The following is a 72,089-nucleotide window of genomic DNA, read 5'->3' as shown; positions in this document are numbered from 1 at the left end:
CAGAATAATGTCCTAAACAACATATTTCAACGGCAGACACCAGCTTGATGAAATTCAAAAGGTATTGCCACTCCTAATCAAAAACGCACCAACTCGGAGAGATAAGCACTTTTTGAACGAATTGCTTTATCTTGTGAACCTGTGAAGGGATTACACTAAATTTGACATATATTGTGCAGAATCATGTCCTAAACAACATATGTCAACAGCAGAAACCAGCTTGAGGAAATTCGAAAGTTTTTGCTACTCCTAATCAAAAACGCTTCAACTCGGTGAGATAAGCACTTTTTAACGAATGGCTATATCTTTTGAACCTGTGAAGGGATTACACTAAATTTGACATATATTGTGCAGAATCATGTCCTAAACAACATATTTCAACATCAGATACCAGCTTGATGAAATTCAAAAGATATTGCCACTCCTAATCAAAAACGCTCCAACTCGATGAGATAAGCGCTTTTGAACGAATGGCTATATCTTTTAAACTTGTAGCTGGATTACACTAAATTTGACATATGTTGTGCAGAATCATGTCCTAAACAACATATTTCAACAGCAGAAACAAGCTTGATGAAATTCAAAAGTTATTGCCACTCCTAATCAAAAACGCTTCAACTCGGTGAGATAAGCACTTTGTGAACGAATGGCTATATCTTGTGAACCTGTGAAGTGATTACACTACATTTGACATATATTGTGCAGAATAATGTCCTAAACAACATATTTCAACAGCAGACACCAGCTTGATGATATTCAAAAGTTATTGCCACTCCTAATCAAAAACGCTCCAACTAGATGAGATTAGCGCTTTTTGACCCTATGGCTATATCTTTCAAACTTCTAGCTGGATTACACTGAATTTGACTTATATTGTGCAGAATCATGTCCTAAACAACATATTTCAACAGCAGAAACCAGCTTGATGAAATTCAAAAGTTACTTCCACTCCTAATCAAAAACGCTTCAACTCGGTGAGATAAGCACTTTTTGAACGAATGGCTATATCTTGTGAACCTGTGAAGGGATTACACTAAATTTGACATATATTGTGCAGAATCATGTCTTAAACAACATATTTCAACAGCAGAACCCAGCTTGATGAAATTCAAAAGTTATTGCCACTCCTAATCAAAAACGCTCCAACTCGATGAGATAAGCGCTTTTTGACCCTATGGCTATATCTTTCAAACCTGTTGCTGGATTACACTGAATTTGACTTATATTGTGCAAAATCATGTCCTAAACAACATATTTCAACAGCAGAAACCAGCTTGATGAAATTCAAAAGTTTTTGCTACTACTAATCAAAAACGCTTCAACTCGGTGAGATAAGCACTTTTTGAACGAATGGCTTTATATTGTGAACCTGTGAAGGGATTACACTAAATTTGACATATATTGTGCAGTATCATGTCCTAAAAAACATTAATCAACAGCAGAAACCAGCTTGATGAAATTCAAAAGTTATTGCCTCTCCTAAACAAAAACGCTTCAACTCGGTGAGATAAGCACTTTTGAACGAATGGCTATATCTTTTGAACCTGTGAAGGGATTTCACAAAAATTTGAAATATATTGTGCAGAATCATGTCCTGAACAACATATTTCAGCAGCAGATACCAGCTTGATGAAATTCAAAAGTTATTATCACTCCTAATCAAAAACGCTCCAACTCGATGAGATAAGCGCTTTTTTAACCTATGGCTATATCTTGTAAACTTGTTGTTGGATTACACTGAATTTGACTTATATTGTGCAGAATCATGTCCTAAACAACATATTTCAACAGCAGAAACCATCTTGATGAATTTCAAAAGTTATTGCCACTCCTAGTCAAAAACGCTCCAACTCGATGAGATAAGCGCCTTTTGACCCTATGGCTATATCTTTCAAACTTGTTGTTGGATTACACTGAATTTGACTTATATTGTGCAGACTCATGTCCTAAACAACATATTTCAAAAGAAGAAACAAGCTGAATGAAATTCAAAAGTTATTTCCACTCCTAATCAAAAACGCTTCAACTCGGTGAGAAAAGCACTTTTTGAACGAATGGCTATATCTTTCAAACATGTTGCTGAATTACACTGACTTTGAAATTTATTGTGCAGAATCATGTCCTAAACAACATATTTCAACAGCAGAAACCAGCTTGATGAAATTCAAAAGTTATTGCCACTCCTAATCAAAAACGCTCCAACACGATGAGATAAGCGATTTTTGACCCTATGGCTATATCTTTCAAACTTGTTGCTGGATTACACTGAATTTGACTTATATTGTGCAAAATCATGTCCTAAACAACATATTTCAACAGCAGAAACCAGCTTGATGAAATTCAAAAGTTATTGCCACTCCTAATCAAAAACGCTTCAACTCGGTGAGATAAGCACTTTGTGAACGAATGGCTATATCTTGTGAACCTGTGAAGGGGTTACACTACATTTGACATATATTGTGCAGAATAATGTCCTAAACAACATATTTCAACGGCAGACACCAGCTTGATGATATTCAAAAGTTATTGCCTCTCCTAAACAAAAACGCTTCAACTCGGTGAGATAAGCGCTTTTTGACCCTATGGCTATATCTTTCAAACTTGTTGCTGGATTACACTGAATTTGACATATATTGTGCAGAATCATGTCCTAAAAAACGTATTTCAACAGCAGATACCAGCTTGATGAAATTCAAAAGTTATTGCCACTCCTAATCAAAAACGCTTCAACTCGGTGAGATAAGCACTTTTTGAACGAATGGCTATATCTTGTGAACTTGTGAAGGGATTACACTGAATTTGACATATATTGTGCAAAATCACGTCCTAAACAACATATTTCAACAGCAGAAACCAGCTTGATGAAATTCAAAAGTTATTGCCATTCCTAATCACGAACGCTTCAACTCGGTGAGATGAGCACTTTTTGAACGAAGGGCTATATCTTGTGAATCTGTGAGGGGATTACACTAAATTTGACATATATTGTGCAGAATAATGTCCTAAACAACATATTTCAACAGTGGAAACCAGCTTGATGAAATTCAAAAGTTAGTGAAACTCCTAATCAAAAACGCTTCAACTCGGTGAGATAAGCACTTTTCGAACGAATGGCTATATCTTGTGAACCCGTGAAGGGATTACACTGAATTTGACATATATTGTGCAGAATCATGTCCTAAACAACATATTTCAACAGCAGACACCATCTTGATGAAATTAAAAAGTTATTGCCACTCCTAATCAAAAAGGCTCCAACTCGATGATATAAGCGCTTTTTGACCCTATGGCTTTATCTTTCCAAAATGGATCTGGATTACACTGAATTTGACTTATATTGTGCAGACTCATGTCCTAAACAACATATTTCAAAAGCAGAAACCAGCTGAATGAAATTCAAAAGTTATCATCACTCCTAATCAAAAACGCTTCAACTCGGTGAGATAAGCACTTTTTTAACGAATGGCTATATCTTGTGAACCTGTGAAGGGATTACACTAAATTTGACATATATTGTGCAGAACCATGTCCTAAACAACATATTTCAACAGCAGATACCAGCTTGATGAAATTCAAAAGTTATTGCCACTCCTAGTCAAAAACGCTCCAACTCGATGAGATAAGCGCTTTTTGACCCTATGGCTATATCTTTCAAACTTGTTGTTGGAATACACTGAATTTGACTTATATTGTGCAGAATAATGTCCTAAACAACATATTTCAACAGTGGAAACCAGCTTGATGAAATTCAAAAGTTAGTGAAACTCCTAATCAAAAACGCTTCAACTCGGTGAGATAAGCACTTTTTGAACGAATGGCTATATCTTGTGAACCTGTGAAGGGATTACACTAAATTTGACATATATTTTGCAGAATCATGTACTAAACAACATATTTCAACAGCAGAAACCAGCTTGATGAAATTCAAAAGTTATTGCCACTCCTAATCAAAAACGCTCCAACTCGATGAGATAAGCGCTTTTTGACCGTATGGCTATATCTTTCAAACTTGTTGCTGGATTACACTGCATTTGACTTATATTGTGCAAAATCATGTCCTAAACAACATATTTCAACAGCAGATAGCAGCTTGATGATATTCAAAAGTTATTTCCTCTCCTAAACAAAAACGCTTCAACTCGGTGAGATAAGCACTTTTTGAACGAATGGCTATATCTTGTGAACCTGTGAAGGGATTACACTAAATTTGACATATATTATGCAGAATCATGTCCTAAACAACATATTTCAACAGCAGAAACCAGCTTGATGAAATTCAAAAGTTATTGCCACTCCTAATCAAAAACGCTTCAACTCGATGAGATAAGCACTTTTTGAACGAATGGCTATATCTTTCAAACATGTTGCTGGATTACACTGAATTTGACTTATATTGTGCAGAATCATGTCCTAAACAACATATTTCAACAGCAGAAACCAGCTTGAGGAAATTCAAAAGTTTTTGCTACTCCTAATCAAAAACGCTTCAACTCGGTGAGATAAGCACTTTTGAACGAATGGCGATATCTTTTGAACCTGTGAAGGGATTACACTAAATTTGACATATATTGTGCAGAATCATGTTCTAAACAACATATTTCAACAGCAGATACCGGCTTGATGAAATTCAAAAGGTATTGCCACTCCTAATCAAAAACGCTCCAACTCGATGAGATAAGCGCTTTTGAACGAATGGCTATATCTTTTAAACTTGTAGCTGGATTACACTAAATTTGACATATGTTGTGCAGAATCATGTCCTAAACAACATATATCAACAGCAGAAACAAGCTTGATGAAATTCAAAAGTTATTGCCACTCCTAATCAAAAACGCTTCAACTCGGTGAGATAAGCACTTTTTGAACGAATGGCTATATCTTGTGAACCTGTGAAGGGATTACACTAAATTTGACATATATTGTGCAGAATCATGTCCTAAACAACATATTTCAACAGCAGAAACCAGCTTGATGAAATTCAAAAGTTATTGCCACTCCTAATCAAAAACGCTCCAACTCGGTGAGATAAGCACTTTTTGAACGAATGGCGATATCTTGTGAACCTGTGAAGGTATTACACTAAATTTGACATATATTGTGCAGAATAATGTCCTAAACAACATATTTCAACGGCAGACACCAGCTTGATGAAATTAAAAAAATTATTGCCACTCCTAATCAAAAACGCTCCAACTCGATGATATAAGCGCTTTTTGACCCTATGGCTTTATCTTTCCAAAATGGATCTGGATTACACTGAATTTGACTTATATTGTGCAGACTCATGTCCTAAACAACATATTTCAAAAGCAGAAACCAGCTGAATGAAATTCAAAAGTTATCATCACTCCTAATCAAAAACGCTTCAACTCGGTGAGATAAGCACTTTTTGAACGAATTGCTTTATCTTGTGAACCTGTGAAGGGATTACACTAAATTTGACATATATTGTGCAGAATCATGTCCTAAACAACATATTTCAACAGTGGAAACCAGCTTGATGAAATTCAAAAGTTAGTGAAACTCCTAATCAAAAACGCTTCAACTCGGTGAGATAAGCACTTTTCGAACGAATGGCTATATCTTGTGAACCCGTGAAGGGATTACACTGAATTTGACATATATTGTGCAGAATCATGTCCTAAACAACATATTTCAACAGCAGACACCATCTTGATGAAATTAAAAAGTTATTGCCACTCCTAATCAAAAAGGCTCCAACTCGATGATATAAGCGCTTTTTGACCCTATGGCTTTATCTTTCCAAAATGGATCTGGATTACACTGAATTTGACTTATATTGTGCAGACTCATGTCCTAAACAACATATTTCAAAAGCAGAAACCAGCTGAATGAAATTCAAAAGTTATCATCACTCCTAATCAAAAACGCTTCAACTCGGTGAGATAAGCACTTTTTTAACGAATGGCTATATCTTGTGAACCTGTGAAGGGATTACACTAAATTTGACATATATTGTGCAGAACCATGTCCTAAACAACATATTTCAACAGCAGATACCAGCTTGATGAAATTCAAAAGTTATTGCCACTCCTAGTCAAAAACGCTCCAACTCGATGAGATAAGCGCTTTTTGACCCTATGGCTATATCTTTCAAACTTGTTGTTGGAATACACTGAATTTGACTTATATTGTGCAGAATAATGTCCTAAACAACATATTTCAACAGTGGAAACCAGCTTGATGAAATTCAAAAGTTAGTGAAACTCCTAATCAAAAACGCTTCAACTCGGTGAGATAAGCACTTTTTGAACGAATGGCTATATCTTGTGAACCTGTGAAGGGATTACACTAAATTTGACATATATTTTGCAGAATCATGTACTAAACAACATATTTCAACAGCAGAAACCAGCTTGATGAAATTCAAAAGTTATTGCCACTCCTAATCAAAAACGCTCCAACTCGATGAGATAAGCGCTTTTTGACCGTATGGCTATATCTTTCAAACTTGTTGCTGGATTACACTGCATTTGACTTATATTGTGCAAAATCATGTCCTAAACAACATATTTCAACAGCAGATAGCAGCTTGATGATATTCAAAAGTTATTTCCTCTCCTAAACAAAAACGCTTCAACTCGGTGAGATAAGCACTTTTTGAACGAATGGCTATATCTTGTGAACCTGTGAAGGGATTACACTAAATTTGACATATATTATGCAGAATCATGTCCTAAACAACATATTTCAACAGCAGAAACCAGCTTGATGAAATTCAAAAGTTATTGCCACTCCTAATCAAAAACGCTTCAACTCGATGAGATAAGCACTTTTTGAACGAATGGCTATATCTTTCAAACATGTTGCTGGATTACACTGAATTTGACTTATATTGTGCAGAATCATGTCCTAAACAACATATTTCAACAGCAGAAACCAGCTTGAGGAAATTCAAAAGTTTTTGCTACTCCTAATCAAAAACGCTTCAACTCGGTGAGATAAGCACTTTTGAACGAATGGCGATATCTTTTGAACCTGTGAAGGGATTACACTAAATTTGACATATATTGTGCAGAATCATGTTCTAAACAACATATTTCAACAGCAGATACCGGCTTGATGAAATTCAAAAGGTATTGCCACTCCTAATCAAAAACGCTCCAACTCGATGAGATAAGCGCTTTTGAACGAATGGCTATATCTTTTAAACTTGTAGCTGGATTACACTAAATTTGACATATGTTGTGCAGAATCATGTCCTAAACAACATATATCAACAGCAGAAACAAGCTTGATGAAATTCAAAAGTTATTGCCACTCCTAATCAAAAACGCTTCAACTCGGTGAGATAAGCACTTTTTGAACGAATGGCTATATCTTGTGAACCTGTGAAGGGATTACACTAAATTTGACATATATTGTGCAGAATCATGTCCTAAACAACATATTTCAACAGCAGAAACCAGCTTGATGAAATTCAAAAGTTATTGCCACTCCTAATCAAAAACGCTCCAACTCGGTGAGATAAGCACTTTTTGAACGAATGGCGATATCTTGTGAACCTGTGAAGGTATTACACTAAATTTGACATATATTGTGCAGAATAATGTCCTAAACAACATATTTCAACGGCAGACACCAGCTTGATGAAATTAAAAAAATTATTGCCACTCCTAATCAAAAACGCTCCAACTCGATGATATAAGCGCTTTTTGACCCTATGGCTTTATCTTTCCAAAATGGATCTGGATTACACTGAATTTGACTTATATTGTGCAGACTCATGTCCTAAACAACATATTTCAAAAGCAGAAACCAGCTGAATGAAATTCAAAAGTTATCATCACTCCTAATCAAAAACGCTTCAACTCGGTGAGATAAGCACTTTTTGAACGAATTGCTTTATCTTGTGAACCTGTGAAGGGATTACACTAAATTTGACATATATTGTGCAGAATCATGTCCTAAACAACATATGTCAACAGCAGAAACCAGCTTGAGGAAATTCGAAAGTTTTTGCTACTCCTAATCAAAAACGCTTCAACTCGGTGAGATAAGCACTTTTGAACGAATGGCTATATCTTTTGAACCTGTGAAGGGATTACACTAAATTTGACATATATTGTGCAGAATCATGTCCTAAACAACATATTTCAACATCAGATACCAGCTTGATGAAATTCAAAAGATATTGCCACTCCTAATCAAAAACGCTCCAACTCGATGAGATAAGCGCTTTTGAACGAATGGCTATATCTTTTAAACTTGTAGCTGGATTACACTAAATTTGACATATGTTGTGCAGAATCATGTCCTAAAAAACATATTTCAACAGCAGAAACAAGCTTGATGAAATTCAAAAGTTATTGCCACTCCTAATCAAAAACGCTTCAACTCGGTGAGATAAGCACTTTTTGAACGAATGGCTATATCTTGTGAACCTGTGAAGGGATTACACTAAATTTGACATATATTGTGCAGAATCATGTCCTAAACAACATATTTCAACAGCAGAAACCAGCTTGATGAAATTCAAAAGTTATTGCCACTCCTAATCAAAAACGCTCCAACTCGGTGAGATAAGCACTTTTTGAACGAATGGCTATATCTTGTGAACCTGTGAAGGTATTACACTAAATTTGACATATATTGTGCAGAATAATGTCCTAAACAACATATTTCAACGGCAGACACCAGCTTGATGAAATTCAAAAGGTATTGCCACTCCTAATCAAAAACGCACCAACTCGGGGAGAGAAGCACTTTTTGAACGAATTGCTTTATCTTGTGAACCTGTGAAGGGATTACACTAAATTTGATATATATTGTGCAGAATCATGTCCTAAAAAACATATTTCAACAGCAGAAACCAGCTTGATGAAATTCAAAAGTTATTGCAACTCCTAGTCAAAAACGCTCCAACTCGATGAGATAAGGGCTCTTTGACCCTATGGCTATATCTTTCAAACTTGTTGTTGGATTACACTGAATTTGACTTATATTGTGCAGAATCATGTCCTAAACAACATATTTCAACAGCAGAAACCAGCTTGATGAAATTCAAAAGTTATTGCCACTCCTAATCAAAAACGCTTCAACTCGGTGAGATAAGCGCTTTTTGAACGAATGGCTATAACTTCTGAACCTTTGAAGGGACTACACTAAATTTGACATATATTGTGCAGAATCATGTCCTAAACAACATATTTCAACAGCAGAAACCAGCTTAATGAAATTCAAAAGTTATTGCCACTCCTAGTCAAAAACGCTCCAACTCGATGAGATAAGCGCTCTTTGACCCTATGGCTATATCTTTCAAACTTGTTGTTGGATTACACTGAATTCGACTTATATTGTGCAGAATCATGTCCTAAACAACATATTTCAACAGCAGAAACCAGCTTGATGAAATTCAAAAGTTATTGCCACTCCTAATCAAAAACGCTTCAACTCGGTGAGATAAGCGCTTTTTGAACGAATGGCTATATCTTGTGAACCTGTGAAGGGATTACACTAAATTTGACATATATTGTGCAGAATCATGTCCTAAAAAACATATTTCAACAGCAGAAACCAGCTTGATGAAATTCAAAAGTTATTGCCTCTCCTAAACAAAAACGCTTCAACTCGGCGAGATAAGCACTTTTGAACGAATGGCTATATCTTTTGAACCTGTGAAGGGATTACACTAAATTTGACATATATTGTGCAGAATCATGTCCTAAACAACATATTTCAACAGCAGAAACCAGCTTGATGAAATTCATAAGTTATTGCCACTCCTAATCAAAAACGCTCCAACTCGATGAGATAAGCGCTTTTTGACCCTATGGCTATATCTTTCAAACTTGTAGCTGGATTACACTGAATTTGACTTATATTGTGCAGAATCATGTCCTAAACAACATATTTCAACAGCAGTAACCAGCTTGATGAAATTCAAAAGTTATTGCCACTCCTAATCAAAAACGCTCCAACTCGATGAGATAAGCGCTTTTTGACCTTATGGCTATATCTTGTGAACCTGTGAAGGGATTACACAAAATTTGACATATATTGTACAGAATCATGTCCTAAACAACATATTTCAACGGCAGACACCAGCTTGATGAAATTCAAAAGGTATTGCCACTCCTAATCAAAAACGCACCAACTCGGGGAGATAAGCACTTTTTGAACGAATTGCTTGATCTTGTGAACCTGTGAAGGGATTACACTAAATTTGACATATATTGTGCAGAATCATGTCCTAAACAACATATGTCAACAGCAGAAACCAGCTTGATGAAATTCAAAAGTTATTGCCACTCCTAGTCAAAAACGCTCCAACTCGATGAGATAAGGGCTTTTTGACCCTATGGCTATATCTTTCAAACTTGTTGTTGGATTACACTGAATTTGACTTATATTGTGCAGAATCATGTCCTAAACAACATATTTCATCAGCAGAAACCAGCTTGATGAAATTCAAAAGTTATTTCCACTCCTAATCAAAAACGCTTCAACTCGGTGAGATAAGCACTTTTTGAACGAATAGCTATATCTTGTGAACCTGTGAAGGGATTACACTAAATTTGACATATAATGTGCAGAATCATGTCTTAAACAACATATTTCAACGGCAGATACCAGCTTGATGAAATTCAAAAGTTATTGCCACTCCTAATCAAAAACGCTCCAACTCGATGAGATAAGCGCTTTTTGACCCTATGGCTATATCTTTTAAACTTGTAGCTGGATTACACTGAATTTGACTTATATTGTGCAGAATCATGTCCTAAACAACATATTTCAACAGTAGAAACCAGCTTGATGAAATTCAACAGTTATTATCACTCCTAATCAAAAACGCTTCAACTCGATGAGATAAGCACTTTTTGAACGAATGGCTATATCTTTCAAACATGTTGCTGGATTACACTGAATTTGACATATATTGTGCAGAATCATGTCCTAAACAACATATTTCAAAAGCAGAAACCAGCTTGATGAAATTCAAAAGTTATTGCCACTCCTAATCAAAAACGCTCCAACTCGATGAGATAAGCGCTTTTTGACCCTATGGCTATATCTTTCAAAACTTGTTGCTGGATTACACTGAATTTGACTTATATTGTGCAGAATCATGTCCTAAACAACATATTTCAACATCAGATACCAGCTTGATGAAATTCAAAAGATATTGCCACTCCTAATCAAAAACGCTCCAACTCGATGAGATAAGTGCTTTTGAACGAATGGCTATATCTTTTAAACTTGTAGCTGGATTACACTAAATTTGACATATATTGTGCAGAATCATGTCCTAAACAACATATGTCAACAGCAGAAACCAGCTTGAGGAAATTCGAAAGTTTTTGCTACTCCTAATCAAAAACGCTTCAACTCGGTGAGATAAGCACTTTTGAACGAATGGCTATATCTTTTGAACCTGTGAAGGGATTACACTAAATTTGACATATATTGTGCAGAATCATGTCCTAAACAACATATTTCAACATCAGATACCAGCTTGATGAAATTCAAAAGATATTGCCACTCCTAATCAAAAACGCTCCAACTCGATGAGATAAGCGCTTTTGAACGAATGGCTATATCTTTTAAACTTGTAGCTGGATTACACTAAATTTGACATATGTTGTGCAGAATCATGTCCTAAAAAACATATTTCAACAGCAGAAACAAGCTTGATGAAATTCAAAAGTTATTGCCACTCCTAATCAAAAACGCTTCAACTCGGTGAGATAAGCACTTTTTGAACGAATGGCTATATCTTGTGAACCTGTGAAGGGATTACACTAAATTTGACATATATTGTGCAGAATCATGTCCTAAACAACATATTTCAACAGCAGAAACCAGCTTGATGAAATTCAAAAGTTATTGCCACTCCTAATCAAAAACGCTCCAACTCGGTGAGATAAGCACTTTTTGAACGAATGGCTATATCTTGTGAACCTGTGAAGGTATTACACTAAATTTGACATATATTGTGCAGAATAATGTCCTAAACAACATATTTCAACGGCAGACACCAGCTTGATGAAATTCAAAAGGTATTGCCACTCCTAATCAAAAACGCACCAACTCGGGGAGAGAAGCACTTTTTGAACGAATTGCTTTATCTTGTGAACCTGTGAAGGGATTACACTAAATTTGATATATATTGTGCAGAATCATGTCCTAAAAAACATATTTCAACAGCAGAAACCAGCTTGATGAAATTCAAAAGTTATTGCAACTCCTAGTCAAAAACGCTCCAACTCGATGAGATAAGGGCTCTTTGACCCTATGGCTATATCTTTCAAACTTGTTGTTGGATTACACTGAATTTGACTTATATTGTGCAGAATCATGTCCTAAACAACATATTTCAACAGCAGAAACCAGCTTGATGAAATTCAAAAGTTATTGCCACTCCTAATCAAAAACGCTTCAACTCGGTGAGATAAGCGCTTTTTGAACGAATGGCTATATCTTGTGAACCTGTGAAGGGATTACACTAAATTTGACATATATTGTGCAGAATCATGTCCTAAAAAACATATTTCAACAGCAGAAACCAGCTTGATGAAATTCAAAAGTTATTGCCTCTCCTAAACAAAAACGCTTCAACTCGGCGAGATAAGCACTTTTGAACGAATGGCTATATCTTTTGAACCTGTGAAGGGATTACACTAAATTTGACATATATTGTGCAGAATCATGTCCTAAACAACATATTTCAACAGCAGAAACCAGCTTGATGAAATTCATAAGTTATTGCCACTCCTAATCAAAAACGCTCCAACTCGATGAGATAAGCGCTTTTTGACCCTATGGCTATATCTTTCAAACTTGTAGCTGGATTACACTGAATTTGACTTATATTGTGCAGAATCATGTCCTAAACAACATATTTCAACAGCAGTAACCAGCTTGATGAAATTCAAAAGTTATTGCCACTCCTAATCAAAAACGCTCCAACTCGATGAGATAAGCGCTTTTTGACCTTATGGCTATATCTTGTGAACCTGTGAAGGGATTACACAAAATTTGACATATATTGTACAGAATCATGTCCTAAACAACATATTTCAACGGCAGTTACCAGCTTGATGAAATTCAAAAGGTATTGCCACTCCTAATCAAAAACGCACCAACTCGGGGAGATAAGCACTTTTTGAACGAATTGCTTGATCTTGTGAACCTGTGAAGGGATTACACTAAATTTGACATATATTGTGCAGAATCATGTCCTAAACAACATATGTCAACAGCAGAAACCAGCTTGATGAAATTCAAAAGTTATTGCCACTCCTAGTCAAAAACGCTCCAACTCGATGAGATAAGGGCTTTTTGACCCTATGGCTATATCTTTCAAACTTGTTGTTGGATTACACTGAATTTGACTTATATTGTGCAGAATCATGTCCTAAACAACATATTTCATCAGCAGAAACCAGCTTGATGAAATTCAAAAGTTATTTCCACTCCTAATCAAAAACGCTTCAACTCGGTGAGATAAGCACTTTTTGAACGAATAGCTATATCTTGTGAACCTGTGAAGGGATTACACTAAATTTGACATATAATGTGCAGAATCATGTCTTAAACAACATATTTCAACGGCAGATACCAGCTTGATGAAATTCAAAAGTTATTGCCACTCCTAATCAAAAACGCTCCAACTCGATGAGATAAGCGCTTTTTGACCCTATGGCTATATCTTTTAAACTTGTAGCTGGATTACACTGAATTTGACTTATATTGTGCAGAATCATGTCCTAAACAACATATTTCAACAGTAGAAACCAGCTTGATGAAATTCAACAGTTATTATCACTCCTAATCAAAAACGCTTCAACTCGATGAGATAAGCACTTTTTGAACGAATGGCTATATCTTTCAAACATGTTGCTGGATTACACTGAATTTGACATATATTGTGCAGAATCATGTCCTAAACAACATATTTCAAAAGCAGAAACCAGCTTGATGAAATTCAAAAGTTATTGCCACTCCTAATCAAAAACGCTCCAACTCGATGAGATAAGCGCTTTTTGACCCTATGGCTATATCTTTCAAACTTGTTGCTGGATTACACTGAATTTGACTTATATTGTGCAGAATCATGTCCTAAACAACATATTTCAACATCAGATACCAGCTTGATGAAATTCAAAAGATATTGCCACTCCTAATCAAAAACGCTCCAACTCGATGAGATAAGTGCTTTTGAACGAATGGCTATATCTTTTAAACTTGTAGCTGGATTACACTAAATTTGACATATGTTGTGCAGAATCATGTCCTAAACAACATATTTCAACAGCAGAAACAAGCTTGATGAAATTCAAAAGTTATTGCCACTCCTAATCAAAAACGCTCCAACTCGGTGAGATAAACACTTTTTGAACGAATGGCTATATCTTGTGAACCTGTGAAGGTATTACACTAAATTTGACATATATTGTGCAGAATAATGTCCTAAACAACATATTTCAACGGCAGACACCAGCTTGATGAAATTCAAAAGGTATTGCCACTCCTAATCAAAAACGCACCAACTCGGGGAGATAAGCACTTTTTGAACGAATTGCTTTATCTTGTGAACCTGTGAAGGGATTACACTAAATTTGATATATATTGTGCAGAATCATGTCCTAAAAAACATATTTCAACAGCAGAAACCAGCTTGATGAAATTCAAAAGTTATTGCAACTCCTAGTCAAAAACGCTCCAACTCGATGAGATAAGGGCTTTTTGACCCTATGGCTATATCTTTCAAACTTGTTGTTGGATTACACTGAATTTGACTTATATTGTGCAGAATCATGTCCTAAACAACATATTTCATCAGCAGAAACCAGCTTGATGAAATTCAAAAGTTATTTCCACTCCTAATCAAAAACGCTTCAACTCGGTGAGATAAGCACTTTTTGAACGAATGGCTATAACTTCTGAACCTTTGAAGGGATTACACTAAATTTGACATATATTGTGCAGAATCATGTCCTAAACAACATATTTCAACAGCAGAAACCAGCTTAATGAAATTCAAAAGTTATTGCCACTCCTAGTCAAAAACGCTCCAACTCGATGAGATAAGCGCTTTTTGACCCTATGGCTATATCTTTCAAACTTGTTGTTGGATTACACTGAATTTGACTTATATTGTGCAGAATCATGTCCTAAACAACATATTTCAACAGCAGAAACCAGCTTGATGAAATTCAAAAGTTATTGCCACTCCTAATCAAAAACGCTTCAACTCGGTGAGATAAGCGCTTTTTGAACGAATGGCTATATCTTGTGAACCTGTGAAGGGATTACACTAAATTTGACATATATTGTGCAGAATCATGTCCTAAACAACATATTTCAACAGCAGAAACCAGCTTGATGAAATTCATAAGTTATTGCCACTCCTAATCAAAAACGCTCCAACTCGATGAGATAAGCGCTTTTTGACCCTATGGCTATATCTTTCAAACTTGTAGCTGGATTACACTGAATTTGACTTATATTGTGCAGAATCATGTCCTAAACAACATATTTCAACAGCAGTAACCAGCTTGATGAAATTCAAAAGTTATTGCCACTCCTAATCAAAAACGCTCCAACTCGATGAGATAAGCGCTTTTTGACCTTATGGCTATATCTTGTGAACCTGTGAAGGGATTACACAAAATTTGACATATATTGTACAGAATCATGTCCTAAACAACATATTTCAACGGCAGACACCAGCTTGATGAAATTCAAAAGGTATTGCCACTCCTAATCAAAAACGCACCAACTCGGGGAGATAAGCACTTTTTGAACGAATTGCTTGATCTTGTGAACCTGTGAAGGGATTACACTAAATTTGACATATATTGTGCAGAATCATGTCCTAAACAACATATGTCAACAGCAGAAACCAGCTTGATGAAATTCAAAAGTTATTGCCACTCCTAGTCAAAAACGCTCCAACTCGATGAGATAAGGGCTTTTTGACCCTATGGCTATATCTTTCAAACTTGTTGTTGGATTACACTGAATTTGACTTATATTGTGCAGAATCATGTCCTAAACAACATATTTCATCAGCAGAAACCAGCTTGATGAAATTCAAAAGTTATTTCCACTCCTAATCAAAAACGCTTCAACTCGGTGAGATAAGCACTTTTTGAACGAATAGCTATATCTTGTGAACCTGTGAAGGGATTACACTAAATTTGACATATATTGTGCAGAATCATGTCTTAAACAACATATTTCAACGGCAGATACCAGCTTGATGAAATTCAAAAGTTATTGCCACTCCTAATCAAAAACGCTCCAACTCGATGAGATAAGCGCTTTTTGACCCTATGGCTATATCTTTTAAACTTGTAGCTGGATTACACTGAATTTGACTTATATTGTGCAGAATCATGTCCTAAACAACATATTTCAACAGTAGAAACCAGCTTGATGAAATTCAACAGTTATTATCACTCCTAATCAAAAACGCTTCAACTCGGTGAGATAAGCACTTTTTGAACGAATGGCTATATCTTTCAAACATGTTGCTGGATTACACTGAATTTGACATATATTGTGCAGAATCATGTCCTAAACAACATATTTCAAAAGCAGAAACCAGCTTGATGAAATTCAAAAGTTATTGCCACTCCTAATCAAAAACGCTCCAACTCGATGAGATAAGCGCTTTTTGACCCTATGGCTATATCTTTCAAACTTGTTGCTGGATTACACTGAATTTGACTTATATTGTGCAGAATCATGTCCTAAACAACATATTTCAACAGCAGAAACCAGCTTGATGAAATTCAAAAGGTTTTGCTACTCCTAGTCAAAAACGCTTCAACTCTGTGAGATAAGCACTTTTTGAACGAATGGCTATATCTTGTGAACCTGTGAAGGGATTACACTAAATTTGACATGAATTGTGCAGAATCATGTCCTTAAAAAATTATTTTAACAGCAGAAACCAGCTTGAGGAAATTCAAAAGTTATTGCCTCTCCAAATCAAAAACGCTTCAACTCGGTAAGATAAGCACTTTTGAACGAATGGCTATATCTTTTGAACCTGTGAAAGGATTACAATAAATTTGACATATATTGTGCAAAATCATGTCCTAAACAACATATTTCAACAGCAGATACCAGCTTGATGAAATTCAAAAGGTATTGCCACTCCTAATCAAAAACGCTCCAACTCGAGATAAGCGCTTTTTTAACCTATGGCTATATCTTTTAAACTTGTAGCTGGATTACACTGAATTTGACTTATATTGTGTAGAATCATGTCCTAAACAACATATTTCAACAGCAGAAACCAGCTTGATGAAATTCAAAAGTAATTGCCTCTCCTAATCAAAAACGCTTCAACTCGGTGAGATAAGCACTTTTTGAACGAATGGCTATATCTTGTTAACCTTTGAAGGGATTACACTAAATTTGACATATATTGTGCAGAATCATGTCCTAAACAACATATTTCAACGGCAGACACCAGCTTAATGAAATTAAAAAGTTATTGCCTCTCCTAAACAAAAACGCTTCAACTCGGTGAGATAAGCACTTTTGAACGAATGGCTATATCTTTTGAACCTGTGAAGGGATTTCACTAAATTTGACATATATTGTGCAGAATCATGTCCTAAACAACATATTTCAACAGCAGAAACCAGCTTGATGACATTCAAAAGTTATTTCCACTCCTAATCAAAAACGCTTCAACTCGGTGAGATAAGCACTTTTTGAACGAATGGCTATATCTTGTGAACCTGTGAAGGGACTACACTAAATTTGACATATATTGTGCAGAATCATGTCCTAAACAACATATTTCAACAGCAGAAACCAGCTTGATGAAATTCAAAAGTTATTGCCACTTCTAGTCAAAAACGCTTCAACTCGATGTGATAAGCGCTTTTTGACCCTATGGCTATATCTTTCAAACTTTTTGTTGGATTACACTGAATTTGACTCATATTGTGCAGAATCATGTCCTAAACAACATATTTCATCAGCAGAAACCAGCTTGATGAAATTCAAAAGTTATTTCCACTCCTAATCAAAAACGCTTCAACTCGGTGAGATAAGCACTTTTTGAACGAATAGCTATATCTTGTGAACCTGTGAAGGGATTACACTAAATTTGACATATATTGTGCAGAATCATGTCCTAAACAACATATTTCAACGGCAGACAACAGCTTGATGAAATTCAAAAGTTATTGCCACTCCTAATAAAAAGCGCTCCAACTCGATTAGATAAGCGCTTTTTGAACCTATGGCTATATCTGTCAAACTTGTTGCTGGATTACACTGAATTTGACATATGTTGTGCAGAATCATGTCCTAAATAACATATTTCAACAGCGGATACCAGCTTGATGAAATTCAAAAGATATTGCCACTCCTAATCAAAAACGCTCCAACTCGATGAGATAAGCGCTTTTTTAACCTATGGCTATATCTTTTAAACTTGTTGTTGGATTACACTGAATTTGACTCATATTGTGCAGAATCATGTCCTAAACAACATATTTCAACAGCAGGAACCAGCTTGATGAAATTCAAAAGTTATTGCCACTCCTAATCAAAAACGCTCCAACTCGATGAGATAAGCGCTTTTTGACCCTATGGCTATATCTTTTAAACTTGTAGCTGGATTACACTGAATTTGACTCATATTTTGCAGAATCATGTCCTAAACAACATATTTCAACAGTAGAAACCAACTTGATGAAATTCAAAAGTTATTATCACTCCTAATCAAAAAAGCTTCAACTCGGTGAGATAAGCACTTTTTGAACGAATGGCTATATCTTTCAAACATGTTGCTGGATTACACTGAATTTGACATATATTGTGCAGAATCATGTCCTAAACAACATATTTCAACAGCAGAAACCAGCTTGATGAAATTCAAAAGTTATTGCCACTCCTAATAAAAAACGCTCCAACTCGATGACATAAGCGCTTTTTGACCCTATGGCTATATCTTTCAAACTTGTTGCTTGATTACACTGAATTTGACTTATATTGTGCAGAATCATGTCCTAAACAACATATTTCAACGGCAGATACCAGCTTGATGAAATTCAAAAGTTATTGCCACTCCTAATCAAAAGCGCTTCAACTCGGTGAGAAAAGCACTTTTTGAACGAATGGCTATATCTTTTGAACCTGTGAAGGGATTACACTAAATTTGACATATATTGTTCAGAATCATGTCCTAAAAAACATATTTCAACAGCAGAAACCAGCTTGATGAAATTCAAAAGTTATTGCCTCTCCTAAACAAAAACGCTTCAACTCGGTTAGATAAGCACTTTTGAACGAATGGCTATATCTTGTGAACCTGTAAAGGGATTACAATAAATTTGACATATATTGTGCAGAATCATGTCCTAAACAACATATTTCAAGATCAGATACCAGCTTGATGAAATTCAAAAGGTATTGCCACTCCTGATCAAAAACGCTCCAACTCGATGAGATAAGCGCTTTTTTAACCTATGGCTATATCTTTTAAACTTGTAGCTCGATTACACTGAATTTGACTTATATTGTGCAGAATCATGTCCTAAACAACATATTTCATCAGCAGAAACCAGCTTGATGAAATTCAAAAGTTATTGCCATTCCTAATCAAAAACGCTTCAACTCGGTGAGATAAGCACTTTTTGAACGAATGGCTATATCTTGTGAACCTGTGAAGGGATTACACTAAATTTGACATATATTGTGCAGAATCATGTCCTAAACAACATATTTCATCAGCAGAAACCAGCTTGATGAAATTCAAAAGTTATTGCCATTCCTAATCAAAACGCTTCAACTCGGTGAGATAAGCACTTTTTGAACGAATGGCTATATCTTTCAAACATGTTGCTGGATTACACTGAATTTGACATATATTGTGCAGAATCATGTCCTAAACAACATATTTCAACAGCAGAAACCAGCTTGATGAAATTCAAAAGTTATTGCCACTCCTAATCAAAAACGCTCCAACTCGATGAGATAAGCGCTTTTTGACCCTATGGCTATATCTTTCAAACTTGTTGCTGGATTACACTGAATTTGACTTATATTGTGCAGAATCATGTCCTAAACAACATATTTCAACAGCAGAAACCAGATTGAGGAAATTCGAAAGTTTTGGCTACTCCTAATCAAAAACGCTTCAACTCGGTGAGATAAGCACTTTTGAACGAATAGCTATATCTTTTGAACCTGTGAAGGGATTACACTAAATTTGACATATATTGTGCAGAATCATGTTCTAAACAACATATTTCAACAGCAGATACCAACTTGATGAAATTCAAAAGATATTGCCACTCCTAATCAAAAACGCTCCAACTCGATGAGATAAGCGCTTACAAACGAATGGCTATATCTTTTAAACTTGTAGCTGGATTACACTAAATTTGACATATGTTGTGCAGAATCATGTCCTAAACAACATATTTCAACAGCAGAAACAAGCTTGATGAAATTCAAAAGTTATTGCCACTCCTAATTAAAAAACGCTTCAACTCGGTGAGATAAGCACTTTTTGAACGAATGGCTATATCTTGTGAACCTGAGAAGGGATTACACTAATTTTGACATATATTGTGCAGAATCATGTCCTAAACAACATATTTCAACAGCAGAAAAAAGCTTGAGGAAATTCAAAAGTTATTGCCACTCCTAGTCAAAAACGCTCCAACTCGATGAGATAAGCACTTTTTGAACCTATGGCTATATCTTTCAAACTTGTTGCTGGATTACACTGAATTTGACTTATATTGTGCAGAATCATGTCCTAAACAACATATTTCAACAGCAGAAACCAGCTAGATGAAATTCAAAAGTTATTGCCACTCCTAGTCAAAAACGCTCCAACTCGATGAGATAAGCACTTTTTGAACCTATGGCTATATCTGTCAAACTTGTTGCTGGATTACACTGAATTTGACATATATTGTGCAGAATCATGTCCTAAATAACATATTTCAACAGCAGATACCAGCTTGATGAAATTCAAAAGATATTGCCACTCCTAATCAAAAACGCTCCAACTCGATGAGATAAGCGCTTTTTTAACCTATGGCTATATCTTTTAAACTTGTAGCTGGATTACACTGAATTTGACTTATATTGTGCAGAATCATGTCCTAAACAACATATTTTAACAGCAGAAACCAGCTGGGAGGAAATTCATTAGTTATTTCCACTCCTAATCAAAAACGCTTCAACTCGGTGAGATAAGCACTTTTTGAACGAATGCCTATATCTTGTGAACCTGTGAAGGGATTACACTAAATTTGACATATTTTGTGCAGAATCATGTCCTAAACAACATATTTCAACGGCAGACACCAGCTTGATGAAATTCAAAAGTTATTGCCACTCCTAATAAAAAACGCTCCAACTCGATTAGATAAGCGCTTTTTGACCCTATGGCTATATCTTTTAAACTTGTTGTTGGATTACACTGAATTTGACTCATATTGTGCAGAATCATGTCCTGAACAACATATTTCAACAGCAGGAACCAGCTTGATGAAATTCAAAAGTTATTATCACTCCTAATCAAAAGCGCTTCAACTCGGTGAGATAAGCACTTTTTGAACGAATGGCTATATCTTTCAAACATGTTGCTGGATTACACTGAATTTGACTTATATTGTGCAGAATCATGTCCTAAACAACATATTTCAACAGCAGAAACCAGCTTGAGGAAATTCGAAAGTTTTGGCTACTCCTAATCAAAAACGCTTCAACTCGGTGAGATAAGCACTTTTGAACGAATGGCTATATCTTTTGAACCTGTGAAGGGATTACACTAAATTTGACATATATTGTGCAGAATCATGTTCTAAACAACATATTTCAACAGCAGATACCAGCTTGATGAAATTCAAAAGGTATTGCCACTCCTAATCAAAAACGCTCCAACTCGATGAGATAAGCGCTTTTGAACGAATGGCTATATCTTTTAAACTTGTAGCTGGATTACACTAAATTTGACATATGTTGTGCAGAATCATGTCCTAAACAACATAATTCAACAGCAGAAACAAGCTTGATGAAATTCAGAAGTTATTGCCACTCCTAATCAAAAACGCTTCAACTCGGTGAGATAAGCACTTTGTGAACGAATGGCTATATCTTGTGAACCTGTGAAGGGATTACACTAAATTTGACATGAATTGTGCAGAATCATGTCCTTAAAAAATTATTTTAACAGCAGAAACCAGCTTGAGGAAATTCAAAAGTTATTGCCTCTCCAAATCAAAAACGCTTCAACTCGGTAAGATAAGCACTTTTGAACGAATGGCTATATCTTTTGAACCTGTGAAAGGATTACAATAAATTTGACATATATTGTGCAAAATCATGTCCTAAACAACATATTTCAACAGCAGATACCAGCTTGATGAAATTCAAAAGGTATTGCCACTCCTAATCAAAAACGCTCCAACTCGAGATAAGCGCTTTTTTAACCTATGGCTATATCTTTTAAACTTGTAGCTGGATTACACTGAATTTGACTTATATTGTGTAGAATCATGTCCTAAACAACATATTTCAACAGCAGAAACCAGCTTGATGAAATTCAAAAGTAATTGCCTCTCCTAATCAAAAACGCTTCAACTCGGTGAGATAAGCACTTTTTGAACGAATGGCTATATCTTGTTAACCTTTGAAGGGATTACACTAAATTTGACATATATTGTGCAGAATCATGTCCTAAACAACATATTTCAACGGCAGACACCAGCTTAATGAAATTAAAAAGTTATTGCCTCTCCTAAACAAAAACGCTTCAACTCGGTGAGATAAGCACTTTTGAACGAATGGCTATATCTTTTGAACCTGTGAAGGGATTTCACTAAATTTGACATATATTGTGCAGAATCATGTCCTAAACAACATATTTCAACAGCAGAAACCAGCTTGATGACATTCAAAAGTTATTTCCACTCCTAATCAAAAACGCTTCAACTCGGTGAGATAAGCACTTTTTGAACGAATGGCTATATCTTGTGAACCTGTGAAGGGACTACACTAAATTTGACATATATTGTGCAGAATCATGTCCTAAACAACATATTTCAACAGCAGAAACCAGCTTGATGAAATTCAAAAGTTATTGCCACTTCTAGTCAAAAACGCTTCAACTCGATGTGATAAGCGCTTTTTGACCCTATGGCTATATCTTTCAAACTTTTTGTTGGATTACACTGAATTTGACTCATATTGTGCAGAATCATGTCCTAAACAACATATTTCATCAGCAGAAACCAGCTTGATGAAATTCAAAAGTTATTTCCACTCCTAATCAAAAACGCTTCAACTCGGTGAGATAAGCACTTTTTGAACGAATAGCTATATCTTGTGAACCTGTGAAGGGATTACACTAAATTTGACATATATTGTGCAGAATCATGTCCTAAACAACATATTTCAACGGCAGACAACAGCTTGATGAAATTCAAAAGTTATTGCCACTCCTAATAAAAAGCGCTCCAACTCGATTAGATAAGCGCTTTTTGAACCTATGGCTATATCTGTCAAACTTGTTGCTGGATTACACTGAATTTGACATATGTTGTGCAGAATCATGTCCTAAATAACATATTTCAACAGCGGATACCAGCTTGATGAAATTCAAAAGATATTGCCACTCCTAATCAAAAACGCTCCAACTCGATGAGATAAGCGCTTTTTTAACCTATGGCTATATCTTTTAAACTTGTTGTTGGATTACACTGAATTTGACTCATATTGTGCAGAATCATGTCCTAAACAACATATTTCAACAGCAGGAACCAGCTTGATGAAATTCAAAAGTTATTGCCACTCCTAATCAAAAACGCTCCAACTCGATGAGATAAGCGCTTTTTGACCCTATGGCTATATCTTTTAAACTTGTAGCTGGATTACACTGAATTTGACTCATATTTTGCAGAATCATGTCCTAAACAACATATTTCAACAGTAGAAACCAACTTGATGAAATTCAAAAGTTATTATCACTCCTAATCAAAAAAGCTTCAACTCGGTGAGATAAGCACTTTTTGAACGAATGGCTATATCTTTCAAACATGTTGCTGGATTACACTGAATTTGACATATATTGTGCAGAATCATGTCCTAAACAACATATTTCAACAGCAGAAACCAGCTTGATGAAATTCAAAAGTTATTGCCACTCCTAATAAAAAACGCTCCAACTCGATGACATAAGCGCTTTTTGACCCTATGGCTATATCTTTCAAACTTGTTGCTTGATTACACTGAATTTGACTTATATTGTGCAGAATCATGTCCTAAACAACATATTTCAACGGCAGATACCAGCTTGATGAAATTCAAAAGTTATTGCCACTCCTAATCAAAAGCGCTTCAACTCGGTGAGAAAAGCACTTTTTGAACGAATGGCTATATCTTTTGAACCTGTGAAGGGATTACACTAAATTTGACATATATTGTTCAGAATCATGTCCTAAAAAACATATTTCAACAGCAGAAACCAGCTTGATGAAATTCAAAAGTTATTGCCTCTCCTAAACAAAAACGCTTCAACTCGGTTAGATAAGCACTTTTGAACGAATGGCTATATCTTGTGAACCTGTAAAGGGATTACAATAAATTTGACATATATTGTGCAGAATCATGTCCTAAACAACATATTTCAAGATCAGATACCAGCTTGATGAAATTCAAAAGGTATTGCCACTCCTGATCAAAAACGCTCCAACTCGATGAGATAAGCGCTTTTTTAACCTATGGCTATATCTTTTAAACTTGTAGCTCGATTACACTGAATTTGACTTATATTGTGCAGAATCATGTCCTAAACAACATATTTCATCAGCAGAAACCAGCTTGATGAAATTCAAAAGTTATTGCCATTCCTAATCAAAAACGCTTCAACTCGGTGAGATAAGCACTTTTTGAACGAATGGCTATATCTTGTGAACCTGTGAAGGGATTACACTAAATTTGACATATATTGTGCAGAATCATGTCCTAAACAACATATTTCATCAGCAGAAACCAGCTTGATGAAATTCAAAAGTTATTGCCATTCCTAATCAAAACGCTTCAACTCGGTGAGATAAGCACTTTTTGAACGAATGGCTATATCTTTCAAACATGTTGCTGGATTACACTGAATTTGACATATATTGTGCAGAATCATGTCCTAAACAACATATTTCAACAGCAGAAACCAGCTTGATGAAATTCAAAAGTTATTGCCACTCCTAATCAAAAACGCTCCAACTCGATGAGATAAGCGCTTTTTGACCCTATGGCTATATCTTTCAAACTTGTTGCTGGATTACACTGAATTTGACTTATATTGTGCAGAATCATGTCCTAAACAACATATTTCAACAGCAGAAACCAGATTGAGGAAATTCGAAAGTTTTGGCTACTCCTAATCAAAAACGCTTCAACTCGGTGAGATAAGCACTTTTGAACGAATAGCTATATCTTTTGAACCTGTGAAGGGATTACACTAAATTTGACATATATTGTGCAGAATCATGTTCTAAACAACATATTTCAACAGCAGATACCAACTTGATGAAATTCAAAAGATATTGCCACTCCTAATCAAAAACGCTCCAACTCGATGAGATAAGCGCTTACAAACGAATGGCTATATCTTTTAAACTTGTAGCTGGATTACACTAAATTTGACATATGTTGTGCAGAATCATGTCCTAAACAACATATTTCAACAGCAGAAACAAGCTTGATGAAATTCAAAAGTTATTGCCACTCCTAATTAAAAAACGCTTCAACTCGGTGAGATAAGCACTTTTTGAACGAATGGCTATATCTTGTGAACCTGAGAAGGGATTACACTAATTTTGACATATATTGTGCAGAATCATGTCCTAAACAACATATTTCAACAGCAGAAACCAGCTTGAGGAAATTCAAAAGTTATTGCCACTCCTAGTCAAAAACGCTCCAACTCGATGAGATAAGCACTTTTTGAACCTATGGCTATATCTTTCAAACTTGTTGCTGGATTACACTGAATTTGACTTATATTGTGCAGAATCATGTCCTAAACAACATATTTCAACAGCAGAAACCAGCTAGATGAAATTCAAAAGTTATTGCCACTCCTAGTCAAAAACGCTCCAACTCGATGAGATAAGCACTTTTTGAACCTATGGCTATATCTGTCAAACTTGTTGCTGGATTACACTGAATTTGACATATATTGTGCAGAATCATGTCCTAAACAACATATTTTAACAGCAGAAACCAGCTGGGAGGAAATTCATTAGTTATTTCCACTCCTAATCAAAAACGCTTCAACTCGGTGAGATAAGCACTTTTTGAACGAATGCCTATATCTTGTGAACCTGTGAAGGGATTACACTAAATTTGACATATTTTGTGCAGAATCATGTCCTAAACAACATATTTCAACGGCAGACACCAGCTTGATGAAATTCAAAAGTTATTGCCACTCCTAATAAAAAACGCTCCAACTCGATTAGATAAGCGCTTTTTGACCCTATGGCTATATCTTTTAAACTTGTTGTTGGATTACACTGAATTTGACTCATATTGTGCAGAATCATGTCCTGAACAACATATTTCAACAGCAGGAACCAGCTTGATGAAATTCAAAAGTTATTATCACTCCTAATCAAAAGCGCTTCAACTCGGTGAGATAAGCACTTTTTGAACGAATGGCTATATCTTTCAAACATGTTGCTGGATTACACTGAATTTGACTTATATTGTGCAGAATCATGTCCTAAACAACATATTTCAACAGCAGAAACCAGCTTGAGGAAATTCGAAAGTTTTGGCTACTCCTAATCAAAAACGCTTCAACTCGGTGAGATAAGCACTTTTGAACGAATGGCTATATCTTTTGAACCTGTGAAGGGATTACACTAAATTTGACATATATTGTGCAGAATCATGTTCTAAACAACATATTTCAACAGCAGATACCAGCTTGATGAAATTCAAAAGGTATTGCCACTCCTAATCAAAAACGCTCCAACTCGATGAGATAAGCGCTTTTGAACGAATGGCTATATCTTTTAAACTTGTAGCTGGATTACACTAAATTTGACATATGTTGTGCAGAATCATGTCCTAAACAACATAATTCAACAGCAGAAACAAGCTTGATGAAATTCAGAAGTTATTGCCACTCCTAATCAAAAACGCTTCAACTCGGTGAGATAAGCACTTTTTGAACGAATGGCTATATCTTGTGAACCTGTGAAGGTATTACACTAAATTTGACATATATTGTGCAGAATAATGTCCTAATCAACATATTTCAACGGCAGACACCAGCTTGATGAAATTCAAAAGGTATTGCCACTCCTAATCAAAAACGCACCAACTCGATGAGATAAGCACTTTTTGAACCTATGGCTATATCTTTCAAACTTGTTGCTGGATTACACTGAATTTGACATAAATTGTGCAGAATCATGTCCTAAACAACATATTTCAACAGCAGAAACCAGCTAGATGAAATTCAAAAGTTATTGCCACTCCTAGTCAAAAACGCTCCAACTCGATGAGATAAGCACTTTTTGAACCTATGGCTATATCAGTCAAACTTGTTGCTGGATTACACTAAATTTGACATATATTGTGTAGAATCATGTCCTAAATAACATATGTCAACAGCAGAAACCAGCTTGATGAAATTCAAAAGTTATTGCCACCCCTAGTCAAAAACGCTCCAACTCGATGAGATAAGGGCTTTTTGACCCTATGGCTACATCTTTCAAACTTGTTGTTGGATTACACTGAATTTGACTTATATTGTGCAGAATCATGTCCTAAACAACATATTTCATCAGCAGAAACCAGCTTGATGAAATTCAAAAGTTATTTCCACTCCTAATCAAAAACGCTTCAACTCGGTGAGATAAGCACTTTTTGAACAAATAGCTATATCTTGTGAACCTGTGAAGGGATTACAGTAAATTTGACATATATTGTGCAAAATCATGTCCTAAACAACACATTTCAACAGCAGATACCAGCTTGATGAAATTCAAAAGGTATTGCCACTCCTAATCAAAAACGCACCAACTCGGGGAGATAAGCACTTTTTGAACGAATGGCTTTATCTTGTGAACCTGTGAAGGGATTACACTAAATTTGACATATATTGTGCAGAATCATGTCCTAAAAAACATATTTCAACAGCAGAAACCAGCTTGATGAAATTCAAAAGATATTGCCACTCCTAATCAAAAACGCTCCAACTCGATGAGATAAGCGCTTTTTTAACCTATGGCTATATCTTTTAAACTTGTTGTTGGATTACACTGAATTTGACTCATATTGTGCAGAATCATGTCCTAAACAACATATTTCATCAGCAGAAACCAGCTTGATGAAATTCAAAAGTTATTGCCATTCCTAATCAAAAACGCTTCAACTCGGTGAGATAAGCACTTTTTGAACGAATGGCTATATCTTGTGAACCTGTGAAGGGATTACACTAAATTTGACATATATTGTGCAGAATCATGTCCTAAACAACATATTTCATCAGCAGAAACCAGCTTGATGAAATTCAAAAGTTATTGCCATTCCTAATCAAAAACGCTTCAACTCGGTGAGATAAGCACTTTTTGAACGAATGGCTATATCTTTCAAACATGTTGCTGGATTACACTGAATTTGACATATATTGTGCAGAATCATGTCCTAAACAACATATTTCAACAGCAGAAACCAGCTTGATGAAATTCAAAAGTTATTGCCACTCCTAATCAAAAACGCTCCAACTCGATGAGATAAGCGCTTTTTGACCCTATGGCTATATCTTTCAAACTTGTTGCTGGATTACACTGAATTTGACTTATATTGTGCAGAATCATGTCCTAAACAACATATTTCAACAGCAGAAACCAGATTGAGGAAATTCGAAAGTTTTGGCTACTCCTAATCAAAAACGCTTCAACTCGGTGAGATAAGCACTTTTGAACGAATAGCTATATATTTTGAACCTGTGAAGGGATTACACTAAATTTGACATATATTGTGCAGAATCATGTTCTAAACACCATATTTCAACAGCAGATACCAACTTGATGAAATTCAAAAGATATTGCCACTCCTAATCAAAAACGCTCCAACTCGATGAGATAAGCGCTTACAAACGAATGGCTATATCTTTTAAACTTGTAGCTGGATTACACTAAATTTGACATATGTTGTGCAGAATCATGTCCTAAACAACATATTTCAACAGCAGAAACAAGCTTGATGAAATTCAAAAGTTATTGCCACTCCTAATTAAAAAACGCTTCAACTCGGTGAGATAAGCACTTTTTGAACGAATGGCTATATCTTGTGAACCTGAGAAGGGATTACACTAAATTTGACATATATTGTGCAGAATCATGTCCTAAACAACATATTTCAACAGCAGAAACCAGCTTGAGGAAATTCAAAAGTTATTGCCACTCCTAGTCAAAAACGCTCCAACTCGATGAGATAAGCACTTTTTGAACCTATGGCTATATCTTTCAAACTTGTTGCTGGATTACACTGAATTTGACATAAATTGTGCAGAATCATGTCCTAAACAACATATTTCAACAGCAGAAACCAGCTAGATGAAATTCAAAAGTTATTGCCACTCCTAGTCAAAAACGCTCCAACTCGATGAGATAAGCACTTTTTGAACCTATGGCTATATCTGTCAAACTTGTTGCTGGATTACACTGAATTTGACATATATTGTGCAGAATCATGTCCTAAATAACATATTTCAACAGCAGATACCAGCTTGATGAAATTCAAAAGATATTGCCACTCCTAATCAAAAACGCTCCAACTCGATGAGATAAGCGCTTTTTTAACCTATGGCTATATCTTTTAAACTTGTAGCTGGATTACACTGAATTTGACTTATATTGTGCAGAATCATGTCCTAAACAACATATTTTAACAGCAGAAACCAGCTGGGAGGAAATTCATTAGTTATTTCCACTCCTAATCAAAAACGCTTCAACTCGGTGAGATAAGCACTTTTTGAACGAATGCCTATATCTTGTGAACCTGTGAAGGGATTACACTAAATTTGACATATTTTGTGCAGAATCATGTCCTAAACAACATATTTCAACGGCAGACACCAGCTTGATGAAATTCAAAAGTTATTGCCACTCCTAATAAAAAACGCTCCAACTCGATTAGATAAGCGCTTTTTGACCCTATGGCTATATCTTTTAAACTTGTTGTTGGATTACACTAAATTTGACATATATTGTGCAGAATCATGTCCTAAAAAACGTATTTCAACAGCAGATACCAGCTTGATGAAATTCAAAAGTTATTATCACTCCTAATCAAAAGCGCTTCAACTCGGTGAGATAAGCACTTTTTGAACGAATGGCTATATCTTTCAAACATGTTGCTGGATTACACTGAATTTGACTTATATTGTGCAGAATCATGTCCTAAACAACATATTTCAACAGCAGAAACCAGCTTGAGGAAATTCGAAAGTTTTTGCCACTCCTAATCAAAAACGCTTCAACTCGGTGAGATAAGCACTTTTGAACGAATGGCTATATCTTTTGAACCTGTGAAGGGATTACACTAAATTTGACATATATTGTGCAGAATCATGTTCTAAACAACATATTTCAACAGCAGATACCAGCTTGATGAAATTCAAAAGGTATTGCCACTCCTAATCAAAAACGCTCCAACTCGATGAGATAAGCGCTTTTGAACGAATGGCTATATCTTTTAAACTTGTAGCTGGATTACACTAAATTTGACATATGTTGTGCAGAATCATGTCCTAAACAACATAATTCAACAGCAGAAACAAGCTTGATGAAATTCAAAAGTTATTGCCACTCCTAATCAAAAACGCTTCAACTCGGTGAGATAAGCACTTTTTGAACGAATGGCTATATCTTGTGAACCTGTGAAGGTATTACACTAAATTTGACATATATTGTGCAGAATAATGTCCTAATCAACATATTTCAACGGCAGACACCAGCTTGATGAAATTCAAAAGGTATTGCCACTCCTAATCAAAAACGCACCAACTCGGGAGATAAGCACTTTTTGAACGAATTGCTTTATCTTGTGAACCTGTGAAGGGATTACACTAAATTTGACATATATTGTGCAGAATCATGTCCTAAAAAACATATTTCAACAGCAGAAACCAGCTTGATGAAATTCAAAAGTTATTGCCACTCCTAGTCAAAAACGCTCCAACTCGATGAGATAAGCACTTTTTGAACCTATGGCTATATCTTTCAAACTTGTAGCTGGATTACACTGAATTTGACTTATATGTTGCAGAATCATGTCCTAAACAACATATTTCAACAGTAGAAACCAGCTTGATGAAATTCAAAAGTTATTATCACTCCTAATCAAAAACGCTTCAACTCGGTGAGATAAGCACTTTTTGAACGAATGGCTATATCTTTCAAACATGTTGCTGGATTACACTGAATTTGACATATATTGTGCAGAATCATATCCTAAACAACATATTTCAACAGCAGAAACCAGCTTGATGAAATTCAAAAGTTATTGCCCCTCCTAATCAAAAACGCTCCAACTCGATGAGAAAAGCGCTTTTTGACCCTATGGCTATATCTTTCAAACTTGTTGCTGGATTACACTGAATTTGACTTATATTGTGCAGAATCATGTCCTAAACAACATATTTTAACAGCAGAAACCAGCTTGATGAAATTCAAAATGTTTTGCTACTCCTAGTCAAAAACGCTTCAACTCGGTGAGATAAGCACTTTTTGAACGAATGGCTATATCTTTTGAACCTGTGAAAGGATTACAATAAATTTGACATATATTGTGCAAAATCATGTCCTAAACAACATATTTCAACAGCAGATACCAGCTTGATGAAATTCAAAAGGTATTGCCATTCCTAATCAAAAACGCTCCAACTCGAGATAAGCGTTTTTTTAACCTATGGCTATATCTTTTAAACTTGTAGCTGGATTACACTGAATTTGACTTATATTGTGCAGAATCATGTCCTAAAAAACATATTTCAACAGCAGAAACCAGCTTGATGAAATTCAAAAGTTATTGCCTCTCCTAATCAAAAACGCTTCAACTCGGTGAGATAAGCACTTTTTGAACGAATTGCTTTATCTTGTGAACCTGTGAAGGGATTACACTAAATTTGACATATATTGTGCAGAATCATGTCCTAAACAACATATTTCAACAGCAGAAACCAGCTTGAGGAAATTCAAAAGTTATTGCCACTCCTAGTCAAAAACGCTCCAACTCGATGAGATAAGCACTTTTTGAACCTATGGCTATATCTTTCAAACTTGTTGCTGGATTACACTGAATTTGACTTATATTGTGCAGAATCATGTCCTAAACAACATATTTCAACAGCAGTAACCAGCTTGATGAAATTCAAAAGTTATTGCTACTCCTAGTCAAAAACGCTCCAACTCGATGAGATAAGCACTTTTTGAACCTATGGCTATATCTGTCAAACTTGTTGCTGGATTACACTAAATTTGACATATATTGTGTAGAATCATGTCCTAAACAACATATGTCGACAGCAGAAACCAGCTTGATGAAATTCAAAAGTTATTGCCACTCCTAGTCAAAAACGCTCCAACTCGATGAGATAAGGGCTTTTTGACCCTATGGCTACATCTTTCAAACTTGTTGTTGGATTACACTGAATTTGACTTATATTGTGCAGAATCATGTCCTAAAAAACATATTTCATCAGCAGAAACCAGCTTGATGAAATTCAAAAGTTATTTCCACTCCTAATCAAAAACGCTTCAACTCGGTGAGATAAGCACTTTTTGAACGAATAGCTATATCTTGTGAACCTGTGATGGGATTACACTAAATTTGACATATATTGTGCAAAATCATGTCCTAAACAACACATTTCAACAGCAGATACCAGCTTGATGAAATTCAAAAAGTATTGCCACTCCTAATCAAAAACGCACCAACTCGGGGAGATAAGCACTTTTTGAACGAATGGCTTTATCTTGTGAACCTGTGAAGGGATTACACTAAATTTGACATATATTGTGCAGAATCATGTCCTAAAAAACATATTTCAACAGCAGAAACCAGCTTGATGAAATTCAAAAGTTATTGCCACTCCTAGTCAAAAACGCTCCAACTCGATGAGATAAGGGCTTTTTGAACCTATGGCTATATCTTTCAAACTTGTTGCTGGATTACACTGATTTTGACTTATATTGTGCAGAATCATGTCCTAAACAACATATTTCAACAGCAGAAACCAGCTTGATGAAATTCAAAAGTTATTTCCACTCCTAATCAAAAAAGCTTCAACTCGGTGAGATAAGCACTTTTTGAACGAATGGCTATATCTTGTGAACCTGTGAAGGGATTACACTAAATTTGACATATATTGTGCAGAATCATGTCCTAAAAAACATATGTCAACAGCAGAAACCAGCTTGATGAAATTCAAAAGTTATTGCCACTCCTAGTCAAAAACGCTCCAACTCGATGAGATAAGGGCTTTTTGACCCTATGGCTATATCTTTCAAACTTGTTGTTGGATTACACTGAATTTGACTTATATTGTGCAAAATCATGTCCTAAACAACATATTTCATCAGCAGAAACCAGCTTGATGAAATTCAAAAGTTATTTCCACTCCTAATCAAAAACGCTTCAACTCGGTGAGATAAGCACTTTTTGAACGAATAGCTATATCTTGTGAACCTGTGAAGGGATTACACTAAATTTGACATATATTGTGCAGAATCATGTCCTAAACAACATATTTCAACGGCAGACACCAGCTTGATGAAATTCAAAAGTTATTGCCACTCCTAATCAAAAACGCTCCAACTCGATGAGATAAGCGCTTTTTGACCCTATGGCTATATCTTTTAAACTTGTTGCTGGATTACACTGAATTTGACTTATATGTTGCAGAATCATGTCCTAAACAACATATTTCAACAGTAGAAACCAGCTTGATGAAATTCAAAAGTTATTATCACTCCTAATCAAAAACGCTTCAACTCGGTGAGATAAGCACTTTTTGAACGAATGGCTATATCTTTCAAACATGTTGCTGGATTACACTGAATTTGACATATATTGTGCAGAATCATATCCTAAACAACATATTTCAACAGCAGAAACCAGCTTGATGAAATTCAAAAGTTATTGCCACTCCTAATCAAAAACGCTCCAACTCGATGAGAAAAGCGCTTTTTGACCCTATGGCTATATCTTTCAAACTTGTTGCTGGATTACACTGAATTTGACTTATATTGTGCAGAATCATGTCCTAAACAACATATTTCAACAGCAGAAACCAGCTTGATGAAATTCAAAAGGTTTTGCTACTCCTAGTCAAAAACGCTTCAACTCGGTGAGATAAGCACTTTTTAAACGAATGGCTATATCTTGTGAACATGTGAAGGGATTACACTAAATTTGACATATATTGTGCAGAATCATGTCCTTAAAAAAATATTTCAACAGCAGTAACCAGCTTGATGAAATTCAAAAGTTATTGCCTCTCCTAATCAAAAACGCTTCAACTCGGTAAGATAAGCACTTTTGAACGAATGGCTATATCTTTTGAACCTGTGAAAGGATTACAATAAATTTGACATATATTGTGCAAAATCATGTCCTAAACAACATATTTCAACAGCAGATACCAGCTTGATGAAATTCAAAAGGTATTGCCACTCCTAATCAAAAACGCTCCAACTCGAGATAAGCGCTTTTTTAACCAATGGCTATATCTTTTAAACTTGTAGCTGGATTACACTGAATTTGACTTATATTGTGCAGAATCATGTCCTAAACAACATATTTCAACAGCAGAAACCAGCTTGATGAAATTCAAAAGTTATTGCCTCTCCTAATCAAAAACGCTTCAACTCGGTGAGATAAGCACTTTTTGAATGAATGGCTATATCTTGTGAACCTTTGAAGGGATTACACTAAATTTGACATGTATTGTGCAGAATCATGTCCTAAACAACATATTTCAACGGCAGACACCAGCTTAATGAAATTAAAAAGTTATTGCCACTTCTAATCAAAAACGCTTCAACTCGGTGAGATAAGCAGTTTTTGAACGAATGGCTATATCTTGTGAACCTGTAAAGGGATTACACTAAATTTGACATATATTGTGCAGAATCATGTCCTAAAAAACATATTTCAACAGCAGAAACCAGCTTGATGAAATTCAAAAGTTATTGCCTCTCCTAAACAAAAACGCTTCAACTCGGTGAGATAAGCACTTTTGAACGAATGGCTATATGTTTTGAACCTGTGAAGGGATTTCACTAAATTTGACATATATTGTGCAGAATCATGTCCTAAACAACATATTTCAACAGCAGATACCAGCTTGATGAAATTCAAAAGGTATTGCCACTCTTAATGAAAAACGCACCAACTCGGGGAGATAAGCACTTTTCTAACGAATGGCTTTATCTTGTGAACCTGTGAAGGGATTACACTAAATTTGACATATATTGTGCAGAATCATGTCCTAAACAACATATTTCAACAGCAGAAACCACCTTGATGACATTCAAAAGTTATTGCCATTCCTAGTCAAAAACGCTCCAACTCGATGAGATAAGCACTTTTTGAACCTATGGCTATATCTTTCAAACTCGTTGCTGGATTACACTGAATTTGACTTATATTGTGCAGAATAATGTCCTAAACAACATATTTCAACAGCAGAAACCAGCTTGATGACATTCAAAAGTTATTTCCACTCCTAATCAAAAACGCTTCAACTCGGTGAGATAAGCACTTTTTGAACGAATGGCTATATCTTGTGAACCTGTGAAGGGATTACACTAAATTTGACATATATTGTGCAGAATCATGTCCTAAACAACATATTTCAACAACAGAAACCACCTTGATGAAATTCAAAAGTTATTGCCACTCCTAGTCAAAAACGCTCCAACTCGATGAGATAAGCACTTTTTGAACCTATGGCTATATCTTTCAAACTTGTTGCTGGATTACACTGAATTTGACTTATATTGTGCAGAATCATGTCCTAAACAACATATTTCAACAGCAGAAACCAGCTTGATGAAATTCAAAAGTTATTGCTACTCCTAGTCAAAAACGCTCCAACTCGATGAGATAAGCACTTTTTGAACCTATGGCTATATCTGTCAAACTTGTTGCTGGATTACACTAAATTTGACATATATTGTGTAGAATCATGTCCTAAACAACATATGTCAAAAGCAGAAACCAGCTTGATGAAATTCAAAAGTTATTGCCACTCCTAGTCAAAAACGCTCCAACTCGATGAGATAAGGGCTTTTTGACCCTATGGCTACATCTTTCAAACTTGTTGTTGGATTACACTGAATTTGACTTATATTGTGCAGAATCATGTCCTAAAAAACATATTTCATCAGCAGACACCAGCTTGATGAAATTCAAAAGTTATTTCCACTCCTAATCAAAAACGCTTCAACTCGGTGAGATAAGCACTTTTTGAACGAATAGCTATATCTTGTGAACCTGTGAAGGGATTACACTAAATTTGACATATATTGTGCAAAATCATGTCCTAAACAACACATTTCAACAGCAGATACCAGCTTGATGAAATTCAAAAAGTATTGCCACTCCTAATCAAAAACGCACCAACTCGGGGAGATAAGCACTTTTTGAACGAATGGCTTTATCTTGTGAACCTGTGAAGGGATTACACTAAATTTGACATATATTGTGCAGAATCATGTCCTAAAAAACATATTTCAACAGCAGAAACCAGCTTGATGAAATTCAAAAGTTATTGCCACTCCTAGTCAAAAACGCTCCAACTCGATGAGATAAGGGCTTTTGGAACCTATGGCTATATCTTTCAAACTTGTTGCTGGATTACACTGATTTTGACTTATATTGTGCAGAATCATGTCCTAAACAACATATTTCAACAGCAGAAACCAGCTTGATGAAATTCAAAAGTTATTTCCACTCCTAATCAAAAAAGCTTCAACTCGGTGAGATAAGCACTTTTTGAACGAATGGCTATATCTTGTGAACCTGTGAAGGGATTACACTAAATTTGACATATATTGTGCAGAATCATGTCCTAAAAAACATATGTCAACAGCAGAAACCAGCTTGATGAAATTCAAAAGTTATTTCCACTCCTAATCAAAAACGCTTCAACTCGGTGAGATAAGCACTTTTTGAACGAATAGCTATATCTTGTGAACCTGTGAAGGGATTACACTAAATTTGACATATATTGTGCAGAATCATGTCCTAAACAACATATTTCAACGGCAGACACCAGCTTGATGAAATTCAAAAGTTATTGCCACTCCTAATCAAAAACGCTCCAACTCGATGAGATAAGCGCTTTTTGACCCTATGGCTATATCTTTTAAACTTGTTGCTGGATTACACTGAATTTGACTTATATGTTGCAGAATCATGTCCTAAACAACATATTTCAACAGTAGAAACCAGCTTGATGAAATTCAAAAGTTATTATCACTCCTAATCAAAAACGCTTCAACTCGGTGAGATAAGCACTTTTTGAACGAATGGCTATATCTTTCAAACATGTTGCTGGATTACACTGAATTTGACATATATTGTGCAGAATCATATCCTAAACAACATATTTCAACAGCAGAAACCAGCTTGATGAAATTCAAAAGTTATTGCCACTCCTAATCAAAAACGCTCCAACTCGATGAGAAAAGCGCTTTTTGACCCTATGGCTATATCTTTCAAACTTGTTGCTGGATTACACTGAATTTGACTTATATTGTGCAGAATCATGTCCTAAACAACATATTTCAACAGCAGAAACCAGCTTGATGAAATTCAAAAGGTTTTGCTACTCCTAGTCAAAAACGCTTCAACTCGGTGAGATAAGCACTTTTTAAACGAATGGCTATATCTTGTGAACATGTGAAGGGATTACACTAAATTTGACATATATTGTGCAGAATCATGTCCTTAAAAAAATATTTCAACAGCAGTAACCAGCTTGATGAAATTCAAAAGTTATTGCCTCTCCTAATCAAAAACGCTTCAACTCGGTAAGATAAGCACTTTTGAACGAATGGCTATATCTTTTGAACCTGTGAAAGGATTACAATAAATTTGACATATATTGTGCAAAATCATGTCCTAAACAACATATTTCAACAGCAGATACCAGCTTGATGAAATTCAAAAGGTATTGCCACTCCTAATCAAAAACGCTCCAACTCGAGATAAGCGCTTTTTTAACCAATGGCTATATCTTTTAAACTTGTAGCTGGATTACACTGAATTTGACTTATATTGTGCAGAATCATGTCCTAAACAACATATTTCAACAGCAGAAACCAGCTTGATGAAATTCAAAAGTTATTGCCTCTCCTAATCAAAAACGCTTCAACTCGGTGAGATAAGCACTTTTTGAACGAATGGCTATATCTTGTGAACCTTTGAAGGGATTACACTAAATTTGACATGTATTGTGCAGAATCATGTCCTAAACAACATATTTCAACGGCAGACACCAGCTTAATGAAATTAAAAAGTTATTGCCACTTCTAATCAAAAACGCTTCAACTCGGTGAGATAAGCAGTTTTTGAACGAATGGCTATATCTTGTGAACCTGTAAAGGGATTACACTAAATTTGACATATATTGTGCAGAATCATGTCCTAAAAAACATATTTCAACAGCAGAAACCAGCTTGATGAAATTCAAAAGTTATTGCCTCTCCTAAACAAAAACGCTTCAACTCGGTGAGATAAGCACTTTTGAACGAATGGCTATATGTTTTGAACCTGTGAAGGGATTTCACTAAATTTGACATATATTGTGCAGAATCATGTCCTAAACAACATATTTCAACAGCAGATACCAGCTTGATGAAATTCAAAAGGTATTGCCACTCTTAATGAAAAACGCACCAACTCGGGGAGATAAGCACTTTTCTAACGAATGGCTTTATCTTGTGAACCTGTGAAGGGATTACACTAAATTTAACATATATTGTGCAGAATCATGTCCTAAACAACATATTTCAACAGCAGAAACCACCTTGATGACATTCAAAAGTTATTGCCATTCCTAGTCAAAAACGCTCCAACTCGATGAGATAAGCACTTTTTGAACCTATGGCTATATCTTTCAAACTCGTTGCTGGATTACACTGAATTTGACTTATATTGTGCAGAATCATGTCCTAAACAACATATTTCAACAGCAGAAACCAGCTTGATGACATTCAAAAGTTATTTCCACTCCTAATCAAAAACGCTTCAACTCGGTGAGATAAGCACTTTTTGAACGAATGGCTATATCTTGTGAACCTGTGAAGGGATTACACTAAATTTGACATATATTGTGCAGAATCATGTCCTAAACAACATATTTCAACAACAGAAACCACCTTGATGAAATTCAAAAGTTATTGCCACTCCTAGTCAAAAACGCTCCAACTCGATGTGATAAGCGCTTTTTGACCCTATGGCTATATCCTTCAAACTTGTTGTTGACTTACACTGAATTTTACTTATATTGTTTAGAGTCATGTCCTAAACAACATATTTCATCAGCAGAAACCAGCTTGATGAAATTCAAAAGTTATTTCCACTCCTAATTTAAAACGCTTCAACTCGGTGAGATAAGCACTTTTTGAACGAATGGCTATATCTTGTGAACCTGTGAAGGTATTACACTAAATTTGACATATATTGTGCAGAATAATGTCCTAAACAACATATTTCAACGGCAGACACCAGCTTGATGAAATTCAAAAGGTATTGCCACTCCTAATCAAAAACGCACCAACTCGGGGAGATAAGCACTTTTTGAACGAATTGCTTTATCTTGTGAACCTGTGAAGGGATTACACTAAATTTGACATATATTGTGCAGAATCATGTCCTAAACAACATATTTCAACAGCAGAAACCAGCTTGAGGAAATTCAAAAGTTATTGCCACTCCTAGTCAAAAACGCTGCAACTCGATGAGATAAGCACTTTTTGAACCTATGGCTATATCTTTCAAAGTTGTTGCTGGATTACACTGAATTTGACTTATATTGTGCAGAATCATGTCCTAAACAACATATTTCAACAGCAGAAACCAGCTTGATGAAATTCAAAAGTTATTGCCACTCCTAGTCAAAAACGCTCCAACTCGATGAGATAAGCACTTTTTGAACCTATGGCTATATCTGTCAAACTTGTTGCTGGATTAAACTAAATTTGACATATATTGTGCAGAATCATGTCCTAAACAACATATGTCAACAGCAGAAACCAGCTTGATGAAATTCAAAAGTTATTGCCACTCCTAGTCAAAAACGCTCCAACTCGATGAGATAAGGGCTTTTGGAACCTATGGCTATATCTTTCAAACTTGTTGCTGGATTACACTGATTTTGACTTATATTGTGCAGAATCATGTCCTAAACAACATATTTCAACAGCAGAAACCAGCTTGATGAAATTCAAAAGTTATTTCCACTCCTAATCAAAAAAGCTTCAACTCGGTGAGATAAGCACTTTTTGAACGAATGGCTATATCTTGTGAACCTGTGAAGGGATTACACTAAATTTGACATATATTGTGCAGAATCATGTCCTAAAAAACATATGTCAACAGCAGAAACCAGCTTGATGAAATTCAAAAGTTATTGCCACTCCTAGTCAAAAACGCTCCAACTCGATGAGATAAGGGCTTTTTGACCCTATGGCTATATCTTTCAAACTTGTTGTTGGATTACACTGAATTTGACTTATATTGTGCAAAATCATGTCCTAAACAACATATTTCATCAGCAGAAACCAGCTTGATGAAATTCAAAAGTTATTTCCACTCCTAATCAAAAACGCTTCAACTCGGTGAGATAAGCACTTTTTGAACGAATAGCTATATCTTGTGAACCTGTGAAGGGATTACACTAAATTTGACATATATTGTGCAGAATCATGTCCTAAACAACATATTTCAACGGCAGACACCAGCTTGATGAAATTCAAAAGTTATTGCCACTCCTAATCAAAAACGCTCCAACTCGATGAGATAAGCGCTTTTTGACCCTATGGCTATATCTTTTAAACTTGTTGCTGGATTACACTGAATTTGACTTATATGTTGCAGAATCATGTCCTAAACAACATATTTCAACAGTAGAAACCAGCTTGATGAAATTCAAAAGTTATTATCACTCCTAATCAAAAACGCTTCAACTCGGTGAGATAAGCACTTTTTGAACGAATGGCTATATCTTTCAAACATGTTGCTGGATTACACTGAATTTGACATATATTGTGCAGAATCATATCCTAAACAACATATTTCAACAGCAGAAACCAGCTTGATGAAATTCAAAAGTTATTGCCACTCCTAATCAAAAACGCTCCAACTCGATGAGAAAAGCGCTTTTTGACCCTATGGCTATATCTTTCAAACTTGTTGCTGGATTACACTGAATTTGACTTATATTGTGCAGAATCATGTCCTAAACAACATATTTCAACAGCAGAAACCAGCTTGATGAAATTCAAAAGGTTTTGCTACTCCTAGTCAAAAACGCTTCAACTCGGTGAGATAAGCACTTTTTAAACGAATGGCTATATCTTGTGAACATGTGAAGGGATTACACTAAATTTGACATATATTGTGCAGAATCATGTCCCTTAAAAAAATATTTCAACAGCAGTAACCAGCTTGATGAAATTCAAAAGTTATTGCCTCTCCTAATCAAAAACGCTTCAACTCGGTAAGATAAGCACTTTTGAACGAATGGCTATATCTTTTGAACCTGTGAAAGGATTACAATAAATTTGACATATATTGTGCAAAATCATGTCCTAAACAACATATTTCAACAGCAGATACCAGCTTGATGAAATTCAAAAGGTATTGCCACTCCTAATCAAAAACGCTCCAACTCGAGATAAGCGCTTTTTTAACCAATGGCTATATCTTTTAAACTTGTAGCTGGATTACACTGAATTTGACTTATATTGTGCAGAATCATGTCCTAAACAACATATTTCAACAGCAGAAACCAGCTTGATGAAATTCAAAAGTTATTGCCTCTCCTAATCAAAAACGCTTCAACTCGGTGAGATAAGCACTTTTTGAACGAATGGCTATATCTTGTGAACCTTTGAAGGGATTACACTAAATTTGACATGTATTGTGCAGAATCATGTCCTAAACAACATATTTCAACGGCAGACACCAGCTTAATGAAATTAAAAAGTTATTGCCACTTCTAATCAAAAACGCTTCAACTCGGTGAGATAAGCAGTTTTTGAACGAATGGCTATATCTTGTGAACCTGTAAAGGGATTACACTAAATTTGACATATATTGTGCAGAATCATGTCCTAAAAAAAACATATTTCAACAGCAGAAACCAGCTTGATGAAATTCAAAAGTTATTGCCTCTCCTAAACAAAAACGCTTCAACTCGGTGAGATAAGCACTTTTGAACGAATGGCTATATGTTTTGAACCTGTGAAGGGATTTCACTAAATTTGACATATATTGTGCAGAATCATGTCCTAAACAACATATTTCAACAGCAGATACCAGCTTGATGAAATTCAAAAGGTATTGCCACTCTTAATGAAAAACGCACCAACTCGGGGAGATAAGCACTTTTCTAACGAATGGCTTTATCTTGTGAACCTGTGAAGGGATTACACTAAATTTAACATATATTGTGCAGAATCATGTCCTAAACAACATATTTCAACAGCAGAAACCACCTTGATGACATTCAAAAGTTATTGCCATTCCTAGTCAAAAACGCTCCAACTCGATGAGATAAGCACTTTTTGAACCTATGGCTATATCTTTCAAACTCGTTGCTGGATTACACTGAATTTGACTTATATTGTGCAGAATCATGTCCTAAACAACATATTTCAACAGCAGAAACCAGCTTGATGACATTCAAAAGTTATTTCCACTCCTAATCAAAAACGCTTCAACTCGGTGAGATAAGCACTTTTTGAACGAATGGCTATATCTTGTGAACCTGTGAAGGGATTACACTAAATTTGACATATATTGTGCAGAATCATGTCCTAAACAACATATTTCAACAACAGAAACCACCTTGATGAAATTCAAAAGTTATTGCCACTCCTAGTCAAAAACGCTCCAACTCGATGTGATAAGCGCTTTTTGACCCTATGGCTATATCCTTCAAACTTGTTGTTGACTTACACTGAATTTTACTTATATTGTTTAGAGTCATGTCCTAAACAACATATTTCATCAGCAGAAACCAGCTTGATGAAATTCAAAAGTTATTTCCACTCCTAATTTAAAACGCTTCAACTCGGTGAGATAAGCACTTTTTGAACGAATGGCTATATCTTGTGAACCTGTGAAGGTATTACACTAAATTTGACATATATTGTGCAGAATAATGTCCTAAACAACATATTTCAACGGCAGACACCAGCTTGATGAAATTCAAAAGGTATTGCCACTCCTAATCAAAAACGCACCAACTCGGGGAGATAAGCACTTTTTGAACGAATTGCTTTATCTTGTGAACCTGTGAAGGGATTACACTAAATTTGACATATATTGTGCAGAATCATGTCCTAAACAACATATTTCAACAGCAGAAACCAGCTTGAGGAAATTCAAAAGTTATTGCCACTCCTAGTCAAAAACGCTCCAACTCGATGAGATAAGCACTTTTTGAACCTATGGCTATATCTGTCAAACTTGTTGCTGGATTAAACTAAATTTGACATATATTGTGCAGAATCATGTCCTAAACAACATATGTCAACAGCAGAAACCAGCTTGATGAAATTCAAAAGTTATTGCCACTCCTAGTCAAAAACGCTCCAACTCGAGGAGATAAGGGCTTTTTGACCCTATGGCTATATCTTTCAAACTTGTTGTTGGATTACACTGAATTTGACTTATATTGTGCAGAATCATGTCCTAAACAACACATTTCAACAGCAGATACCAGCTTGATGAAATTCAAAAGGTATTGCCACTCCTAATCAAAAACGCACCAACTCGGGGATATAAGCACTTTTTGAACGAATGGCTTTATCTTGTGAACCTGTGAAGGGATTACACTAAATTTGACATATATTGTGCAGAATCATGTCCTAAAAAACATATTTCAACAGCAGAAACCAGCTTGATGAAATTCAAAAGTTATTGCCACTCCTAGTCAAAAACGCTCCAACTCGATGAGATAAGGGCTTTTTGACCCTATGGCTATATCTTTCAAACTTGTAGCTGGATTACACTGAATTTGACTTATATGTTGCAGAATCATGTCCTAAACAACATATTTCAACAGTAGAAACCAGCTTGATGAAATTCAAAAGTTATTATCACTCCTAATCGAAAACGCTTCAACTCGGTGAGATAAGCACTTTTTGAACGAATGGCTATATCTTTCAAACATGTTGCTGGATTACACTGAATTTGACATATATTGTGCAGAATCATGTCCTAAACAACATATTTCAACAGCAGAAACCAGCTTGATGAAATTCAAAAGTTATTGCCACTCCTAATCAAAAACGCTCCAACTCGATGAGAAAAGCGCTTTTTGACCCTATGGCTATATCTTTCAAACTCGTTGCTGGATTACACTGAATTTGTCTTATATTGTGCAAAATCATGTCCTAAACAACATATTTCAACAGCAGAAACCAGCTTGATGACATTCAAAAGTTATTTCCACTCCTAATCAAAAACGCTTCAACTCGGTGAGATAAGCACTTTTTGAACGAATGGCTATATCTTGTGAACCTGTGAAGGGATTACACTAAATTTGACATATATTGTGCAGAATCATGTCCTAAACAACATATTTCAACAGCAGAAACCACCTTGATGAAATTCAAAAGTTATTGCCACTCCTAGTCAAAAACGCTCCAACTCGATGTGATAAGCGCTTTTTGACCCTATGGCTATATCCTTCAAACTTGTTGTTGACTTACACTGAATTTGACTTATATTGTTTAGAGTCATGTCCTAAACAACATATTTCATCAGCAGAAACCAGCTTGATGAAATTCAAAAGTTATTTCCACTCCTAATCAAAAACGCTTCAACTCGGTGAGATAAACACTTTTTGAACGAATAGCTATATCTTGTGAACCTGTGAAGGGATTACACTAAATTTGACATATATTGTGCAGAATCATGTCCTAAACAACATATTTCAACGGCAGACACCAGCTTGATGAAATTCAAAAGTTATTGCCACTCCTAATCAAAAACGCTCCAACTCGATGAGATAAGCGCTTTTTGACCCTATGGCTATATCTTTTAACTTGTAGCTGGATAACACTGAATTTGACTTATATTTTGCAGAATCATGTCCTAAACAACATATTTCAACAGCAGAAACCAGCTTGATGAAATTCAAAAGTTATTGCCACTCCTAATCAAAAACGCTCCAACTCGATGAGATAAGCGCTTTTTGACCCTATGGCTATATCTTTCAAAGTTGTTGCTTGATTACACTGAATTTGACTTATATTGTGCAGAATCATGTCCTAAACAACATATTTCAACAGCAGAAACCAGCTTGATGAAATTCAAAAGTTTTTGCTACTCCTAGTCAAAAACGCATCAACTCGGTGAGATAAGCACTTTTTGAACGAATGGCTATATCTTGTGAACCTGTGAAGGGATTACACTAAATTTGACATATATTGTGCAGAATCATGTCCTTAAAAAAATATTTCAACAGCAGTAACCAGCTTGATGGAATTCAAAAGTTATTGCCTCTCCTAATCAAAAACGCTCCAACTCGAGATAAGCGCTTTTTTAACCTATGGCTATATCTTTTAAACTTGTAGCTGGATTACACTGAATTTGACTTATATTGTGCAGAATCATGTCCTAAACAACATATTTCAACAGCAGAAACCAGCTTGATGAAATTCAAAAGTTATTGCCTCTCCTAATCAAAAACGCTTCAACTCGGTGAGATAAGCACTTTTTGAACGAATGGCTATATCTTGTGAACCTTTGAAGGGATTACACTAAATTTGACATATATTGTGCAGAATCATGTCCTAAACAACATATTTCAACGGAAGACACCAGCTTAATGAAATTAAAAAGTTATTGCCACTCCTAATCAAAAACGCTTCAACTCGGTGAGATAAGCACTTTTTGAACGAATGGCTATATCTTGTGAACCTGTAAAAGGATTACACTAAATTTGATATATATTGTGCAGAATCATGTCCTAAAAAACATATTTCAACAGCAGAAACCAGCTTGATGAAATTCAAAAGTTATTGCCTCTCCTAAACAAAAACGCTTCAACTCGGTGAGATAAGCACTTTTGAACGAATGGCTATATCTTTTGAACCTGTGAAGGGATTTCACTAAATTTGACATATATTGTGCAGAATCATGTCCTAAACAACATATTTCAACAGCAGATACCAGCTTGATGAAATTCAAAAGGTATTGCCACTCCTAATGAAAAACGCACCAACTCGGGGAGATAAGCAGTTTTCTAACGAATGGCTTCATCTTGTGAACCTGTGAAGGGATTACACTAAATTTGACATATATTGTGCAGAATCATGTCCTAAACAACATATTTCAACAGCAGAAACCAGCTTGAGGAAATTCAAAAGTTATTGCCACTCCTAGTCAAAAACGCTGCAACTCGATGAGATAAGCACTTTTTGAACCTATGGCTATATCTTTCAAAGTTGTTGCTGGATTACACTGAATTTGACTTATATTGTGCAGAATCATGTCCTAAACAACATATTTCAACAGCAGAAACCAGCTTGATGAAATTCAAAAGTTATTGCCACTCCTAGTCAAAAACGCTCCAACTCGATGAGATAAGCACTTTTTGAACCTATGGCTATATCTGTCAAACTTGTTGCTGGATTAAACTAAATTTGACATATATTGTGCAGAATCATGTCCTAAACAACATATGTCAACAGCAGAAACCAGCTTGATGAAATTCAAAAGTTATTGCCACTCCTAGTCAAAAACGCTCCAACTCGAGGAGATAAGGGCTTTTTGACCCTATGGCTATATCTTTCAAACTTGTTGTTGGATTACACTGAATTTGACTTATATTGTGCAGAATCATGTCCTAAACAACATATTTCATCAGCAGAAACCAGCTTGATGAAATTCAAAAGTTATTTCCACTCCTAATCAAAAACACTTCAACTCGGTGAGATAAGCACTTTTTGAACGAATAGCTATATCTTGTGAACCTGTGAAGGGATTACACTAAATTTGACATATATTGTGCAAAATCATGTCCTAAACAACACATTTCAACAGCAGATACCAGCTTGATGAAATTCAAAAGGTATTGCCACTCCTAATCAAAAACGCACCAACTCGGGGATATAAGCACTTTTTGAACGAATGGCTTTATCTTGTGAACCTGTGAAGGGATTACACTAAATTTGACATATATTGTGCAGAATCATGTCCTAAAAAACATATTTCAACAGCAGAAACCAGCTTGATGAAATTCAAAAGTTATTGCCACTCCTAGTCAAAAACGCTCCAACTCGATGAGATAAGGGCTTTTTGACCCTATGGCTATATCTTTCAAACTTGTAGCTGGATTACACTGAATTTGACTTATATGTTGCAGAATCATGTCCTAAACAACATATTTCAACAGTAGAAACCAGCTTGATGAAATTCAAAAGTTATTATCACTCCTAATCGAAAACGCTTCAACTCGGTGAGATAAGCACTTTTTGAACGAATGGCTATATCTTTCAAACATGTTGCTGGATTACACTGAATTTGACATATATTGTGCAGAATCATGTCCTAAACAACATATTTCAACAGCAGAAACCAGCTTGATGAAATTCAAAAGTTATTGCCACTCCTAATCAAAAACGCTCCAACTCGATGAGAAAAGCGCTTTTTGACCCTATGGCTATATCTTTCAAACTCGTTGCTGGATTACACTGAATTTGTCTTATATTGTGCAGAATCATGTCCTAAACAACATATTTCAACAGCAGAAACCAGCTTGATGACATTCAAAAGTTATTTCCACTCCTAATCAAAAACGCTTCAACTCGGTGAGATAAGCACTTTTTGAACGAATGGCTATATCTTGTGAACTGTGAAGGGATTACACTAAATTTGACATATATTGTGCAGAATCATGTCCTAAACAACATATTTCAACAGCAGAAACCACCTTGATGAAATTCAAAAGTTATTTCCACTCCTAGTCAAAAACGCTCCAACTCGATGTGATAAGCGCTTTTTGACCCTATGGCTATATCCTTCAAACTTGTTGTTGACTTACACTGAATTTGACTTATATTGTTTAGAGTCATGTCCTAAACAACATATTTCATCAGCAGAAACCAGCTTGATGAAATTCAAAAGTTATTTCCACTCCTAATCAAAAACGCTTCAACTCGGTGAGATAAACACTTTTTGAACGAATAGCTATATCTTGTGAACCTGTGAAGGGATTACACTAAATTTGACATATATTGTGCAGAATCATGTCCTAAACAACATATTTCAACGGCAGACACCAGCTTGATGAAATTCAAAAGTTATTGCCACTCCTAATCAAAAACGCTCCAACTCGATGAGATAAGCGCTTTTTGACCCTATGGCTATATCTTTTAACTTGTAGCTGGATAACACTGAATTTGACTTATATTTTGCAGAATCATGTCCTAAACAACATATTTCAACAGCAGAAACCAGCTTGATGAAATTCAAAAGTTATTGCCACTCCTAATCAAAAACGCTCCAACTCGATGAGATAAGCGCTTTTTGACCCTATGGCTATATCTTTCAAAGTTGTTGCTTGATTACACTGAATTTGACTTATATTGTGCAGAATCATGTCCTAAACAACATATTTCAACAGCAGAAACCAGCTTGATGAAATTCAAAAGTTTTTGCTACTCCTAGTCAAAAACGCATCAACTCGGTGAGATAAGCACTTTTTGAACGAATGGCTATATCTTGTGAACCTGTGAAGGGATTACACTAAATTTGACATATATTGTGCAGAATCATGTCCTTAAAAAAATATTTCAACAGCAGTAACCAGCTTGATGGAATTCAAAAGTTATTGCCTCTCCTAATCAAAAACGCTCCAACTCGAGATAAGCGCTTTTTTAACCTATGGCTATATCTTTTAAACTTGTAGCTGGATTACACTGAATTTGACTTATATTGTGCAGAATCATGTCCTAAACAACATATTTCAACAGCAGAAACCAGCTTGATGAAATTCAAAAGTTATTGCCTCTCCTAATCAAAAACGCTTCAACTCGGTGAGATAAGCACTTTTTGAACGAATGGCTATATCTTGTGAACCTTTGAAGGGATTACACTAAATTTGACATATATTGTGCAGAATCATGTCCTAAACAACATATTTCAACGGAAGACACCAGCTTAATGAAATTAAAAAGTTATTGCCACTCCTAATCAAAAACGCTTCAACTCGGTGAGATAAGCACTTTTTGAACGAATGGCTATATCTTGTGAACCTGTAAAAGGATTACACTAAATTTGACATATATTGTGTAGAATCATGTCCTAAAAAACATATTTCAACAGCAGAAACCAGCTTGATGAAATTCAAAAGTTATTGCCTCTCCTAAACAAAAACGCTTCAACTCGGTGAGATAAGCACTTTTGAACGAATGGCTATATCTTTTGAACCTGTGAAGGGATTTCACTAAATTTGACATATATTGTGCAGAATCATGTCCTAAACAACATATTTCAACAGCAGATACCAGCTTGATGAAATTCAAAAGGTATTGCCACTCCTAATGAAAAACGCACCAACTCGGGGAGATAAGCAGTTTTCTAACGAATGGCTTCATCTTGTGAACCTGTGAAGGGATTACACTAAATTTGACATATATTGTGCAGAATCATGTCCTAAACAACATATTTCAACAGCAGAAACCACCTTGATGAAATTCAAAAGTTATTGCCATTCCTAGTCAAAAACGCTCCAACTCGATGAGATAAGCACTTTTTGAACCTATGGCTATATCTTTCAAACTCGTTGCTGGATTACACTGAATTTGACTTATATTGTGCAGAATCATGTCCTAAACAACATATTTCAACAGCAGAAACCAGCTTGATGACATTCAAAAGTTATTTCCACTCCTAATCAAAAACGCTTCAACTCGGTGAGATAAGCACTTTTTGAACGAATGGCTATATCTTGTGAACCTGTGAAGGGATTACACTAAATTTGACATATATTGTGCAGAATCATGTCCTAAACAACATATTTCAACAGCAGAAACCACCTTGATGAAATTCAAAAGTTATTGCCACTCCTAGTCAAAAACGCTCCAACTCGATGAGATAAGCGCTTTTTGAACCTATGGCTATATCTTTTAAACTTGTAGCTGGATTACACTGAATTTGACTTATATTTTGCAGAATCATGTCCTAAAGAACATATTTCAACAGTAGAAACCAAATTGATGAAATTCAAACGTTATTATCACTCCTAATCAAAAAAGCTTCAACTCGGTGAGATAAGCACTTTTTGAACGAATGGCTATATCTTTCAAAAATGTTGATGGATTACACTGAATTTGACATATATTGTGCAGAATCATGTCCTAAACAACATATTTCAACAGCAGAAACCAGCTTGATGAAATTCATTAGTTATTTCCACTCCTAATCAAAAACGCTTCAACTCGGTGAGATAAGCACTTTTTTTAACGAATGCCTATATCTTGTGAACCTGTGAAGGGATTACACTAAATTTGACATATATTGTGCAGAATCATGTCCTAAACAACATATGTCAACAGCAGAAACCAGCTTGATGAAATTCAAAAGTTATTGCCACTCCTAATCAAAAACCCTCCAACTCGATGAGATAAGCGCTTTTTGACCCTATGGCTATATCTTTCAAACTTGTAGCTTGATTACACTGAATTTGACTTATATTGTGCAGAATCATGTCCTAAACAACATATTTCAACAGCAGATACCAGCTTGATGAAATTCAAAAGTTATTGCCACTCCTAATCAAAAACGCTCCACCTCGATGAGATAAGCGCTTTTTGACCTTATGGCTATATCTTTTAAACTTGTAGCTGGATAACTCTGAATTTGACATATATTGTGCAGAATCATGTCCTAAACAACATATTTCAACAGCAGAAACCAGCTTGATGAAATTCAAAAGTTATTTCCACTCCTAATCAAAAACGCTTCAACTCGGTGAGATAAGCACTTTTTGAACGAATGGCTATATCTTGTGAACCTTTGAAGGGATTACACTAAATTTGACATATATTGTGCAGAATCATGTCCTAAAAAACATATTTCAACAGCAGAAACCAGCTTGATGAAATTCAAAAGTTATTGCCTCTCCTAAACAAAAACGCTTCAACTCGGTGAGATAAGCACTTTTGAACGAATGGCTATATCTTTTGAACCTGTGAAGGGATTACAATAAATTTGACATATATTGTGCAGAATCATGTCCTAAACAACATATTTCAACAGCAGATACCAGCTTGATGAAATTCAAAAGATATTGCCACTCCTAATCAAAAACGCTCCAACTCGGTGAGATAAGCGCTTTTTTAACCTATGGCTATATCTTTTAAACTTGTAGCTGGATTACACTGAATTTGACTTATATTGTGCAGAATCATCTCCTAAACAACATATTTCAACAGCAGAAACCAGCTTGATGAAATTCAAAAGTTATTGCCTCTCCTAAACAAAAACGCTTCAACTCGGTGAGATAAGCACTTTTGAACGAATGGCTTTATCTTGTGAACCTGTGAAGGGATTACACTAAATTTGACATATATTGTGCAGAATCATGTCCTAAACAACATATGTCAACGGCAGACACCAGCTTGATGAAATTCAAAAGTTATTGCCACTCCTAATAAAAAACGCTCCAACTCGATGAGATAAGCGCTTTTTGACCCTATGGCTATATCTTTTAAACTTGTTGTTGGATTACACTGAATTTGACTCATATTGTGCAGAATCATGTCCTAAAGAACATATTTCAACAGCAGGAACCGGCTTGATGAAATTCAAAAGTTATTATCACTCCTAATCAAAAACGCTTCAACTCGGTGAGATAAGCACTTTTTGAACGAATGGCTATATCTTTCAAACATGTTCCTGGATTTCACTGAATTTGACATATATTGTGCAGAATCATGTCCTAAACAACATATTTCAACAGCAGAAACCAGCTTGATGAAATTCAAAAGTTATTGCCACTCCTAATCAAAAACGCTCCAACTCGATGAGATAAGCGCTTTTTGACCCTATGGCTATATCTTTCAAACTTGTAGCTGGATTACACTGAATTTGACTTATATTGTGCAGAATCATGTCCTAAACAACATATTTCAACAGCAGAAACCAGCTTGATGAAATTCAAAAGTTATTGCCTCTCCTAAACAAAAACGCTTCAACTCGGTGAGATAAGCACTTTTGAACGAATGGCTATATCTTTTGAACCTGTGAAGGGATTACAATAAATTTGACATGTATTGTGCAGAATCATGTCCTAAACAACATATTTCAACAGCAGATACCAGCTTGATGAAATTCAAAAGATATTGCCACTCCTAATCAAAAACGCTCCAACTCGATGAGATAAGCGCTTTTTTAACCTATGGCTATATCTTTTAAACTTGTAGCTGGATTACACTGAATTTGACTTATATTGTGCAGAATCATGTCCTAAACAACATATTTTAACAGCAGAAACCAGCTTGATGAAATTCATTAGTTATTTCCACTCCTAATCAAAAACGCTTCAACTCGGTGAGATAAGCACTTTTTTTAACGAATGCCTATATCTTGTGAACCTGTGAAGGGATTACACTAAATTTGACATATATTGTGCAGAATCATGTCCTAAACAACATATTTCAACGGCAGACACCAGCTTGATGAAATTCAAAAGTTATTGCCACTCCTAATAAAAAACGCTCCAACTCGATTAGATAAGCGCTTTTTGACCCTATGGCTATATCTTTTAAACTTGTTGTTGGATTACACTGAATTTGACTCATATTGTGCAGAATCATGTCCTAAACAACATATTTCAACAGCAGGAACCAGCTTGATGAAATTCAAAAGTTATTATCACTCCTAATCAAAAACGCTTCAACTCGGTGAGATAAGCACTTTTTGAACGAATGGCTATATCTTTCAAACATGTTCCTGGATTACACTGAATTTGACATATATTGTGCAGAATCATGTCCTAAACAACATATATCAACAGCAGGAACCAGCTTGATGAAATTCAAAAGTTATTATCACTCCTAATCAAAAACGCTTCAACTCGGTGAGATAAGCACTTTTTGAACGAATGGCTATATCTTTCAAACATGTTCCTGGATTACACTGAATTTGACATATATTGTGCAGAATCATGTCCTAAACAACATATTTCAACAGCAGAAACCAGCTTGATGAAATTCAAAAGTTATTGCCACTCCTAATCAAAAACCCTCCAACTCGATGAGATAAGCGCTTTTTGACCCTATGGCTATATCTTTCAAACTTGTAGCTTGATTACACTGAATTTGACTTATATTGTGCAGAATCATGTCCTAAACAACATATTTCAACAGCAGTAACCAGCTTGATGAAATTCAAAAGTTATTGCCACTCCTAATCAAAAACGCTCCACCTCGATGAGATAAGCGCTTTTTGACCTTATGGCTATATCTTTTAAACTTGTAGCTGGATTACTCTGAATTTGACATATATTGTGCAGAATCATGTCCTAAACAACATATTTCAACAGCAGAAACCAGCTTGATGAAATTCAAAAGTTATTTCCACTCCTAATCAAAAACGCTTCAACTCGGTGAGAAAAGCACTTTTTGAACGAATGGCTATATCTTGTGAACCTTTGAAGGGATTACACTAAATTTGACATATATTGTGCAGAATCATGTCCTAAAAAACATATTTCAACAGCAGAAACCAGTTTGATGAAATTCAAAAGTTATTGCCTCTCTAAACAAAAACGCTTCAACTCGGTGAGATAAGCACTTTTGAACGAATGGCTATATCTTTTGAACCTGTGAAGGGATTACAATAGATTTGACATATATTGTGCAGAATCATGTCCTAAACAACATATTTCAACAGTAGAAACCAGCTTGATGAAATTCAAAAGTTATTATCACTCCTAATCAAAAACGCTTCAACTCGGTGAGATAAGCACTTTTTGAACGAATGGCTATATCTTTCAAACATGTTGCTGGATTACACTGAATTTAACATATATTGTGCAGAATCATGTCCTAAACAACATATTTCAACAGCAGAAACCAGCTTGATGAAATTCAAAAGTTATTGCCACTCCTAATCAAAAACGCTCCAATTCGATGAGATAAGCACTTTTTGACCCTATGGCTATATCTTGTGAACCTATAAAGGGATTACACTAAATTTGACATATATTGTGCAGAATCATGTCCTAAACAACATATTTCAACGGCAGACACCAGCTTGATGAAATTCAAAAGTTATTGCCACTCCTAATGAAAAACGCTTCAACTCGGTGAGATAAGCACTTTTTGAACGAATGGCTATATCTTGTGAACCTGTGAAGGGATTACACTAAATTTGACATATATTGTGCAGAATCATGTCCTAAAAAACATATTTCAACAGCAGAAACCAGCTTGATGAAATTCAAAAGTTATTGCCTCTCCTAAAAAAAAACGCTTCAACTTTGTGGGATAAGCACTTTTGAACGAATGGCTATATCTTTTGAATCTGTGAAGGGATTACAATAAATTTGACATATATTGTGCAGAATCATGTCCTAAACAACATATTTCAACAGCAGATACCAGCTTGATGAAATTCAAAAGATATTGCCACTCCTAATCAAAAACGCTCCAACTCGATGAGATAAGCGCTTTTTGACCCTATGGCTATATCTTTTAAACTTGTTTTTGGATTACACTGAATTTGACTCATATTGTGCAGAATCATGTCCTAAACAACATATTTCAGCAGCAGAAACCAGCTTGATGAAATTCAAAAGTTATTACCACTCCTAGTCAAAAACGCTCCAACTCGATGAGATAAGCGCTTTTTGACCCTATGACAATATCTTGTGAACCTGTGAAGGGATTACACTAAATTTGACATATATTGTGCAGAATCATGTCCTAAACAACATATTTCAACGGCAGACACCAGCTTGATGAAATTCAAAAGTTATTATCACTCCTAATCAAAAACGCTTCAACTCGGTGAGATAAGCACTTTTTGAACGAATGGCTATATCTTTCAAACATGTTGCTGGATTACACTGAATTTGACATATATTGTGCAGAATCATGTCCTAAACAACATATTTCAACAGAAGATACCAGCTTGATGAAATTCAAAAGTTATTGCCACTCCTAATCAAAAACGCTCCAACTCGATGAGATAAGCGCTTTTTTAACCTATGGCTATATCTTATAAACTAGTAGCTGGATTACACTGAATTTGACATATATTGTGCAGAATCATGTCCTAAACAACATATTTCAACAGCAGAAACCAGCTTGATGAAATTCAAAAGTTATTGCCTCTCCTAAACAAAAACGCTTCAACTCGGTGAGATAAGCACTTTTGAACGAATGGCTATATCTTTTGAACCTGTGAAGGGATTACAATAAATTTGACATGTATTGTGCAGAATCATGTCCTAAACAACATATTTCAACAGCAGATACCAGCTTGATGAAATTCAAAAGATATTGCCACTCCTAATCAAAAACGCTCCAACTCGATGAGATAAGCGCTTTTTTAACCTATGGCTATATCTTTTAAACTTGTAGCTGGATTACACTGAATTTGACTTATATTGTGCAGAATCATGTCCTAAACAACATATTTTAACAGCAGAAACCAGCTTGATGAAATTCATTAGTTATTTCCACTCCTAATCAAAAACGCTTCAACTCGGTGAGATAAGCACTTTTTGAACGAATGCCTATATCTTGTGAACCTGTGAAGGGATTACACTAAATTTGACATATATTGTGCAGAATCATGTCCTAAACAACATATTTCAACGGCAGACACCAGCTTGATGAAATTCAAAAGTTATTGCCACTCCTAATAAAAAACGCTCCAACTCGATTAGATAAGCGCTTTTTGACCCTATGGCTATATCTTTTAAACTTGTTGTTGGATTACACTGAATTTGACTCATATTGTGCAGAATCTTGTCCTAAACAACATATTTCAACAGCAGGAACCAGCTTGATGAAATTCAAAAGTTATTATCACTCCTAATCAAAAACGCTTCAACTCGGTGAGATAAGCACTTTTTGAACGAATGGCTATATCTTTCAAACATGTTCCTGGATTACACTGAATTTGACATATATTGTGCAGAATCATGTCCTAAACAACATATTTCAACAGCAGAAACCAGCTTGATGAAATTCAAAAGTTATTGCCACTCCTAATCAAAAACGCTCCAACTCGATGAGATAAGCGCTTTTTGACCCTATGGCTATATCTTTCAAACTTGTAGCTTGATTACACTGAATTTGACTTATATTGTGCAGAATCATGTCCTAAACAACATATTTCAACAGCAGTAACCAGCTTGATGAAATTCAAAAGTTATTGCCACTCCTAATCAAAAACGCTCCACCTCGATGAGATAAGCGCTTTTTGACCTTATGGCTATATCTTTTAAACTTGTAGCTGGATTACACTGAATTTGACTTATATTGTGCAGAATCATGTCCTAAACAACATATTTCAACAGCAGAAACCAGCTTGATGAAATTCAAAAGTTATTTCCACTCCTAATCAAAAACGCTTCAACTCGGTGAGATAAGCACTTTTTGAACGAATGGCTATATCTTGTGAACCTGTTAAGGGATTACACTAAATTTGACATATATTGTGCAGAATCATGTCCTAAACAACATATTTCAACGGCAGACACCAGCTTGATGAAATTCAAAAGTTATAACCACTCCTATTCAAAAACGCTCCAATTGATGAGATAAGCGCTTTTTGACCCTATGGCTATATCTTTCAAACTTGTTGTTGGATTACACTGAATTTGACTTATATTGTGCAGAATCATGTCCTAAACAACATATTTCAACAGTAGAAACCAGCTTGATGAAATTCAAAAGTTATTATCACTCCTAATCAAAAACGCTTCAACTCGATGAGATAAGCGCTTTTTTAACCTATGGCTATATCTTTTAAACTAGTAGCTGGATTACACTGAATTTGACATATATTGTGCAGAATCATGTCCTAAACAACATATATCAACGGCAGACACCAGCTTGATGAAATTCAAAAGTTATTGCCACTCCTAGTCAAAAACGCTCCAACTCGATGAGATAAGCGCTTTTTGACCCTATGGCTATATCTTTCAAACTTGTTCCTGGATTACACTGAATTTGACTTATATTGTGCAGAATCATGTCCTAAACAACATATTTCAACAGCAGAAACCAGCTTAATGATATTCAAAAGTTATTGCCACTCCTAATCAAAAAAGCTTCAACTCGGTGAGATAAGCACTTTTTGAACGAATGGCAATATCTTGTGAACCTGTGAAGGGATTACACTAAATTTGACATATATTGTGCAGAATCATGTCCTAAACAACATATTTCAACGGCAGACACCAGCTTGATGAAATTCAAGAGTTATTATCACTCCTAATCAAAAACGCTTCAACTCGGTGAGATAAGCACTTTTTGAACGAATGGCTATATCTTTCAAACATGTTGCTGGATTACACTGAATTTGACATATATTGTGCAGAATCATGTCCTAAACAACATATATCAACGGCAGACACCAGCTTGATGAAATTCAAAAGTTATTGCCACTCCTAGTCAAAAACGCTCCAACTCGATGAGATAAGCGCTTTTTGACCCTATGGCTATATCTTTCAAACTTGTTCCTGGATTACACTGAATTTGACTTATATTGTGCAGAATCATGTCCTAAACAACATATTTCAACAGCAGAAACCAGCTTAATGATATTCAAAAGTTATTGCCACTCCTAATCAAAAAAGCTTCAACTCGGTGAGATAAGCACTTTTTGAACGAATGGCAATATCTTGTGAACCTGTGAAGGGATTACACTAAATTTGACATATATTGTGCAGAATCATGTCCTAAACAACATATTTCAACGGCAGACACCAGCTTGATGAAATTCAAGAGTTATTATCACTCCTAATCAAAAACGCTTCAACTCGGTGAGATAAGCACTTTTTGAACGAATGGCTATATCTTTCAAACATGTTGCTGGATTACACTGAATTTGACATATATTGTGCAGAATCATGTCCTAAACAACATATTTCAACAGCAGATACCAGCTTGATGAAATTCAAAAGGTATTGCCACTCCTAATCAAAAACGCTCCAACTCGATGAGATAAGCGCTTTTTTAACCTATGGCTATATCTTTTAAACTAGTAGCTGGATTACACTGAATTTGACATATATTGTGCAGAATCATGTCCTAAACAACATATTTCAACAGCAGAAACCAGCTTGATGAAATTCAAAAGTTATTGCCACTCCTAATCAAAAACGCTTCAACTTGGTGAGATAAGCACTTTTTGAACGAATGGCTATATCTTGTGAACCTGTGAAGGGATTACACTGAATTTGACATATATTGTGCAGAATCATGTCCTAAACAAAATATTTCAACAGCAGACACCAACTTGATGAAATTCAAAAGTTATTGCCACTCCTAATAAAAAATGCTCCAACTCGATGAGATTAGCGCTTTTTGACCCTATGGCTATATCTTTTAAACATGTTGCTGGATTACACTGAATTTGACATATATTTTGTAGAATCATGTCCTAAACAACATATTTCAACAGCAGAAACCAGCTTGATGAAATTCAAAAGTTATTGCCACTCCTAATCAAAAACGCTCCAACTCGATGAGATACGCGATTTTTGACCCTATGGCTATATCTTTCAAACTTGTTGCTGGATTACACTGAATTTGACTTATATTGTGCAGAATCATGTCCTAAACAACATATTTCAACAGCAGAAACCAGCTTGATGAAATTCAAAAGTTATTGCCACTCCTAATCAAAAACGCTTCAACTCGGTGAGATAAGCACTTTTTGAACGAATGGCTATATCTTGTGAACTTGTAAAGGGATTACACTAAATTTGACATATATTGTGCAGAATCATGTCCTAAAAAACATATTTCAACAGCAGAAACCAGCTTGATGAAATTCAAAAGTTATTGCCTCTCCTAAACAAAAACGCTTCAACTCGGTGAGATAAGCACTTTTGAACGAATGGCTATATCTTTTGAACCTGTGAAGGGATTTCACTAAATTTGACTTATATTGTGCAGAATCATGTCCTAAACAACATATTTCAACAGCAGATACCAGCTTGATGAAATTCAAAAGGTATTGCCGCTACTAATGAAAAACGCACCAACTCGGGGAGATAAGCACTTTTCTAACGAATGGCTTTATCTTGTGAACCTGTGAAGGGATTACACTAAATTTGACATATATTGTGCAGAATCATGTCCTAAACAACATATTTCAACAGCAGAAACCACCTTGATGAAATTCAAAAGTTATTGCCACTCCTAGTCAAAAACGCTCCAACTCGATGAGATAAGCACTTTTTGGACCTATGGCTATATCTTTCAAACTCGTTGCTGGATTACACTGAATTTGACTTATATTGTGCAGAATCATGTCCTAAACAACATATTTCAACAGCAGAAACCAGCTTGATGACATTCAAAAGTTATTTCCACTCCTAATCAAAAACGCTTCAACTCGGTGAGATAAGCACTTTTTGAACGAATGGCTATATCTTGTGAACCTGTGAAGGGATTACACTAAATTTGACATATATTGTGCAGAATCATGTCCTAAACAACATATTTCAACAGCAGAAACCAGCTTGATGAAATTCAAAAGTTATTGCCACTCCTAGTCAAAAACGCTCCAACTCGATGTGATAAGCGCTTTTTGACCCTATGGCTATATCTTTCAAACTTGTTGTTGGATTACACTGAATTTGACTTATATTGTTTAGAATCATGTCCTAAACAACATATTTCATCAGCAGAAACCAGCTTGATGAAATTCAAAAGTTATTTCCTCTCCTAATCAAAAACGCTTCAACTCGGTGAGATAAGCACTTTTTGAACGAATAGCTATATCTTGTGAACCTGTGAAGGGATTACACTAAATTTGACATATATTGTGCAGAATCATGTCCTAAACAACATATTTCAACGGCAGACACCAGCTTGATGAAATTCAAAAGTTATTGCCACTCCTAATCAAAAACGCTCCAACTCGATGAGATAAGCGCTTTTTGACCCTATGGCTATAGCTTTTAAACTTGTAGCTGGATTACACTGAATTTGACTTATATTTTGCAGAATAATGTCCTAAACAACATATTTCAACAGTAGAAACCAACTTGATGAAATTCAAAAGTTATTATCACTCCTAATCAAAAAAGCTTCAACTCGGTGAGATAAGCACTTTTTGAACGAATGGCTATATCTTTCAAACATGTTGCTGGATTACACTGAATTTGACAATTATGGTGCAGAATCATGTCCTAAACAACATATTTCAACAGCAGAAACCAGCTTAATGATATTCAAAAGTTATTGCCACTCCTAATCAAAAAAGCTTCAACTCGGTGAGATAAGCACTTTTTGAACGAATGGCAATATCTTGTGAACCTGTGAAGGGATTACACTAAATTTGACATATATTGTGCAGAATCATGTCCTAAACAACATATTTCAACGGCAGACACCAGCTTGATGAAATTCAAAAGTTATTATCACTCCTAATCAAAAACGCTTCAACTCGGTGAGATAAGCACTTTTTGAAGGAATGGCTATATCTTTCAAACATGTTGCTGGATTACACTGAATTTGACATATATTGTGCAAAATCATGTCCTAAACAACACATTTCAACAGCAGATACCAGCTTGATGAAATTCAAAAGGTATTGCCACTCCTAATCAAAAACGCCCCAACTCGGGGAGATAAGCACTTTTTGAACGAATGGCTTTATCTTGTGAACCTGTGAAGGGATTACACTAAATTTGACATATATTGTGCAGAATCATGTCCTAAAAAACATATTTCAACAGCAGAAACCAGCTTGATGAAATTCAAAAGTTATTGCCACTCCTAGTCAAAAACGCTCCAACTCGATGAGATAAGGGCTTTTTGACCCTATGGCTATATCTTTCAAACTTGTAGCTGGATTACACTGAATTTGACTTATATGTTGCAGAATCATGTCCTAAACAACATATTTCAACAGTAGAAACCAGCTTGATGAAATTCAAAAGTTATTATCACTCCTAATCGAAAACGCTTCAACTCGGTGAGATAAGCACTTTTTGAACGAATGGCTATATCTTTCAAACATGTTGCTGGATTACACTGAATTTGACATATATTGTGCAGAATCATGTCCTAAACAACATATTTCAACAGCAGAAACCAGCTTGATGAAATTCAAAAGTTATTGCCACTCCTAATCAAAAACGCTCCAACTCGATGAGAAAAGCGCTTTTTGACCCTATGGCTATATCTTTCAAACTCGTTGCTGGATTACACTGAATTTGTCTTATATTGTTCAGAATCATGTCCTAAACAACATATTTCAACAGCAGAAACCAGCTTGATGAAATTCAAAAGTTATTGCCTCTCCTAAACAAAAACGCTTCAACTCGGTGAGATAAGCACTTTTGAACGAATGGCTATATCTTTTGAACCTGTGAAGGGATTACAATAAATTTGACATATATTGTGCAGAATCATGTCCTAAACAACATATTTCAACAGCAGATACCAGCTTGATGAAATTCAAAAGATATTGCCACTCCTAATCAAAAACGCTCCAACTCGGTGAGATAAGCGCTTTTTTAACCTATGGCTATATCTTTTAAACTTGTAGCTGGATTACACTGAATTTGACTTATATTGTGCAGAATCATCTCCTAAACAACATATTTCAACAGCAGAAACCAGCTTGATGAAATTCAAAAGTTATTGCCTCTCCTAAACAAAAACGCTTCAACTCGGTGAGATAAGCACTTTTGAACGAATGGCTTTATCTTGTGAACCTGTGAAGGGATTACAATAAATTTGACATATATTGTGCAGAATCATGTCCTAAACAACATATTTCAACAGTAGAAACCAGCTTGATGAAATTCAAAAGTTATTATCACTCCTAATCAAAAACGCTTCAACTCGGTGAGATAAGCACTTTTTGAACGAATGGCTATATCTTTCAAACATGTTGCTGGATTACACTGAATTTGACATATATTGTGCAGAATCATGTCCTAAACAACATATTTCAACAGCAGAAACCAGCTTGATGAAATTCAAAAGTTATTGCCACTCCTAATCAAAAACGCTCCAATTCGATGAGATAAGCACTTTTTGACCCTATGGCTATATCTTGTGAACCTATAAAGGGATTACACTAAATTTGACATATATTGTGCAGAATCATGTCCTAAACAACATATTTCAACGGCAGACACCAGCTTGATGAAATTCAAAAGTTATTGCCACTCCTAATGAAAAACGCTTCAACTCGGTGAGATAAGCACTTTTTGAACGAATGGCTATATCTTGTGAACCTGTGAAGGGATTACACTAAATTTGACATATATTGTGCAGAATCATGTCCTAAAAAACATATTTCAACAGCAGAAACCAGCTTGATGAAATTCAAAAGTTATTGCCTCTCCTAAAAAAAAAACGCTTCAACTTTGTGGGATAAGCACTTTTGAACGAATGGCTATATCTTTTGAATCTGTGAAGGGATTACAATAAATTTGACATATATTGTGCAGAATCATGTCCTAAACAACATATTTCAACAGCAGATACCAGCTTGATGAAATTCAAAAGATATTGCCACTCCTAATCAAAAACGCTCCAACTCGATGAGATAAGCGCTTTTTGACCCTATGGCTATATCTTTTAAACTTGTTTTTGGATTACACTGAATTTGACTCATATTGTGCAGAATCATGTCCTAAACAACATATTTCAGCAGCAGAAACCAGCTTGATGAAATTCAAAAGTTATTACCACTCCTAGTCAAAAACGCTCCAACTCGATGAGATAAGCGCTTTTTGACCCTATGACAATATCCTGTGAACCTGTGAAGGGATTACACTAAATTTGACATATATTGTGCAGAATCATGTCCTAAACAACATATTTCAACGGCAGACACCAGCTTGATGAAATTCAAAAGTTATTATCACTCCTAATCAAAAACGCTTCAACTCGGTGAGATAAGCACTTTTTGAACGAATGGCTATATCTTTCAAACATGTTGCTGGATTACACTGAATTTGACATATATTGTGCAGAATCATGTCCTAAACAACATATTTCAACAGAAGATACCAGCTTGATGAAATTCAAAAGTTATTGCCACTCCTAATCAAAAACGCTCCAACTCGATGAGATAAGCGCTTTTTTAACCTATGGCTATATCTTATAAACTAGTAGCTGGATTACACTGAATTTGACATATATTGTGCAGAATCATGTCCTAAACAACATATTTCAACAGCAGAAACCAGCTTGATGAAATTCAAAAGTTATTGCCTCTCCTAAACAAAAACGCTTCAACTCGGTGAGATAAGCACTTTTGAACGAATGGCTATATCTTTTGAACCTGTGAAGGGATTACAATAAATTTGACATGTATTGTGCAGAATCATGTCCTAAACAACATATTTCAACAGCAGAAACCACCTTGATGAAATTCAAAAGTTATTGCCATTCCTAGTCAAAAACGCTCCAACTCGATGAGATAAGCACTTTTTGAACCTATGGCTATATCTTTCAAACTCGTTGCTGGATTACACTGAATTTGACTTATATTGTGCAGAATCATGTCCTAAACAACATATTTCAACAGCAGAAACCAGCTTGATGACATTCAAAAGTTATTTCCACTCCTAATCAAAAACGCTTCAACTCGGTGAGATAAGCACTTTTTGAACGAATGGCTATATCTTGTGAACCTGTGAAGGGATTACACTAAATTTGACATATATTGTGCAGAATCATGTCCTAAACAACATATTTCAACAGCAGAAACCACCTTGATGAAATTCAAAAGTTATTGCCACTCCTAGTCAAAAACGCTCCAACTCGATGAGATAAGCGCTTTTTGAACCTATGGCTATATCTTTTAAACTTGTAGCTGGATTACACTGAATTTGACTTATATTTTGCAGAATCATGTCCTAAAGAACATATTTCAACAGTAGAAACCAAATTGATGAAATTCAAACGTTATTATCACTCCTAATCAAAAAAGCTTCAACTCGGTGAGATAAGCACTTTTTGAACGAATGGCTATATCTTTCAAAAATGTTGATGGATTACACTGAATTTGACATATATTGTGCAGAATCATGTCCTAAACAACATATTTCAACAGCAGAAACCAGCTTGATGAAATTCAAAAGTTATTGCCACTCCTAATCAGAAACGCTCCAACTCGGTGAGATAAGCACTTTTTTAACGAATGGCTATATCTTGTGAACCTTTGAAGGGATTACACTAAATTTGACATATATTGTGCAGAATCATGTCCTAAACAACATATTTCAACAGCAGATACCAGCTTGATGAAATTCAAAAGATATTGCCACTCCTAATCAAAAACGCTCCAACTCGGTGAGATAAGCGCTTTTTTAACCTATGGCTATATCTTTTAAACTTGTAGCTGGATTACACTGAATTTGACTTATATTGTGCAGAATCATCTCCTAAACAACATATTTCAACAGCAGAAACCAGCTTGATGAAATTCAAAAGTTATTGCCTCTCCTAAACAAAAACGCTTCAACTCGGTGAGATAAGCACTTTTGAACGAATGGCTTTATCTTTTGAACCTGTGAAGGGATTACACTAAATTTGACATATATTGTGCAGAATCATGTCCTAAACAACATATTTCAACAGCAGATACCAGCTTGATGAAATTCAAAAGATATTGCCACTCCTAATAAAAAACGCTCCAACTCAATGAGATAAGCGCTTTTTTAACCTATGGCTATATCTTTTAAACTTGTTGTTGGATTACACTGAATTTGACTCATATTATGCAGAATCATGTCCTAAAGAACATATTTCAACAGCAGGAACCGGCTTGATGAAATTCAAAAGTTATTACCATTCCTAATCAAAAACGCTTCAACTCGGTGAGATAAGCACTTTTTTTAACGAATGCCTATATCTTGTGAACCTGTGAAGGGATTACACTAAATTTGACATATATTGTGCAGAATCATGTCCTAAACAACATATTTCAACGGCAGACACCAGCTTGATGAAATTCAAAAGTTATTGCCACTCCTAATAAAAAACGCTCCAACTCGATTAGATAAGCGCTTTTTGACCCTATGGCTATATCTTTTAAACTTGTTGTTGGATTACACTGAATTTGACTCATATTGTGCAGAATCATGTCCTAAACAACATATTTCAACAGCAGGAACCAGCTTGATGAAATTCAAAAGTTATTATCACTCCTAATCAAAAACGCTTCAACTCGGTGAGATAAGCACTTTTTGAACGAATGGCTATATCTTTCAAACATGTTCCTGGATTACACTGAATTTGACATATATTGTGCAGAATCATGTCCTAAACAACATATTTCAACAGCAGAAACCAGCTTGATGAAATTCAAAAGTTATTGCCACTCCTAATCAAAAACCCTCCAACTCGATGAGATAAGCGCTTTTTGACCCTATGGCTATATCTTTCAAACTTGTAGCTTGATTACACTGAATTTGACTTATATTGTGCAGAATCATGTCCTAAACAACATATTTCAACAGCAGATACCAGCTTGATGAAATTCAAAAGTTATTGCCACTCCTAATCAAAAACGCTCCACCTCGATGAGATAAGCGCTTTTTGACCTTATGGCTATATCTTTTAAACTTGTAGCTGGATAACTCTGAATTTGACATATATTGTGCAGAATCATGTCCTAAACAACATATTTCAACAGCAGAAACCAGCTTGATGAAATTCAAAAGTTATTTCCACTCCTAATCAAAAACGCTTCAACTCGGTGAGATAAGCACTTTTTGAACGAATGGCTATATCTTGTGAACCTTTGAAGGGATTACACTAAATTTGACATATATTGTGCAGAATCATGTCCTAAAAAACATATTTCAACAGCAGAAACCAGCTTGATGAAATTCAAAAGTTATTGCCTCTCCTAAACAAAAACGCTTCAACTCGGTGAGATAAGCACTTTTGAACGAATGGCTATATCTTTTGAACCTGTGAAGGGATTACAATAAATTTGACATATATTGTGCAGAATCATGTCCTAAACAACATATTTCAACAGCAGATACCAGCTTGATGAAATTCAAAAGATATTGCCACTCCTAATCAAAAACGCTCCAACTCGGTGAGATAAGCGCTTTTTTAACCTATGGCTATATCTTTTAAACTTGTAGCTGGATTACACTGAATTTGACTTATATTGTGCAGAATCATCTCCTAAACAACATATTTCAACAGCAGAAACCAGCTTGATGAAATTCAAAAGTTATTGCCTCTCCTAAACAAAAACGCTTCAACTCGGTGAGATAAGCACTTTTGAACGAATGGCTTTATCTTGTGAACCTGTGAAGGGATTACAATAAATTTGACATATATTGTGCAGAATCATGTCCTAAACAACATATTTCAACAGTAGAAACCAGCTTGATGAAATTCAAAAGTTATTATCACTCCTAATCAAAAACGCTTCAACTCGGTGAGATAAGCACTTTTTGAACGAATGGCTATATCTTTCAAACATGTTGCTGGATTACACTGAATTTGACATATATTGTGCAGAATCATGTCCTAAACAACATATTTCAACAGCAGAAACCAGCTTGATGAAATTCAAAAGTTATTGCCACTCCTAATCAAAAACGCTCCAATTCGATGAGATAAGCACTTTTTGACCCTATGGCTATATCTTGTGAACCTATAAAGGGATTACACTAAATTTGACATATATTGTGCAGAATCATGTCCTAAACAACATATTTCAACGGCAGACACCAGCTTGATGAAATTCAAAAGTTATTGCCACTCCTAATGAAAAACGCTTCAACTCGGTGAGATAAGCACTTTTTGAACGAATGGCTATATCTTGTGAACCTGTGAAGGGATTACACTAAATTTGACATATATTGTGCAGAATCATGTCCTAAAAAACATATTTCAACAGCAGAAACCAGCTTGATGAAATTCAAAAGTTATTGCCTCTCCTAAAAAAAAACGCTTCAACTTTGTGGGATAAGCACTTTTGAACGAATGGCTATATCTTTTGAATCTGTGAAGGGATTACAATAAATTTGACATATATTGTGCAGAATCATGTCCTAAACAACATATTTCAACAGCAGATACCAGCTTGATGAAATTCAAAAGATATTGCCACTCCTAATCAAAAACGCTCCAACTCGATGAGATAAGCGCTTTTTGACCCTATGGCTATATCTTTTAAACTTGTTTTTGGATTACACTGAATTTGACTCATATTGTGCAGAATCATGTCCTAAACAACATATTTCAGCAGCAGAAACCAGCTTGATGAAATTCAAAAGTTATTACCACTCCTAGTCAAAAACGCTCCAACTCGATGAGATAAGCGCTTTTTGACCCTATGACAATATCTTGTGAACCTGTGAAGGGATTACACTAAATTTGACATATATTGTGCAGAATCATGTCCTAAACAACATATTTCAACGGCAGACACCAGCTTGATGAAATTCAAAAGTTATTATCACTCCTAATCAAAAACGCTTCAACTCGGTGAGATAAGCACTTTTTGAACGAATGGCTATATCTTTCAAACATGTTGCTGGATTACACTGAATTTGACATATATTGTGCAGAATCATGTCCTAAACAACATATTTCAACAGAAGATACCAGCTTGATGAAATTCAAAAGTTATTGCCACTCCTAATCAAAAACGCTCCAACTCGATGAGATAAGCGCTTTTTTAACCTATGGCTATATCTTATAAACTAGTAGCTGGATTACACTGAATTTGACATATATTGTGCAGAATCATGTCCTAAACAACATATTTCAACAGCAGAAACCAGCTTGATGAAATTCAAAAGTTATTGCCTCTCCTAAACAAAAACGCTTCAACTCGGTGAGATAAGCACTTTTGAACGAATGGCTATATCTTTTGAACCTGTGAAGGGATTACAATAAATTTGACATGTATTGTGCAGAATCATGTCCTAAACAACATATTTCAACAGCAGATACCAGCTTGATGAAATTCAAAAGATATTGCCACTCCTAATCAAAAACGCTCCAACTCGATGAGATAAGCGCTTTTTTAACCTATGGCTATATCTTTTAAACTTGTAGCTGGATTACACTGAATTTGACTTATATTGTGCAGAATCATGTCCTAAACAACATATTTTAACAGCAGAAACCAGCTTGATGAAATTCATTAGTTATTTCCACTCCTAATCAAAAACGCTTCAACTCGGTGAGATAAGCACTTTTTGAACGAATGCCTATATCTTGTGAACCTGTGAAGGGATTACACTAAATTTGACATATATTGTGCAGAATCATGTCCTAAACAACATATTTCAACGGCAGACACCAGCTTGATGAAATTCAAAAGTTATTGCCACTCCTAATAAAAAACGCTCCAACTCGATTAGATAAGCGCTTTTTGACCCTATGGCTATATCTTTTAAACTTGTTGTTGGATTACACTGAATTTGACTCATATTGTGCAGAATCTTGTCCTAAACAACATATTTCAACAGCAGGAACCAGCTTGATGAAATTCAAAAGTTATTATCACTCCTAATCAAAAACGCTTCAACTCGGTGAGATAAGCACTTTTTGAACGAATGGCTATATCTTTCAAACATGTTCCTGGATTACACTGAATTTGACATATATTGTGCAGAATCATGTCCTAAACAACATATTTCAACAGCAGAAACCAGCTTGATGAAATTCAAAAGTTATTGCCACTCCTAATCAAAAACGCTCCAACTCGATGAGATAAGCGCTTTTTGACCCTATGGCTATATCTTTCAAACTTGTAGCTTGATTACACTGAATTTGACTTATATTGTGCAGAATCATGTCCTAAACAACATATTTCAACAGCAGTAACCAGCTTGATGAAATTCAAAAGTTATTGCCACTCCTAATCAAAAACGCTCCACCTCGATGAGATAAGCGCTTTTTGACCTTATGGCTATATCTTTTAAACTTGTAGCTGGATTACACTGAATTTGACTTATATTGTGCTGAATCATGTCCTAAACAACATATTTCAACAGCAGAAACCAGCTTGATGAAATTCAAAAGTTATTTCCACTCCTAATCAAAAACGCTTCAACTCGATGAGATAAGCGCTTTTTGACCCTATGGCTATATCTTTCAAACTTGTAGCTTGATTACACTGAATTTGACTTATATTGTGCAGAATCATGTCCTAAACAACATATTTCAACAGCAGTAACCAGCTTGATGAAATTCAAAAGTTATTGCCACTCCTAATCAAAAACGCTCCACCTCGATGAGATAAGCGCTTTTTGACCTTATGGCTATATCTTTTAAACTTGTAGCTGGATTACTCTGAATTTGACATATATTGTGCAGAATCATGTCCTAAACAACATATTTCAACAGCAGAAACCAGCTTGATGAAATTCAAAAGTTATTTCCACTCCTAATCAAAAACGCTTCAACTCGGTGAGAAAAGCACTTTTTGAACGAATGGCTATATCTTGTGAACCTTTGAAGGGATTACACTAAATTTGACATATATTGTGCAGAATCATGTCCTAAAAAACATATTTCAACAGCAGAAACCAGTTTGATGAAATTCAAAAGTTATTGCCTCTCTAAACAAAAACGCTTCAACTCGGTGAGATAAGCACTTTTGAACGAATGGCTATATCTTTTGAACCTGTGAAGGGATTACAATAAATTTGACATATATTGTGCAGAATCATGTCCTAAACAACATATTTCAACAGTAGAAACCAGCTTGATGAAATTCAAAAGTTATTATCACTCCTAATCAAAAACGCTTCAACTCGGTGAGATAAGCACTTTTTGAACGAATGGCTATATCTTTCAAACATGTTGCTGGATTACACTGAATTTGACATATATTGTGCAGAATCATGTCCTAAACAACATATTTCAACAGCAGAAACCAGCTTGATGAAATTCAAAAGTTATTGCCACTCCTAATCAAAAACGCTCCAATTCGATGAGATAAGCACTTTTTGACCCTATGGCTATATCTTGTGAACCTATAAAGGGATTACACTAAATTTGACATATATTGTGCAGAATCATGTCCTAAACAACATATTTCAACGGCAGACACCAGCTTGATGAAATTCAAAAGTTATTGCCACTCCTAATGAAAAACGCTTCAACTCGGTGAGATAAGCACTTTTTGAACGAATGGCTATATCTTGTGAACCTGTGAAGGGATTACACTAAATTTGACATATATTGTGCAGAATCATGTCCTAAAAAACATATTTCAACAGCAGAAACCAGCTTGATGAAATTCAAAAGTTATTGCCTCTCCTAAAAAAAAACGCTTCAACTTTGTGGGATAAGCACTTTTGAACGAATGGCTATATCTTTTGAATCTGTGAAGGGATTACAATAAATTTGACATATATTGTGCAGAATCATGTCCTAAACAACATATTTCAACAGCAGATACCAGCTTGATGAAATTCAAAAGATATTGCCACTCCTAATCAAAAACGCTCCAACTCGATGAGATAAGCGCTTTTTGACCCTATGGCTATATCTTTTAAACTTGTTTTTGGATTACACTGAATTTGACTCATATTGTGCAGAATCATGTCCTAAACAACATATTTCAGCAGCAGAAACCAGCTTGATGAAATTCAAAAGTTATTACCACTCCTAGTCAAAAACGCTCCAACTCGATGAGATAAGCGCTTTTTGACCCTATGACAATATCTTGTGAACCTGTGAAGGGATTACACTAAATTTGACATATATTGTGCAGAATCATGTCCTAAACAACATATTTCAACGGCAGACACCAGCTTGATGAAATTCAAAAGTTATTATCACTCCTAATCAAAAACGCTTCAACTCGGTGAGATAAGCACTTTTTGAACGAATGGCTATATCTTTCAAACATGTTGCTGGATTACACTGAATTTGACATATATTGTGCAGAATCATGTCCTAAACAACATATTTCAACAGAAGATACCAGCTTGATGAAATTCAAAAGTTATTGCCACTCCTAATCAAAAACGCTCCAACTCGATGAGAAAAGCACTTTTTTAACCTATGGCTATATCTTATAAACTAGTAGCTGGATTACACTGAATTTGACATATATTGTGCAGAATCATGTCCTAAACAACATATTTCAACAGCAGAAACCAGCTTGATGAAATTCAAAAGTTATTGCCTCTCCTAAACAAAAACGCTTCAACTCGGTGAGATAAGCACTTTTGAACGAATGGCTATATCTTTTGAACCTGTGAAGGGATTACAATAAATTTGACATGTATTGTGCAGAATCATGTCCTAAACAACATATTTCAACAGCAGATACCAGCTTGATGAAATTCAAAAGATATTGCCACTCCTAATCAAAAACGCTCCAACTCGATGAGATAAGCGCTTTTTTAACCTATGGCTATATCTTTTAAACTTGTAGCTGGATTACACTGAATTTGACTTATATTGTGCAGAATCATGTCCTAAACAACATATTTTAACAGCAGAAACCAGCTTGATGAAATTCATTAGTTATTTCCACTCCTAATCAAAAACGCTTCAACTCGGTGAGATAAGCACTTTTTGAACGAATGCCTATATCTTGTGAACCTGTGAAGGGATTACACTAAATTTGACATATATTGTGCAGAA

This window comes from Fistularia commersonii, unplaced genomic scaffold (genome assembly GCF_037954325.1).
Source record: "Fistularia commersonii isolate RoL2024-O1a breed Wild unplaced genomic scaffold, RoL_Fcom_v1.0 HiC_scaffold_38, whole genome shotgun sequence".
Taxonomy (NCBI): Eukaryota; Metazoa; Chordata; class Actinopteri; order Syngnathiformes; family Fistulariidae; genus Fistularia; species Fistularia commersonii.
Note: the sequence above shows the minus strand (reverse complement) of the source record.